The 72,089-nt window shown below is 45.5% G+C and overlaps 1 protein-coding gene and 1 long non-coding RNA gene across 2 annotated transcripts; both read left to right on the top strand.

Moving 5' to 3' along the window:
• Positions 1–22,949: 22,949 nt before the first annotated feature.
• On the top strand, positions 22,950–31,257 carry LOC141100434 (uncharacterized). The gene is made up of 3 exons (XM_073588945.1): positions 22,950–23,264; positions 23,379–24,607; positions 31,133–31,257. The coding sequence occupies exons 1-3, from the start codon at positions 23,173–23,175 to the stop codon at positions 31,255–31,257; spliced, it is 1,446 nt and encodes a 481-aa protein (XP_073445046.1). The 5' UTR covers positions 22,950–23,172.
• A 5,316-nt stretch (positions 31,258–36,573) lies between these two features.
• On the top strand, positions 36,574–62,875 carry LOC141100331 (uncharacterized). Its single transcript, XR_012234675.1, has 3 exons — positions 36,574–38,136; positions 59,657–59,732; positions 61,442–62,875. It is a non-coding gene; the product is annotated as an uncharacterized lncRNA (long non-coding RNA).
• Positions 62,876–72,089: the final 9,214 nt, after the last annotated feature.

Here is a 72,089-nt window from a genome sequence, read left to right as displayed (position 1 = left end):
TGCAGAAAGGACTAACTTTCTGTCCAACACCGATATTTAATACTTTTCTTCTTGATCAGGAACTTCACCGATTCTACAGGACACTTCGTCTCAAAGCACATTTTGCTAATAATATGGTGATGAGTGAAAATGTACTACAACCATCTTCTTGTTTTCATTTACATGAATTGAATTTGAGAATTCCCAGTAATTTTCAACCACCACGTAGTTATCACCCAGTGGAAACCTTTATAGATCTAGTTCAACGTGATGTGAATATTACTATACAGTCCATTAACAGAGGTGATTTTTGGATTAAGCATAATCTATCTATTGAAGAGAACAGGGCATTAAAGTCCCTTAAATCTAGGAAAGATTTGGTGATAAAGCCGACCGACAAAGGGGGAGAAATAGTGATTCTAGATAGATCATATTACATATCGGAAATTAAGACTCAATTGAGTGATTTGAACACTTATACCCCTATCCCCTGTAATCCTAATTTTGAGATAGCCAGAAAAATTAAGAAATTGATTGACCATTATAGTAATCGGGGAGTGATTGATAGTAGAATCATAGAATCATAGAATCGTAGAGTTGGAAGGGACCTCCTGGGCCATCTGGTCCAACCCCCTGCTCAAAGCAGGATTCGCTTAATCATCCCAGTCAGATGTCTGTCCAGCCTCTGTTTGAAGACTTCCATTGAAGGAGAACTCACCACTTCTCATGGCAGTCTGTTCCACTCATTGATCACTCTAACTGTCAAAAAGTTTTTTCTAATATCTATCTGTGTCTCCTCCCATTCAGTTTCATCCCATTGCTTCTAGTCTTTCCTTGTGCAAATGAGAATAAAGATGATCCTTCTACAATGTGACAGCCCTTTAGATATTTGTACACAGCTATTAAGTCTCCTCTCAGTCTTCTCTTTTGCAAACTAAACATTCCCAAATCCTGCAACCTTTCCTTATAAGACAGGGTTTGCAGACCGGTCACCATTCTGGTTGCTCTTTTCTGAACTTGCTCCAGTTTGTTGATGTTTTTTTTTAAATGTGGTGCCCAAAACTGGACACAATATTCCAGATGAGGTCTGACCAAAGAGGAGTAGAGGGAAATAATGACTTCATGTGATCTAGACTGTATGCTTCTGTTAATACATCCTAGAATTGCATTTGCCTTTTTTGCTGCTGCATCACACTGTTGACTCATATTCAGTCTGTGATCTATTAGTATACCCAAGTCATTTTCACATGTACTGTTGCTTAGCCCTATTCCTCCCATTCTGTATATGCTTTTTTCATTTTTATTGCCCAGATGGTTAGTTGCTGCCCACTGCTCCAGTTTAGTAACCTGAGTGAATTTCTTGTTAACCAGTTTCCGATTGTACCTATTTTTTATACACTTCCCAAAATTCACAAGAATCTTAGAGAACCCCCCAGACGCCCTATAGTGGCGTCAACCGATTCCATATTATCTCCGTTGGCCATTACACTGGAAAAAAATTTAACACCTCATGTTCCAAAGATTAAATCTTACCTTAGGGATACTTCTGATTTTCTAGAATCTGTTTAGGGGAATTGAAGGGATTCCATTGGGTTGTAGATTGGTTACCTTGGATGTCAATAGCTTGCATATAAGCATTGATCATGAAAAGGGTATTCTAGCGGTTGACTAAATAGCAAAGCCATTGAAGAAGACTCAGGTCTTCAAAAATTCATTTATAACAACAAGCAAAAAGGCAGCAACACTTACCTGCCCAGGTCTAGAACAAATGCACTGCAGGGTGCAGCCAGCCCATATAGCAAGATGTCAGCAACACAGGTGCAAAATACCAGATTAACAGCCACTCTCCACATACCCATTCCTGGAGGGGGTGACTGCCCAGTATACAATTGCACAATGAGGGTCCGCATAGGGTACCGTTCACACAAAGGAACTGCATGGTGTCTGGTTCACAGCCTATTAGTAACGCCCCTACTATTCGATTAGGCGGGCTGGCCAGCACCCTCTCAATGCATCCCAGTGTGAACACCCCTCATACGAGACCAAACGTGTCTGGGCTCGGCTGCACCCCGAATAATGTAGTGCAAGAAATTTTTTACCAATTAGTGAGGTATTAGCTGATATTTTGGCCAAAATACTTGAGCCCGTAAACTGCGCCAAAGTTCCTCACGCTTACGGGTCCCTACACTAAACTAAATAGCAAAGCCATTGAAGAAGACTCAGGTCTTCAAAAATTCATTTATAACAACAAGCAAAAAGGCAGCAACACTTACCTGCCCAGGTCTAGAACAAATGCACTGCAGGGTGCAGCCAGCCCATATAGCAAGATGTCAGCAACACAGGTGCAAAATACCAGATTAACAGCCACTCTCCACATACCCATTCCTGGAGGGGGTGACTGCCCAGTATACAATTGCACAATGAGGGTCCGCATAGGGTACCGTTCACACAAAGGAACTGCATGGTGTCTGGTTCGCAGTCACCCCCTCCAGGAATGGGTATGTGGAGAGTGGCTGTTAATCTGGTATTTTGCACCTGTGTTGCTGACATCTTGCTATATGGGCTGGCTGCACCCTGCAGTGCATTTGTTCTAGACCTGGGCAGGTAAGTGTTGCTGCCTTTTTGCTTGTTGTTATAAATGAATTTTTGAAGACCTGAGTCTTCTTCAATGGCTTTGCTATTTAGTTTAGTGTAGGGACCCGTAAGCGTGAGGAACTTTGGCGCAGTTTACGGGCTCAAGTATTTTGGCCAAAATATCAGCTAATACCTCACTAATTGGTAAAAAATTTTTTGCACTACATTATTCGGGGTGCAGCCGAGCCCAGACACGTTTGGTCTCGTATGAGGGGTGTTCACACTGGGATGCATTGAGAGGGTGCTGGCCAGCCCGCCTAATCGAATAGTAGGGGCGTTACTAATAGGCTGTGAACCAGACACCATGCAGTTCCTTTGTGTGAACGGTACCCTATGCGGACCCTCATTGTGCAATTGTATACTGGGCAGTCACCCCCTCCAGGAATGGGTATGTGGAGAGTGGCTGTTAATCTGGTATTTTGCACCTGTGTTGCTGACATCTTGCTATATGGGCTGGCTGCACCCTGCAGTGCATTTGTTCTAGACCTGGGCAGGTAAGTGTTGCTGCCTTTTTGCTTGTTGTTATAAATGAATTTTTGAAGACCTGAGTCTTCTTCAATGGCTTTGCTATTTAGTTTAGTGTAGGGACCCGTAAGCGTGAGGAACTTTGGCGCAGTTTACGGGCTCAAGTATTTTGGCCAAAATATCAGCTAATACCTCACTAATTGGTAAAAAATTTTTTGCACTACATTATTCGGGGTGCAGCCGAGCCCAGACACGTTTGGTCTCGTATGAGGGGTGTTCACACTGGGATGCATTGAGAGGGTGCTGGCCAGCCCGCCTAATCGAATAGTAGGGGCGTTACTAATAGGCTGTGAACCAGACACCATGCAGTTCCTTTGTGTGAACGGTACCCTATGCGGACCCTCATTGTGCAATTGTATACTGGGCAGTCACCCCCTCCAGGAATGGGTATGTGGAGAGTGGCTGTTAATCTGGTATTTTGCACCTGTGTTGCTGACATCTTGCTATATGGGCTGGCTGCACCCTGCAGTGCATTTGTTCTAGACCTGGGCAGGTAAGTGTTGCTGCCTTTTTGCTTGTTGTTATTCTAGCGGTTGGCAGATTTTTGAATGAATATACAACTTTCTCTGAAGACCAAATATCACTTAGTATTGATGTACTTAAATTGATTCTTTGTGAAAAAATTTTCTTGTTTGAGGATCAGTTTTTTCTACAAAAGAGGGGTACAGCGATGGGGAGCAATGTGGTGCCCCCATATGCGAATATCTTTATGAATTTTGTGGAGACTTCATTAGTATATAATCATGACCTGTTCAAAAAACATGTTTTACATTGGAAACGATTTATTGATGAGGTTTTCCTGATTTGGACAGGTGGTGAAGAAGAACTTTGTTGTTTCTTTAACTATATTAACTCCATAGTTCCAGGTTTATCTTTTACCATTCACTCTGACCTTACTTCCATCCATTTTCTTGATACTCTGGTCTCATTTTCTACTAATGGGAAACTAGAAACTGATCTTCCTTTTAAACCGACCGACAAGAACAGCTTACTCCATTATTCTAGCTGTCATCCCCATCACATTAAAAGATCATTACCGAGGTCACAACACCAAGGTGTACAACGCATTGTTTCAAACAGTGATACTAGTATAGTGAGACATCAGGAAATGGATGGTAAGTTTCAAAGGAGAGGTTAGCCAGACTGGATACTAAAATCCTCTAGAATTGTTAAACCACAAAGGGATAAGGACCAAAGGTTGTTCTTTGTTAGTGCATTTCATCCTTTTAATTCTCAAATTAATAAGTGCATATTACACTGGCATATCCTTCAGGAGTCCTATCCAAAAATTTCTGAGTTTAATAAATTTCAAATTATGGGTAATAAGAGACTGGATAATATAAAGGATCATTTTATTAGGGCCGATGTAGGCACTGCCAAAACACTATTGATTCAACGGACTCTTGCGACACCACGCAATGGAACATTCCCTTGTCTGGGCTGTTTACAATGCTCTAATATACTCAAAGGAGATACATTCACCCACCCCCGGTCTGGTCGACGCTTTCCTATTAAAGGTTTTTTTTAGCTGTGAGTCCTCGTTTGTAGTGTATTTGATTAAGTGTCCTTGCGGTCTCGGATATGTTGGAGAGACCACCCAGCATATCCGAGACCGTATTTCACAGCACAAGTCCACCATTAGATGTGCACGTACCTTGTTACCTATACCATCACATTTTATTTCTATGAGACATCATAGAAAGATTCTTAAGACTCGTGAAGCAAACTGGATCCATACCCTACAAACTCTTACACCATTATGATTAAATAGGGAATATGAAATTCAATATTAATTTACCCTTCTGTATATGGTCTATATTATTAGCAATATAGTTTTTGATAATTTTTTATATTTATATTTTGTTATAACACATTTTTATTATATTTTGTCTTTTTCTCCAGATATCTCATTAGACTCTACAACAGGTATCTATTAATACTAATGGTTGTTATTATACTAAATATCGGCTGCTTTCCTACCTTACTAATATAGCTATTATGTACTAATCCATAACCCCATTAAACTAGTTCGTTTCTGTAGTCTTATTAATGAATTTAGTATTGTCGTTATATACTGCAGTCTTTTTTAGCTGGGACTTGGAAAAGAGTGCCATGGAATTTACTAGGGGAACTTTACACATGCGCAGATAAACACCATGATCTTCTACGTAGTGCTGTAATATCTAGTTCGGGATTTTCCGGGATTTCCCGGTCTGCACACGCGCAGTAGAGATTAGTGCTTTGTCAGCTCCAGTGATATCAGTGCGCAGGCGTCCTCTTCACAGGAAGCACTCGGTCAGCCTGTTAGAATGAGCGTCCTGAAACAGGAAACACACGGGAGACCGCGGTTATGGCGCTATATAAGAGGCGCTTCTCTCACTATGCACACTGGGTCTGGCACTCACATGTGATAACGGCTTCCTGACAGGTATGAAATAATTTTGGCATCTCTATGGCTATTTTGTGGGGGTCTGGGTTGATTCTAAGGTCTTTCTGTGCTTCTCCAATCCACCTGATGTGTATATCATTAAATTGCAGGCAGTAGATTCTTTTGTTCTAGACATACTGATCCGGCATATTTCAGGTAAAATGATTTTATGCTCATTTATAGGAACAATATGCTCCTATTGAAATAATTGCAAATATTTTCTTTTTTTATTTTCTCATTTTTCTTTGTGATCAATGATGAGATTGACTATTGCTATGCCCATGATATTATGTCTTTTTCTTTTTGAATATCTGACCATCAACTTGTGATGGGACTCCAGCATTATCAGATAATACCTTTTGATATTTTGATGTATTTTCACGGATTTCCCTAAATATTTGGTTAGTGATAATTGAAATGTTTCTTATGTATATAAATCTTATGCTGTGTTTTATATTTTCATGCAGATGTAGGCTTAACAAAGGCTTAGATTAGCCGAAACGTTGCAAGTGTCTGAACTTTCAAGAATGTTTTGTGTTTTTCAAAGGGTTGTGTCTTATATGCCCTGATTTTCTTTTTGTAAAAGCCTCTGCCTGACATTTTGACATTATAATAATATAATAATAAAAATAATTTTGAGTGCCGAAGTTTTTCTGATTATTTTTCTGATTATTCTGGACTAATTTTCTTCTAAGCACTGATTTTACAAGGAATTTCTAGAGTGAGCACCCCTTTATCTTTTTAATTTTACACACATGCAGTGCCTGCAGGCCTTGCACTGATGTGTATAGAGTGACGAACGCTACCCTGCCTGCCTATAGCTGGAACCTATATACTCCGGAATTAGTCCTTAGAAGGACTGTTGGTTTAGCTGGATGTGAGGATATAGGATGCTAGACCCCACACTAACTAATAAAGCACCAATTCTGACCCTATATTGGCTGCAGTTCTCCCTACTCTCTCTGATTCCGGAGGTGACTGTGACGAGCATGGCGCCGCCCGGTCTCTTATACCCCTGATGATGCTGTGCGGCCAGCCAATCACTGCACGACCACAACAAAGATGGCTGCGGTGTTTCATAGCCTGGCAGACAAAACGTTTGCTCATCACTAATTGTAAGTAGGGATGAGCGACTTTGCCTTTTTTAGGGTCGAGTCGGGTTTCATGAAACCCGACTTTCTCAAAAGTCGAGTCGAACGAAATCGGCCGACTATCAGGAAAAGTCGGAGGTCCGACTGAAACACGAAACCCAATGCAAGTCAATGGAGAAGCAAAGTCGGCAGGGAGTGGAGGACAGGAAACACACCTACAGTGCCCAGTTCACCATTTTTCTTTTACTTTTTATTTTTATATTTTTCTTATTTTTAATTTTTATTTTTTATTGATTTCATATGAAAACATTTTTTCTATGGTACCATTTATTTTTTCATGTGTATATGTGTATATATATATATATATATATATATATACAGTGGGGCAAAAAAGTATTTAGTCAGTCAGCAATAGTGCAAGTTCCACCACTTAAAAAGATGAGAGGCGTCTGTAATTTACATCATAGGTAGACCTCAACTATGGGAGACAAACTAAGAAAAAAAAATCCAGAAAATCACATTGTCTGTTTTTTTTTCATTTTATTTGCATATTATGGTGGAAAATAAGTATTTGGTCAGAAACAAGCAATCAAGATTTCTGGCTCTCACAGACCTGTAACTTCTTCTTTAAGAGTCTCCTCTTTCCTCCACTCATTACCTGTAGTAATGGCACCTGTTTAAACTTGTTATCAGTATAAAAAGACACCTGTGCACACCCTCAAACAGTCTGACTCCAAACTCCACTATGGTGAAGACCAAAGAGCTGTCAAAGGACACCAGAAACAAAATTGTAGCCCTGCACCAGGCTGGGAAGACTGAATCTGCAATAGCCAACCAGCTTGGAGTGAAGAAATCAACTGTGGGAGCAATAATAAGAAAATGGAAGACAAACAAGACCACTGATAATCTCCCTCGATCTGGTGCTCCACACAAAATCCCACCCCGTGGGGTCAGAATGATCACAAGAACGGTGAGCAAAAATCCCAGAACCATGCGGGGGGACCTAGTGAATGAACTGCAGAGAGCTGGGACCAATGTAACAAGGCCTACCATAAGTAACACACTACGCCACCATGGACTCAGATCCTGCAGTGCCAGACGTGTCCCACTGCTTAAGCCTGTACATGTCCGGGCCCGTCTGAAGTTTGCTAGAGAGCATTTGGATGATCCAGAGGAGTTTTAGGAGAATGTCCTATGGTCTGATGAAACCAAACTGGAACTGTTTGGTAGAAACACAACTTGTCGTGTTTGGAGGAAAAAGAATACTGAGTTGCATCCATCAAACACCATACCTACTGTAAAGCATGGTGGTGGAAACATCATGCTTTGGGGCTGTTTCTCTGCAAAGGGGCCAGGACGACTGATCCGGGTACATGAAAGAATGAATGGGGTCATGTATCGTGAGATTTTGAGTGCAAACCTCCTTCCATCAGCAAGGGCATTGATGATGAAACGTGGCTGGGTCTTTCAACATGACAATGATCCAAAGCACACCGCCAGGGCAACAAAGGAGTGGCTTCGTAAGAAGCATTTCAAGGTCCTGGAGTGGCCTAGCCAGTCTCCAGATCTCAACCCTATAGAAAACCTTTGGAGGGAGTTGAAAGTCCGTGTTGCCAAGCAAAAAGCCAAAAACATCACTGCTCTAGAGGAGATCTGCATGGAGGAATGGGCCAACATACCAACAACAGTGTGTGGCAACCTTGTGAAGACTTACAGAAAACGTTTGACCTCTGTCATTGCCAACAAAGGATATATCACAAAGTATTGAGATGAAATTTTGTTTCTGACCAAATACTTATTTTCCACCATAATATGCAAATAAAATGAAAAAAAAACAGACAATGTGATTTTCTGGATTTTTTTTTCTCAGTTTGTCTCCCATAGTTGAGGTCTACCTATGATGTAAATTACAGACGCCTCTCATCATTTTAAGTGGTGGAACTTGCACTATTGCTGACTGACTAAATACTTTTTTGCCCCACTGTATATATATATATATATATATATATATATATACACACATATTTTTTTACACTTTTTTTCTCTTTTGCATTTGGGATGATTCATGTGGGCCCGCATGTATCACCCTTATGATTATATGTTCATATCTTTATATATCATATATCTGTGTGTATTTGGGTATTACTAACTCCTTCTGAGAAAGAGAAACAGGCAGTGGAATAAATTAATTATTTTAATATTGATTGCTTACTCTGTAAGCTTTCCTAACCCCAGTGTGGATTGAGGCAATATTACCGCCCGGTGGTATCCTTCAACAATGTTGCACTTTGCCTTACAAGGCTGGATGATCTACATATGCACTGTTTGCTGTGCTGACATCCCATGACACAGCATGGTGCATTTGCAAGGCGTTAGTCTCATAGCAACTGCATAATTTTTTGCGATCATGTGGTACAGATGGGAGGCGCTCCGGGCAGCGAGTCTGCACTTCGAAGGTGAGTTGTGTAATGGGAGTGTCAGAGGAGTGGCAGGCTCTGGGAGCTGCAGCCACTCATTGGCTGTGCAGCTCCGTGCTTTGATTGTCTGCCAGGCTGCAATTCACCTGACCCTGATTGGTTCATCAGGGCAGTGCAGGTGCGCATTCAGGAGCGGTCCGACGCCTCCCATCTTCATATGATGACATCCTCTTCCTTGCTTCCTGTCACGGCTCCTGCACAGGCGTACTGATCTGCTCTGATGAGAGCAGAGCCAAGTACTGCAGTGCACAGGCGCTGGGCCTCTCTGACCTTTCCCGGTGTAACAGGCCAGAGTAACCCTCCGCCCAGAATATTGCCGGGGTTAAAGTGGCCTAGGCCAGATTATACCCCTTCGTATCAGAATATACCCCTCACATTCCAGGTCATGCATATTATTTCAGACCCCATACTTTGTCATCCAAATATGGTATATACTATTACTCAAATAAAATTTAGAATCATCACACGGAAAATACTGTTGGCCGCGACTTCTACATATATAACAAATAAAACCAATGTAAAAGAAAAAAAAAGCAAAAACCAAACAGTATAGGAGCAAAGTCCTGTGCTCCTATCAGAAAGTAGACAAGCGCATACCCTCACTGAATTTAGTGTCCGGTATTGTTGCTAAACTGGACGCATGTGGAAAGAGCTCCAATTATACCATTGTTAGTAGAGTTCTGCTTGACTGTAAGCATATTAGGATTCCTTATCACAAGACCCCCCCATGGGACCGTAGCCACTCAGCAGCTTCTAGTAGATCCTTAAAGAATATGGAAGAGTAGAGATGAGCGACTTTGCCTTTTTTCGGGTTGAGTCTGGTTTCACGAAACCCGACTTTCGCAAAAGTCGGGTCGAACGAAATCAGCCGATTATTGTGAAAAGTCGAAGTCCGACTGAAACACAAAACCCAGTGTAAGTCAATGGGGAAGAAAAGTCGGCAGTGAGTGGAGGACAGGAAACACCCCTACAGTGCCCATTTTAATGCCAAAAACATCAATTCTTATTCCTTAAGCTTGTCAACCTTAATTTACTTTATAATAATAGTTAGGCATTGAAAACTGGGGGTTATTTGGCTAAAGTTGTGGGGGGGGCTAGTGCTGGCTCCAGATTTTCGTGGGCCCAGGGCCAAAGAGTGTCACTGGGCTCCTTTAACACATGACACAATTCATGATTCTTTGATACGGCAGAGAAATAGCGGTACAGTACAATGAAAAATACTTCAATTCTTACATCACATGACTGATATCCATTTTAAATTATCCAATAGCTCCAAAAACAGACAGTATATTCCTCCATACAGTATTATGGCCACCGCATAGTGCGCCATACAGAGTAATGAGGCCCATATATTTCTCCATACAGAATCATTGGTCCCATATAATGTTCCATACAGTATATGATGAGCTCCACATAATGCTACAGCATATGCTGTTCACCATGGATGAAGCTCCAGTGTCTTATGGGCCCAAATAATGCTCCATATATGATGGGCCCCATTTCTAATGCTCCAGTGTATAATGGGCCCTGTAAATGCTGCTCCAGTGACTGATGTCCACCTTTAGAATGCTCCAGTGTATGGTGGGCCCCAGATAACATTCTCCAGAGTATCGTGCTCCCCAAAAATTGCTCCCAACCTTTAAACAATTAAATAAGTCTCCTTGCTAGAGAATCCCTGTACTCTGGACTCCTCGTCATCCCCATCTTTCATCTCTCTGCACTTGGACTGTTAGGCAGAGGGCGTACAGACGTGATGTCATCGCGCTCTTTGACCAGAATGTCACTGTCAGGAAAAGTGTTTGGTTTCCGGGGGCAGTATGGTTGCAAAGCTGAACCTTAAAGGAATGTCCAGAAGGGCACCACCAGGAGTGGAGCCTGCGGCTTAATTGGACTCAACACGGGCAACCTCAACCATGCCATCCACAAAAAAGCTGCACAGATTGCAAGCTTAATTCCGTTAACGAACGAGACTCAGGCATGCCCCCGCAGTCTGGGTCCAGCTTACTAGAGGGACACATGAGGCTCTGGCACACGAGATCAGCCAATAACAGGTCTGTCATGCCCTTAAATGTCCGGGGCTGCACGTGTGCTACAATGAAAGGACCAGCGTGTATCGCTTACAGGTGCGGATAACACGCTGAACCCCGTTAGTGATAGGGATCTGGGATTACAATTCTTCCCCGCGAACAAGCATTTCCCAGTAAGTGCAGGTCACCCTTAATTCCGGAATTAGGCCTAAACGGCATTCCAGAAAGAATGTGAAAAAATTAAGTGTCCAAACCACAGGTGCTGTAGCTTGCTTAACAGCTGGGCTCCTCTGCTGAGTAGCTCACAGTTCTTACATAAACAGGCGGCATAGCTTGGTTCACGGGTGGCCAACTCTGCTGAGTAGCATACACAGTTACTAGGCCCAAAGTATTAAGTGGTGTAAATGCAGTCAAAAACTGGTTCTTTCATAAACAGGCGGCATAGCTCGGTTCACGGGTGGGCTCCTCTTCTGAGTAGCAGACACAGTTACTAGGCCCAAAAGGATTTTCAGGACGATATGCGGTAAAAAATTATTAGAAACACACACGGTGTAGCTCCTTCACAGGTGTACTACACCGCTGGCTACCAGACACCGCTACTATGCCCTAAAACTGTCTATTATCATTGAAAACCATTATTAATGTGAAAAAAAAGATACGCATTTGTTTAACGAAACGTTCTCGAACGGAAACTCGAACAGACGAATTTTAATCAAAGTGTTGTAGCTCGACGAACGGATCTAACACCTCCCAAAACAGCTAGAATTTGAACTTGGCCAACAGTTCCACTCAAACACCACTCATCTGTAATCAGGAAGCAGACTCAGACGGTCTCAGGCACAGTATGGCATCGACAAGATTGCAGAAAGTTGAGAAAGGGTACAGTATCACCGGATAACAGGTATATATAGCATAGTTTAAACATTTAAAATCTCTGTGTTTATTTCCGGAGTACAACAAAGACACTCACAGCCTCAGTATGGATTAGACAACAATCTAAAAAGTAGAAAAAAGGAAATGTTTTTGAAGCGTACACCAGTATACACTGTTGGGGTATTTTTAAATCTTCATATATATTTCTGTCTCAGTAAGACAGTCCAGACTCTCCGCAAGAGGAAATGAGATGGATAAAAGTACAGACATAAAGTCGAGTGATTGCAGAAATTTAGGAATTACTAATCAAGGGAAAAACTCCCGGGAGAATTCTCAGAGGCGATGCTGACCCTGAATTACTTTGTGTGTGGAGACAGCAAAAACAGTTCTTTGTGAAGAAAGGGTTGCTGTATCACAGTACCGTTGATCCCATCACCGTTACTCATCTCCATCAAATTTTGATCACAGGGAGAGATGTAGACATGGTCCTCACTGCCTATCATGATCTGTCAGGTAACTTTGGAGTGCAAAAGACAAAAGCCATAGGCTGTAGGCGATTCTATTGGATAGGCATGAGAGGGCACATTTAAAAATGTGGGCAGGAATGTCACACGTCTGTGAGTAGGAAAACTGTGAAAGCTGATTATAAACCACCACTGCATCTCATTGTGAGTCGACGTCCATAAGAAATGGAAGCCATGGATCATCTGAAGCTAGAGCTCGGCCAGCAGGACAGGGCATAGCTACGTCTTAACCATCATCTATCAGTTCACCAAATTTGTAGTGGCAGTCCCAGGGAAGGATTTGACAGCCTAGACTACACAGCTGAGGAGCAGGGAGAGGTAAATATTGCAAATCCTGGGGCCCTGCCCAAGCAAGGGGGGCCCACTCGTGGGCGTCGGCACTGGCACTGGGCCCCTCATAGTACGCTGGTGTGTCTGACGGCGGGTGTGCACCCATGCCGTCAGAGACACTTTATTGCACTATGAGGGACCCTGTGCCAGTGCCGGCGCCCAAGAGTCGGCCCACCCACCTGTCCAGGGCAATGGCACTCGCATGGTTGCGTGCGCTAGGTGGTGACCCCTGCCATGGGGGCGGGGAGGCAGCCCAGTTAGGGAGGTTTAAAAAATGGCATTTGTTGATGTTGGACATTCAGCAGCTTGCAAATGGAGGAATTGGAGAAGTCCGAGGAAGAGGAGGACAAAAGCGAGCCATTTTTCTGGCAACCTATGTGTCATCAGGGTAAGGTGGTTCAAAATCCTTTGAAACCCATGCATGGTTCATTTTAATGAAGGTTAGATCATCAACATTTTGGGTCAACAGACGGGTCCTTTTTTCTGTCAGGATTGAGCAGCACTGAAGACTCTTTCCGATAGCACACTAGCAGCAGGGCAAGCGAGCTCCTGTAAGGCGTATTGTGCCAATTCAAGCCAGGCGTCCAGTTTAGAGGCCCAATAGTCAAAGGGGAATGACCTGTGAGGGAGAACATCGATATGGGACGAGAAGTAGTTTGTAACCATAGTTGACAACTGCTGTCTCCTGTCACTTTCAATCGATGCAGTATTACCAGTCGTGTGAGCGGGACTTGAAAAATCAGTCCACAACATGGTCATGAAACCCCTGTCTCTAACGCCACTTCTGATGTGTGCACCACGAACACCTCATCCATGTTGCCCCTACGGCTCATTGGAGAACCATCACCGCTGCTGTGTGCTGGGAATGCCTCAAACAAATGGTTTGCCAGAGTTGCTTGTTTGTTAGCCAATATTAGGTCAAGGTTCTCCTGTGGCATGGTGTTTTGGAATTTGCCTTTATAGCGTGGTTCCAGGATGCTGGCCAACCAGTAGTTGTCGTCGTTCATCATTTTGGCAATGCGGGGGTCCCTTTTTAGGATCTGCAAGGCATAATCTGACATGTGGGCCAATGTTCCAGGTGTCAATGATGCACTGCGAGTTCTGGGTGGAGTAGCACTTTCTGACAAATCCACATCCCTCCAGTCACGCACAAACCCTGTACCAGACCTTGCCACGCCAACATTTTCTCTTGCCCCACGAGAAGCATCCTCCTCCCCTAAATAATCATCCCCATCATCATCCTCCTCCTCCACCTCGTCCAGGAGAGGTCCCGGAGCAGACAATGGCTGACTGTCATCAAGGCTTCCCTCCTCCTATTCCTCATCCTCCTCAGCTGCAGACGCCTGCTCCTTAATGTGCGTCAAAGTTTGCATGAGTAGACACATAAGTGGGATGCTCATGCTTATGATGGCGTTGTCTGCGCTTACAAGTCTTGTGCATTCCTCAAAACACTGAAGGACTTTACAGAGGTCTTTCAGCTTCGACCACTGCACACCCGACAACTCCATGTCTGCCCTCAAAGTGCCTGGCCGTGTATCCTCCCACAAATGCATTACAGCCTGCCTCTATTCGCACAGCCTCTCAACCATGTGCAGGGTGGAGTTCCACCTTGTTGCAACGTCGATAATTAGGCGGTGCTTGGGAAGTTGGAGCAATCGCTGCAGCTTCTGCATACGACTGGAGTGTACGGGCGACCGGCGGATGTGCGAGCACAGTCTTCGGACCTTCTGGAGCAGACCTGTTAACTCCGGATAATTATTTAGGAAGCACTGCACCACCAGGTTCAAGGTGTGAGCCAGGCAAGGTATGTATCTGAGTTTTGAAAGGGCTTTGACTGCCACAAAATTCCTGCCGTTATCACTAACTACCTTGCCTGCCTCAAGATGTAGACTGCCCAGCCATGACTCAGTTTGTCGCTGCAAGTAGTCGGCCAGTACCTCCACGGTGTGTCTGTTGTCGCCCAAACACATCATCTTCAACACAGCCTGCTGACGCTTACCACTAGCTGTTCGATAGTGGGACACCTCGTGTGCAACACTGGCAGCTGCGGATGGAGTGCTCATGTGACTGCGCTCTGTGGACGAGCTTTCGCTTCTGGAGGAGGAGCAGGAGGCGGGTTGAACACCTACAGCCAACTGTTTCCTATACCGTGGGCTAGGCAGCACTGTCCCACTGCCGTTGTCCCCTGTGGACCCTGCATCCACCACATTAGCCCAGTGTGCAGTGATGGACACGTAACGGCCCTGGCCATGCCTACTGGACCATGCATCTGTTGTGAGGTGCACCTTTCCACTCACTGATTGCTTGAGTGCATGGACAATGCAGTCTTTCACATGAAGGTGGAGGGCTGGGATGGCTTTGTGAGAAAAGAAGTGCCGACTGGGTAGGTCATAGCGTGGTACTGCGTAGGCCATGAGTTCGCGGAACACTTCACTTTTAACCAACCAGTAGGGCATCATCTCTAACGAGATTAGTTTGGCAATGTGGGCATTCAAACCCAGTGTACGCGGATGAGAGGATGAGTACTTTCTTGTCCTACTCATAGTCTCTGGTACGGTGAGCTGGACTTGAGAGCTGCATATGGTGGAACTAGCGGTGGACTTGGCGGACTGAGAGAGGGTTGATGATGGTGATGGAGTTGGTGTTCTTTCTGATGGCCTAGATTCAGTCTTTCATAGCAATAACATTGTGATTCCCTGACTGCTTTGGCCTTGCAACGACACCTCAACATTTGCTGCTGGTGGTGTGCTAACTGGTGGGCTTACAGTGGGGGAAACAATGTAGCGTTGCTGACTACCTTCATTGGGAGCAGTTGCACATGTGGTACGTGAGGTTTGGTAGTCCGTCCACGCTTGCAAGTGTATGGTGGCTAAATGTCTAAGCATGCAACTGGTATTCAAATTTCTCAGATTTTTCCCTCGACTAAAGGTCTTTGCGCACTTCTTACAGATAACATTTGCCTGATCATTAGGATTTTGTTAAAAAAAGTGCCACACTGCACTCTTCCTACTATAGAAGACATTTTGAGGCCTTGCACGCTGTGCTAATTTGACCGTATGGCCTAGCTGTCCTGCAACTCTTTTGGTTTTTGTAACCCGTTTTTGGACTGCTCCGGGCCTGCCAGATAACAGCTGTTGCGATGTCGATGCCTGCTGCAGATGCTCCTCCTCCTCTTCTGAGCTATTGGCAGCGGCACCCTCTTCCTCCAATGGATGCCAATCTGGGTCATCCATCACCTCCTCTTCAATGTCATGTGCACCTTCCTCTGTGTCACCATGTAAGGTGGTATAGTATGCAGGAAGGGGCACCTGAGTTTCATCAGGGTCAGGTTCTGGCTCAGTACACTGCAAGGACAATGTAGTGCTCTGAGTGAATGTACCAGCAGATAAATCTAGCAGTGGCTGTGCATCAGTGCACTCCATGTCAGATTCTTCTTGGACTGGGTAATTCACGATTTGACATGATAACCCAGGCATGGTATGTGAAAAGAGCTCCATGGAGTAATCTGTAGTGTGGCCTGCCGCATCCTTTACTTTTGGTAGGGGTGAAGGACACAGGGAAAGGTGTGGTTCCTGACCATGAGCCTCCAATGACGACTCAGTGCTTTTATTTTTTGAAAGTTCAGAAGATGAGGCGATAGAGCTGGAGGCTGTGTCAGCAATGTAAGCCAAAACTTGTTCCTGAAGCTCCGGCTTTAAAAGCGGTTTACCTACTCCCAGAAAAGGGAGCCTTCGAGGCCTTGTGGAGCCAGACGATGACGCAGGCTCAACACCTCCTGCATTAGGTGCTATTGTGCTTTTGCCACTACCAGAAGATCCACCACCACCACCAACACCATCATTACCAGCTGGCAACCCCCGCCCACTTCCACAGCCTCTTCCAACACACTTCCTCATTTTTGGGAAAATGTACCCAAAATACCACCAGCAATATGGTACTGTAAAACAAGGTACAAGCTGTACGAGTATTGGGGAGAATTTGAATCTCCCTACAGACTTGAGGACACTGAACTAATATCTCAGGCCCAGTGTAGATTACACCTCAATATAACAGGCTGAAATTGGATGGTGTATAAAATGTCTATATAAGACTGGGGAGAATTTGAATCTCCTTACAGACTTGAGGACACTGAACTATTATCTCAGGCCCAGTGTAGGTTACACCTCAATATAACAGGCTGAAATTGGATGGTGTAAAAAATGTTTAACCCTAGAACGCATACCTGGGGCCTCTCAGGCCCGCCCTGTTAATTGTTTTCTATTTTCTGCAAGATTACTTTAGTTAGAATTTTGAAACTCTAGGTATTCCTCAGGTATATAGTTGTTTGGCATTTCCAGTTGTTCATTTATTTTTATGTTACAGGCATTTCGGTATATCAACTCTTTTTTGTGAATACCCCATATTCACATACCTGGGGCCTTTTAGGCCCGTTCTAGGTTTACATGTGATCCTAAGTCTTTTTGTCTTTACTGTTGCTGGGGAAGACTTTGAGTCAGTCTTTATGACTCTGCTGTTGCTATGAAGAGTGTGAATTCTGCCTGACTACATGGTCATGTGATCTTGGGAAGGAGGCTCCCTCACAACGTCATGCGTCTATGACATCATCATAGGTCCTGAACACTGTTCATTGTGTGCTACTTGCTGAAGAGACTTTGGAGGAAGGAGTCAGCTTTCTTGTTTCTTGAAAAAGAAACTTTCTGAGTTCCAAAAATCCAAAAGCTTCTACTGTACCTAAAAGAAAGTGGTGACCTGCTGAAGGTGAGAGGAGGAGTCTGCACTTTCCACTTAGTACACACACTAACAAAGAGTGTACAACCCTGATTGTAATCTTTTTTTTTTTTTTTTCATTTTAGTTTACTGACTTCTAAGGTTAGAATGGCACAGTCTACATCCAGGGGTTTGACTGACCAAGAAATCTAAGCAATCATTTTTGATAGTGATGAAGACAGTGAACTTTCTTTGTCTGATGAAGAGTACATGCCACCAGCTAATGTCTCTTCTTCATCGTCCAGTGATTCTTCAGATGATGAAGAAGTAATGGATCCAGCAGAATTTACAAATAGAGCATCCAAAACTAATGTTTTTTGGAACAGTACTGCTGAAGTTCTTGGACGAACCCCATCACATAATATTGTAAGAGTTGCTCAAGGAACTGTAGGAATTCCACAATTCTTGTCCAAAAGAGATATGTTCTGTAAATTTTTTTCAGATGATATTGTATATGAGGTAGTTTTGTGTACTAACTTAGAAGGAAAACGTATCTCTTCAGGAAGAAAAAAAACATGGAAAAATATAATAAAAGAGGAACTGTATGCTTATATTGGCCTTACTCTTCTGGCAGGGAGTACAAAATCATACGATGTTCCTATCAGAGAACTCTTTATGAACCCTTTTTCAGATCCACATTACAAAGCTACAATGTCAGTCAATAGATTTGAGGATATTGGGAGAAGCCTTCGTTTTGATGACAAGAGAACTCGTCCTGTCAGTTGTTGCGGTCATTAGTAAAGTAGAAAAGGAGCCTTTGAAAAGAGATATTCCTGCAGCATGTTTACTGCAACTTTTATATAATAAACTTTTAGACAAAAAAACATTATTATAAAGAGTTATATTGAATGCGTATATTGGGCGTTTTAAGCCCGTTCAGTTACTCTTTTGGGTTTTTTTTGCACATAGTAATGTTTTGAATTATTCACATCTTAGGCTGTGTTCCCACTGGCACTGGGGTCTGCCAGGAGGTGATCCGTAATGGATCTGATCTCTTGGTAACTCCAGTTAAGGCTGCTGGAATGCCGGGATTCTGCCAGCCTTAGCTGGGGTCACCAGGAGGTCAGATCCATTGCAGATCTCCTCCTGGCAGACACCAGCGCTAGTGGGAATGCATCCTTACTTTGCAATTTTCAAATAAACTTTGAAAATTATTTTTGTTTGAGTTATTCCATGTTATTTGCACACGGGCCTAAAAGGCCCCAGGTATGTGAAAGTGTAGATTTTTATGGTCATGCGTTCTAGGGTTAAATAGGACTGGGGAGAATTTGAATCTCACTACAGACTTGAGGACACTGAACTATTATCTCAGGCCCAGTGTAGATTACACCTCAATATAACAGGCTGAAATTGGATGGTGTATAAAATGTCTATATAGGACTGGGGAGAATTTGAATCTCCCTACAGACTTGAGGACACTGAACTATTATCTCAGGCCCAGTGTAGATTACACCTCAATATAACAGGCTGAAATTGGATGGTGTATAAAATGTCTATATAGGACTGGGAAGAATTTGAATCTCCCTAGAGATTTTAGCAAGCTGACAATGATGCTCTCAGTCCCAAGTATGGCAGCAGGCAGCCTAGTAAGCAGGACTGCTGCACACAAAAGTGTGGAAAAATGAACGCTTGGTAACTGGGCAAATAAGAGGATGAAAAGTATTTTTGCTTTTAACCCCTTCACCCCCAAGGGTGGTTTGCACGTTCATGACCGGGCCAATTTTTACAATTCTGACCACTGTACCTTTATAAGGTCATAACTCTGGAACGCTTCCATGGATCCTGGTGATTCTGACATTGTTTTCTCATGACATATTGTACTTCATGTTAGTGATAAAATTTCATTCAAATAACTTGCGTTTATTTGTGAGAAAAACAGAAATTTGGCAAAAATTTTGAAAATTTTGCAATTTTCCAACTTTGAATTTTTATGCCCTTAAATCACAGAGATATGGCACACAAAAAACTTGAAAACTAACATTTCCCACATGTTTACTTTACATCAGCACAATTCTGGAACCAAAATTTTTTTTTGTTAGGAAGTTATAAGGGTTAAAAGTTGACCAGCGATTTCTCATTTTTACAACACCATTTTATTTTTAGGACCACATCACATTTGCAAAAGTGACACCATTCTAAAAACTGCACCTCTTAAGGTGCTCAAAACCACATTCAAGAAGTTTATTAACCCTTTAGGTGCGTCACAGGAATTTTTTTGAATATTTAAAAAAAATGAACATCTAACTTTTTTTCACAAAAAAATACTTCAGGTTCAATTTTTTTTATTTTACCAAGGGTAACAGGAGAAATTGGACTGCAAAAGTTATTGTGCAATTTGTCCTGAGTATGCTGATACCTGATATGTGGGGGGGAACGACTGTTTCGGCGCATGGCAGAGCTCAGAATGGAAGGAGCGCCGTTTGACTTTTTCAATGCAAAATTGGCTGGAATTCAGATCGGACGCCATGTCACGTTTGGAGAGTCCCTGATGTACCTAAACAGTGGAAACCCCCTCCAAGTGACCCCATTTTGGAAACTAGACCCCCCAAGGAACTTATCTAGATATGTGGTGAGAACTTTTAACCCACAAGGGCTTTACAGAAGTTTATAACGTACAGCGGTACAATTAAAAAATCATATTTTTTCCACAAAAATGATCTTTTCACCCTCAATTCTTATTTTTCCAAGGGTAACAGGACCCTAAAAGTTATTGTGCAATTTGTCCTGAGTACGCTGATACCCCACATGTGGGGGTAAACCACTATTTAGGCGCATGGCAGAGCTCGGAAGGGAAGCAGCGCCATTTGACATTTTTGGCTGGAATTGAGATCGGACACAATGTCGCGATTGGAAAACCCCTGATGTACCAAAACAGTGGAAACCCCCCACAAATGACACCATTTTGGAAACTAGACCCCCTAAGGAACTTATCTAGATGTGTGGTGAGAACTTTGAACCCCCAAGGGCTTCACAGAAGTTTATAACATAAAGCCGTACAATTAAAAAATCATATTTTTTCCACAAAAATGATCTTTTCACCCTCAATTCTTATTTTTCCAAGGGTAACAGGACCCTAAAAGTTATTGTGCAATTTGTCCTGAGTACGCTGATACCCCACATGTGGGGTAAACCACTATTTGGGCGCATGGCAGAGCTCGGAAGGGAAGCAGCGCCATTTGACGTTTTTGGCTGGAATTGAGATCGGACACCATGTCGCGATTGGAAAACCCCATATGTACCTAAACAGTGGAAACTCCCCACAAATGACCCCATTTTGAAAACTAGACCCCCTAAGGAACTTATCTAGATGTGAGGTGAGCACTTTGAACCCCCAATGGCTTCACAGAAGTTTATAATGCCAGGGCATGAAAATAAAAAAATTGTATTTTTTCCACAAACATGATCAATTAGTCCCCAATTTTTTCATTTTCCCAAGGGTAACAGGAGAAATTGGACCCCAAAAGTTGTTGTCCAATTTGTCATGAGTACGCTGACACCCCATATGTGGGAGAAAACTACTGTATGGACACACGTCGGGGCTCGGAAGGGAAGCAGTGACGTTTTGGAATGCAGACTTTGATGGAATGGTCTGCGGGTGTCATGTGCGTTTGGAGAGCCCCTGATGTACCTAAACTATTGAAACTCCCCACAAGTGACCCCATTTTGGACACTAGACCCCCCACGGAACTTATCTAGATGTATGGTGAGCACTTTGAACCCCCAAGTGCTTCACAGAAGTTTATAACGCTCGGACGTGAAAATAAAAAAATCATTTTTTTCCACAAAAATGATATTTTTGCCTCCAATTTTTTATTTTCCTAAGGCCTCTTTCACACATCAGGTTTTCGGCGTCAGGCGCTTTTGACTAAAACCGGATCCGGCAAAATGCAATGCCGGATCCGGTTTCCCCCCCATTGACTTGCATTAGAGCCGTATCGAGCCGGATGGCCATGCGTTTCATCCGATTTTCGCCGGATCCGGCAATGTGACGCGATCCGGCGTCTGGAAAAAACGGCTACTGTAACGTTTTTTGGCTCCGGCGAAAAAGCCGGACACGCCGGATCCGGCGTGTCCGGCTTTTTCATACAATGAAAGCCTATGAGCGCCGCAATGCGCCTGATCCGGCGACAGCCGGATCCGGCGGCCGGATCCGGTTTCTTTGGTCTGAGCATGCTCAGTAGCTCTGCCCACAGGACATATATAAAAGCAAGACAATGGGACCCTCAGCCACACCCAACATGCCACCCAAGCCAAGAACCAGGAGCAGGAGAAGGCAGCAGACATCTGCAGCAGCAGCACCATCAGCACCACCCCAAATGGAGCAGCATGCTGAACAACGGGAGGGGAGTCCAGCAGCAGATGAGAGACGGTAATTATCAAATCCCCCATTCCTCCAAACTAGGGCTATGGAATATCAAGATATTCATTGGCCCTTTGTTTCTCTTTATTCAACAGCCGCCCAATAGATGCAGCAGCAGCAGCAATGGCAGCAGCAGAAACACCACCCACAGCCATGGAGTCTGGCCATGAGGAAGACAGCACATCTTCTGGGAGCCCTCCCTCGCATCGTCAGCGTTTGACGGTAAGTTTTTATTTCCAAAATCCATCATCTCTGTAATATATGTGTATTCATTGCCTTTTATTTCAAAACAGGAATCACAAGATGAAGAGGAGCTCCCAGAAGAAGAAGGAAGGGGTGGACAGACACTTGGAGTGGGCTCACAATTGGTAAGTTTTTTGCATCAAACGCAGAAACACAACATCACACTACACACAACACATAGAAAACAATGTTCTGCAGACCACACACAGCAAACAAATGCCTACATCCAAAGACATAACATTTTTTGTTTTCTTCTCTAGTCTTCCCAATCTGGTGCTCTGCCAAGAGGTCCTCGCAGTGCCTCCCAGGGTCGTCGGCAACAGCAACGCGGCGGTCACCAGCGTGTAAGTATAAATATTTTTGCTTTGTTTTTTTTGCACTTTTTATTTCATTTCTTTTGTGGAGGCTAATTATGTTATTTTTGTCTTTTTCTTTAACAGCCTTCACAGCGTGCTCCCGACTCTGACGGTGAGGATGGAGGGATTGATGTGGACCGCCTCATCGATCTCGTCAGAGAAAGGGAGCCGCTCTGGAATATGGCTGACCGCCGCCATGCTGACCTGATCGTTACCCGACGACTCTGGGAGGAAATCTGTTCGCTCCTTGTGGACCGCTGGGAGGACCTCGAAGCTCGGGCCCAGATTAAAGAGCGTAAGTATATACAGTACCGGTTGCTTGATTTAAACCAGTGTTTCCCGAACTCCAGTCCTCGTGGTCCCCACGGATCATGTGTTCAGGATTTCTATTTACTTTGGAAATCCTGAAAACATGACCCCTGGGGACCATGAGGACTGGAGTTTGGGAAACACTGATGTTGTATACTAACCACTTTGTCCTTTCTCGTTTCAGGGGAGAGAATTGTGAAGCGGTGGCGGTCTGTGAGGGATCGTTTCAAGAAGGAGTTCAATAAAGAGATGCGGGCCCCGAGTGGATCTGGAGGACGCAGGAGCAAGTACAAGTACGCACGAGCCCTGTCGTTCCTCCGGGAGACAATGCTCACCAGAAGGTAAATATTACACACCACATGTGACAAAAAAATGTTTAGATGTAACTTTTTTTTTTCAGCCAGGGCCATACCATGTCACTATTTTAATTGTTTTTTTTTCTCTTTATTCCACAGCACGGTGAGCAGCACTCGGGAGCCTGCACGATTGGACCCTTCTGAGGCGATCCCTGAGGAGACCGGCACCGAGGGACACTTCGACCGCCCCGGTACATCTGCACCTTCCCAGCCTTCCCACACATTCGACCCATCTGTCCCATCCACCAGCACAGGAGCATCGTGGCCGCCTACATTACATGAAGCTGCTGGTGAGGAGATCGCTTTCCCTTTACCCCACCCTTCTGCCCCTGCCACCTCTAGTACACCTGCGGGTACTGGGCGGCAGCGGCAGAGGGGTCAGGAAAAGACTTATGCGCCAGAGTTCTTGCATCTGAATGCATCTTTCCAGAACTGTCTAAAAGTCTTGTCAGAGCAAATCTCCGCAGGCTATCAGCAGATCAACTCCAGCATTCTGGAGGTGAAGACACTTCTGCAAACCATGCCTTCAGAAGCAAGATCTTCGCCAAACCACACCTTTTTCAGGTCTGTTGTGGAGCGCATGGAAACGCTCTCTCCTGCCCAGCAGATGCATGTAATGCATTCATGCCACACTGCTCTCCAGCAAGTTACCTCCCAACCTCCTCCTCCCACCACAGTAGTTCCTCCACCTGCACCCCCTCCAGCCACTTTCCATCCTCCCCCTCCTATTACATCTACACCCCCTCCAGCCACTTTCCATCCTCCCCCTCCTATTACATCTACACCCCCTCTAGCCACTTTCCATCCTCCCCCTCCTATTACATACCATCCACCTCCCCAGCACCAGCAACCTCCCCAGCACCAGCAACCTCCCCAGCACCAGCAACCTCCCCAGTACCAGCAACCTCCCCAGTACCAGCAACCTCCCCAGTACCAGACATCTCCCCACTTCCAGCAACCTGCCCCGTACCAGACATCTCCCCACTTCCAGCAACCTGGCCCGTACCAGACATCTCCCCACTTCCAGCAACCTGCCCCGTACCAGACATCTCCCCACTTCCAGCAACCTGCCCCGTACCAAACTCCTTCCCCATACAACTTGCCATCAACATCATCTGCTCTTACAGTCCCTGCCCAACCCTCCACTCCACCACCCACCACCTCTTCTGCTTCCCACATGTCCACCCATTCTGTAGTTTTTTCCACACCTTCACCTCTAACTGTTCCTTCCCCACCACGATCCCAGTCCTCTCTCCACACTCCCAGTGTCGAAGTGTCCCGCAGCCCCTCCAGCAGTATTTCCACCACACACTACACAGATTTAAAATGTGTGTATTTAAATAAAAATGACCAGTTTTATGGTTTCAAAGCTTTATTAAACAAGTTTATTAAAATTTTAAAAAAGTTTACTAAAAAAAAATTTTTCAATAAAAGTTAAATTATTTTACACTGGTTGTCTGTCATTTCTTTCTGCGGCGAAAAAGGTTAAATACAGGGTATTTAAAAGGTGAAATGGTATTCAAAACTAGGTATATAACTGTGGGTAAATTTTAGCTTTTTGCCACAGTTGTGTTCCTGGTTGTGTTTGAAGCAAAGTATTTCACCTAAAAAGTTGTGTTTATTGTTGGTGATTTCCTAACAATGTACACAACTTTTGTTAAAAGGTGAAATACTTTGCATAAAACACAACCAGGTACACACCTGTGGCCTAAAGATAAAAATAGAGACCATGACAAGATAGCCAACTTTGGTTGGCAAAGGTATATACTGTTGGTACAGAAGGTACACAAGTTTGGTTAGGGCACAAATCTTTCACACTCTGTCATCCTGCCAGTGTACTCTGCCTTGAGGTGACATAAAGTATAGTGCAAAATTGTCCCTCATTACTGAAACCGTCACAGAACTTCTAGTGGTAATGTCATGGTAATCTTGCAAGGTGGTTTCTTCAGAGGTGTCCTCAATGGAAATGGGTTCCTTGCAGATAACAAAATTGTGGAGTACCACGCACGCTTTGATCACTTCGTCCACAGTTTCTGTCTTGAGGTTGATCGCAGTCAATAGGACCCGCCATTTGGCTGTCAGAATACCAAAGGTACATTCAACCATTCTTCTTGCTCTTGTGAGGCGGTAATTAAAAATGCGTTTTGGTCTTGTCAATCCTCTGCTAGAGTACGGTTTCAAAAGGTGTTCTGACAGCTGGAAGGCTTCATCCCCTACACAGACAAATGGCATAGGTGGACCAGATGTTTGCGGCAGCGGTCTAGGTGGTGGGAACTGGAAGGTGTTTCCATACAGTTTACGCCCCATGGCAGACAGTTTGAAAACTTGAGAGTCATTGGAGCGGCCATAGGCCCCAATATCAACCGCAATAAATTTGTATTCCGCGTCAGCGATGGCCATGAGGACAATTGAAAAATATTTCTTGTAATTGAAATATTCCGATCCCGATCCAGCTGGCTTTACAATGCGGATATGTTTCCCGTCCACAGCGCCCAAGCAGTTGGGAAACTGACATATCTGTTGAAACTTGTCAGCAATTTCAATCCACCTCTCTGTTGTGGGCTCTGGTAAAAACTCTTCAGCTAAGGAGTCCCACAGTGCACGGCATGTGTACTTCACAATTCCAGATATGGTGGAAATCCCGAGTCTGTACTGGAAATGCAGTGACGAAAGGGATTCTCCAGTTGCAAGAAATCTGTGGGGAATTAAAAAACAATAAATTAGTTTTAAATCACAGCATTACATACCAAAACTGAGCTATAACACTTGGAGATACAAACTACCACCAACAAGATTGCAGTGAAAGTGTGCTCTGATGCGATCACATCCAATAAATGTGGCTTACCTTAAAGTCACCATCAGACGCTCTGCGGGTGAAACAGAGAAGCGGCAATAGGTGTCCGCTTTTCTTATGAGGTGTGCAATGCGCTCCACCAAGTAATCAAAATTCTCCATTTTCATCCTAACATATCCAAAAAATTTATCCGGGTTTCGTCGAAGGTCCATGCAGAGTGTAGAATAGACCCCACGCGTCATTCTCTTGGCTGTGATGGGGTGGATCCACAAACGTCGTCTACGATGCCTGATGCGCTGCTGTCTCGCTCTCTCCTCCAGAACAATCACCCTCAAACGATTCGCCTCCGCTATAAAATCTGCCAAATTCTTCAAAATATTTCCAATGACAACATCCATCTTCGCCAGTAACTTGCTCTTCTCTCCAACCTGCACTTTCTCCTCTACAACCTGTCAAAGAAGGGCTGTAGGAACATGCTATATATAGTTTTCCAGTAGCCAATCCCGTTCGGAAGGCCACAAGGGTCAATTTTAAAAACCGGATCCGGCGTAATCCGTCGAAAAACGGATGAACCGGATGAGACAGATCCGGTTTTGTCTGTCAAGAAAAAGACGGATCCGGCAGAAAACTGGATCCGTCACATCCGGTTTTACTAAACATTTGCCGGATCCGGCGTTCCGGCATGACGCCGGATCGCGCCTGACGCCGAAAACCTGATGTGTGAAAGTAGCCTAAGGGTAACAGGAGAAATTGGACCCCAAAAATTGTTTTGCAATTTGTCCTGAGTAGGCTGATACCCTACATGTGGGGGTAAAACACTGTTTGGGCGTATGGCAGAGCTTGGAAGGGAAGGAGCACCATTTGACTTTTTCAACTCAGAATTGGCTGGAATTGAGATCAGATGCCTTGTTGCATTTGGAGAGCCCCTGATGTGCCCAAACAGTGGAAACCCCCAATTCTAACTCCAACCCGAACCCCCAACACACCCCTAACCCTAATCTCAGCCCTAACCCTAGCCCTAGCCCTAACCCTAGCCCTAGCCCTAGCCCTAACCCTAGCCCTAACCCTCCCCTAACCCTAACCCTAGCCCTAACCCTAACCCTAGCCCTAATGGAAAAATGGAAATACATACTTTTTTTATTTTATTATTTTTCCCTAACTAAGGGGGTGATAACGGGGGGTTTGATTTACTATTTATGGCGGTTTTTATGTTTGGCAGCTGTCGCACGCTAAAAGACGCTTTTTATTGTAAAAATAGTTTTTGCATCACCACATATTGAGAGCTATAATTTTTCCATATTTTGACCCACCGAGTCATGTTAGGTCTTATTTTTTGCGGGACAAGTTGTCGTTTTTATTGGTACCATTTTCGGGCACGTGACATTTTTTGATCGCTTTTTATTCCGATTTTTGGGACGCAGAATGAACAAAAACCAGCGTTTCATGAATTTCTTTTGGGGGGGTGCGTTTACACCGTTCCGCGTGCGGTAAAATTGATAAAGCGGTTTTATTCTTCGGGTCAGTACGGTTACAGCGATACCTCATTTAGGTCGTTTTTTTATGTTTTGTCGGTTTTATGCATTGAAAACTATTTTATATAAAAAATAATTATTTTTGCATCGCTTTATTCTGCGAGATATAACTTTTTGAATTTTTTGCTGATGATGCTGTGTGGTGGCTCGTTTTTTGCGGGACAAGATGACGTTTTCAGAGGTACCATGGATATTTATATGCGTCTTTTTGATCGCGCGTTATTACACTTTTTGTTTGGCAGTATGGTAATAAATCATTATTTTTTGCTTCGTTTTTTATTTTTATTTTTTAAGGGGTTTGCTAAAGGGGTTAACTAATGGGACAGTTTTATAGGGCGGGTCGTTACGGACACGGCAATACCTAATATGTGTACTTTTATTGTTTTTTGTTTTTTTTATTTCCAAAAAATGGATTTGCGGGAATATTTTTTTTTTTTTCTAATTTATTTGGCGATTTTTTTAAAAATTATTTTAACACTTTTTTTTATTTTTTTTTATTAAATAGTCCCAGGTGGGACATCACTGTCCTGTGACAGATCGCTGATCTGTCACATCACAGATCACTGTGACAGGCAGTGCAGAAGGCTTCCTCATGCCTGCGCTTTGCAGGCACTGAGGAAGCCAGCTTCCTGCAGGCCCCCGAAGGCCCCCGTCGCCATCTTGGATTCGGGGCCTGCAGGAAAGGAGCCCCCCACAGCAGCGCTGCACATTGAGCTGCTGTGGGGGGCTCAGGGAAGCACGGAGGGAGCCCCCTCCCTGCCGATGCTTCCCTTAAACCCCCGGTACACCGCGATCATGTTTGATCACGGTGTGCAAGGGGTTAACGTGTCGGGGGCGGTCCGTGACCGCCCCTGACACATTGTGCCGGGTGTCAGCTGTGATAATCAGCTGACACCCGGCCGCGATCAGCGGCGCTCGCCACGTGGGCGCCGCTGATCGCGGTAGACGTACTATCCCGTCCATGGGCATAGGGGCCCGGGGCCCATGGACGGGATAGTACGTCGGATGTCAGGAAGGGGTTAAAAAAGCAGTTTGCACAGCAGTGTGAAAACAGCAATGCAGCTATCAGGGAGCCTTATAAGGCAGCTTAATAACCAACAGAGCTGATGCACCAAAATATAGCCTCCCCTTGCACTGCATACTAACTGGTGTGTTGTACAGGCAAAATCGCTAGCAGCAGAAGCAGTTTTCTGTATCTTCTTCCCTGCCTAATGCTCTCCCTACAGAATCAGCAGCAGCAGCAGCTCTCCCTATTCTGAAATCAGCAGAAGTAAGATGGCATTCTGCGTGCACGCCCTTTTATAGCCCCAGTGACGCCACACAAAGCAAGCCAATCACTTGCATGCCCTTCTCAAATATGGTGGTGACCGCTGCCTATGTCATCGCGTTGCCCACAGTGTGCGTCCTCCATCATTGGCTGAAAAAGGGCGCTGAAGCATCATTTAAAACGCGACTTTGGCGCCATGGTTGCCGACCTCACGCTATGGTCGGATTTCGTTTCATGTAACCCGACTTTTGCGAAAGTCGGCAACTTTTCAAATTGACCGACCCGTTTTACTCAACTCTATGGAAGAGCCTTCGTGGACAATTCGGAGTCGAGCTGGATAAATCATTGAGTATATAATATTCTTTTCTCTAAGTCACTTCTTAATTTCCATGAACTGTGCCCGCTGTTTCTGGAGTTCCATAGAGAATTCCGGGAAAATTGAAATCGTAGCATTATTAAACTTAACAGGACTTTTCTACCGTACCAAACATAGAATAGCATCCCTATCCTTGCAATTGAGGAGATGTGCCAGAAAAGGTCTAGGTGAAGCACCCGGAGGAAGGGGTTTTGTAGGGACCCTGTGAGTCCTTTCCACAGAGAATGTAGGAGAGAATTCATCCCCCAGAGAAGTGTGGCACCCCCAGGAGTACGGTTGCCACAGTGGCATTACCTCCCTCCTAGAAAGTGTGATGTCATGCTTGGAAGCAATGAAAGGGTCTCTCTATCAAGTAAATCCAGCACAAAGCACAGTTCCTACTCCAGGCCAGCAGATGGAGCTCTGAACCTAACTGCTGAGGAGCTGCTCTCTGTGGTCGGGAGGAAGGAAGTTGGGAAGTTGGTGCAGAGAGAGGGAAGAGTGTGGACATGTGAAGATAAGCTCACCCCTAGCTGAAGCGCATTGACCGGAACCCAGCGTCTGAGGCTGTGTGGATACTAAAGGTCCCACAGCAGAAACCGGAGGAACAAGAGGCTGTAAATGCTCTGTTCCCAATTCAGACTCAATAACACAGCAGTAAGGTATGTGAGCCAGAGGAGAGAGAGGGCTACAGCTGCCTGTCATGCGAGTGGAGTTCTAAGTGAGAGCAAGAAAGAGGAACTTGAGTGTAATCCATAGCTACAAGTACTTCAGATTAGCGCTAGAAAGGAGACTACACAACCCATCTGCATAGAGAGATTCCTCAGTTGCATCCAGGCCGACCAAATCCTATACCATCTGTGATCTAAATCCTGGACTGTACCTACAAAGTACAGTAAAAGGTAAAAGAAACTGCACTGTCGTGTTCCTTGAATCCTTTCTGCAACCCCTTCAGCACTGCTACTTCTCTGTGTCTAAACACTACATCATCTACCTTAAGATCTACTACTAGTGCCCTGGGACTACAGCTCTGCTTGTGAAGAGCTTTACTAACTCTGCTGCATCATACCATCTGTTCCAGAGGATCTGCACTGCAACGCTGGTCCCCCTTCTGACCAGATACCACAGGTGGCGTCATGAACAATCTACATATAAACTTTATTCAATTCCACCAATTTTACATGGACACCCAGGTCCACGGACCGGGTCACTGCCACCGCGACACTTCCCCAGTACCGAGTAATCCCACAGCCCTGGGGTGATCCTGAAGCTTTAAGCCAGCCTTCTAAAAATTGTTTGGGCTGCTGATATTTTGAGCGCTCCGGCAGGCCAACGATTCGGATGTTATTCCGACGTAGTCTATTTTCTAGGTCATCCGCTTTTTGCCTCCAGGCGTTCATAGAGCCAGCCACTTTTGTCAGCTTGGCCTCCATAGGTGTAATGGTATGTTCTATCTGGGACACTCTCGTTTCAACTTCTGTAATACACCCCCTCATGGCCTGCACCTCAGTGTACAGATCCTCAATTTTCTCAGTCAGGGATGTTTTGGTCAAGGATATGTTTATGTTTATATCTTGAGATAACTCTAAGTAGACAGGGTGTATGAAGTTCTAGGTATTATAACAGGTTCTGGATTATTGCCAGGACCCTACGCAGCAAAAAGGATCCACAGCGCCTGCAGAGACAACAGCAAGGGTCTAAGGACCCTTAAAGTGGTGGCACTGACGAGTCTGGCGTATTATCAGTGGGGGAGCTCTGGGACCATCTTTCAGAGCGCACACTGCGTGTCTCCCCTCGATGTCCCCCGGGTATATTCTCACCATTCAACGGCACTATGAGGATGAGATCTGGCGTCGCTTCTTCCAGCTGGAGCGCGCCTCAGAAAATGGCCACTGCTTCACGCAGGCCTCGCCATCTGCCAAGGATTCTGCAGCGTCCAGCTCACCAAAGCCTCTTGTCAGTCTCCCACAGGGGGCAAAAGCTTCCTGGAGCTCGAGGGGGTCCCGATATTTGTAAGTATATCGTGCTGAGGAGGGTTTAAAGTGCAGGCTGATGCCAGGATTATGGGAGCTCTGCCAGGACGCATCCTCTCTCCTCCGTTACATAGCTACGCCCTCATCTCTAAAGTTTTTTGTGAGTTCTATCGCCTGAGTTTCAAAACCTGCATCACTTATGTTGATTCCTCTAAGGCTAGTTTCACACTAGCGTTTATTCCATGCAGCGCATGGCGCCGCTAAGCCCCGCCCCCTGCCGGCTCCCTGCCCGCCCCATCCGGTCATCGCCGCCTACTATCGTACATGGACTCATGTGATCTGCGCACCCTATCTTTAGCATAGGGTGCGCAGATCGTGCGCTGGCTGTGCGCTAGTAGGATTTTAGCGTGCGCTGCGCACTTTTGAAGGTGCGCCGAGCACACCAAAATGCAACATGCTGCATTCGGCGCACACTGGCGCACCTTCAAAAGTGCGCAGCGCATGCTAAAATCCTACTAGCGCACGGCCAGCGTACGATCTGCACACCCTATGCTAAAGATAGGGTGCGCAGATCGCATGCGTCCATGTGCGATAGTAGACGGCGATGACCGGATGGGGCAGGCAGGGAGCCGGCAGGGGGCGGGGCTTAGTGGCGCCATGCGCTGCATGGAATAAACGCTAGTGTGAAACTAGCCTTAGTCTAAGATACTGACTAAAAGGTCCCCATTTATTAGTATGACTGGAGTGTGCACTATTAATAGCATGCTGCTGCGATGCAGGTAGGTGCAAGCGCCACAAGATGGCAGTAGAGTGGAAGCAGGACTACACCTAAACAGAGCTGGCTGCAGTGCAGCAGCAAGGCTACCACAGGTGGCAGCAGAGTAGTCCAACTAGCCGGGTCAAATGCTAGACTCTAGCACAGTGCCAACGGAATAAGCAAACTCACGGTCAGGGACAAGCCAGAGAATCAGCAATGGTCGGAAGCGGATAAGATAAAGACAGAAGCAGGTCAGGATGCAAGCCAAGTCAAAACCAGGGAGTCAGCACACTAAAGGGAGCACTGAGTCAGGATGGGAATAGGGGAAAACAGAGACATGGGATCAGACAGCAAATGTAGCAGAACCAATCAGGGCAATTAGAGTCAGCTACAGCAGCCCTAGGCAGGAACTTGTTGTGAGTTCATTTTCCCCTTCACCATTGAGGTCTGATGAACTCCCTCTTCTGGTGAAGGAAGGTAGTGAGGCTGATTACCAAGCTCCTGGGCAAGATGATGATGACTGGGTGACAGGAATCACTGACTGGATATAAGGCAGCCGACGCCCTTCTGCCTTGCTGGTGATCTCTCTGAGGGATTCTAGGAGACCAGTCTGATTCCTGCTCCTCAAAAGCTAAGTTTTCTGCTCTACTTTTTGCATTTGTGTTTTGGTTTTGTTTTGCATTGTTTTCCTTGATTTCTGCCATTCCCTGCTGGGGTGAGCTGAATTCCTTTTTGCTCTGTCTTCAGAAAATACCTGAGTACTGATATAAGAGGGGGAGAAGCCAGCGCTGCTTGTGGTCAGAACGTAATACATAAAGTGTGAAAACACACATTGGTTTCTATCTGTATTCAAAAATGAGACATTTAGCAAAAAATTGATCAATTGTTTGAGCTACCCCGCCACGTCAAGGCAGTCTCGTATGGGGAGTCCTACTCTATGTTTTTTATGTTCGCTGTGCCATTGCGGCCTCCTAAATGTATAAAAGCAAGACCTCATTACATGCACACTGTACCTCAAGCATTTCAAAATCGTTCCTAGGGCACCAGAGAACAAGCGCAGATAAAGGTTAGCCAGGTCCATGCAGACATTTCAGGTCCAACCTCCACACTGCCTGACCAGCACCACAGATAAAGGACGATCCAGGCCCAGATACAGGTGCGTAATCAAATAAAGCCTAGGGCAGGGCAGGGCCGCTGTTAATGTGAACAGCAGCCTAGATCAATCACTAAGAAAACAGAAAGAATAGCGTACATGACCCAGCGCGCACGGCTACAGTGGTGGTCAGCCACAAAACCAATATCAAGAAAAAAGAGGGGGAGAAGCCAGCGCTGCTTGTGGTCAGAACGTAATACATAAAGTGTGAAAACACACATTGGTTTCTATCTGTATTCAAAAATGAGACATTTAGCAAAAAATTGATCAATTGTTTGAGCTACCCCGCCACGTCAAGGCAGTCTCGTATGGGGAGTCCTACTCTACGTTTTTTATGTTCGCTGTGCCATTGCGGCCTCCTAAATGTATAAAAGCAAGACCTCATTACATGCACACTGTACCTCAAGCATTTCAAAATCGTTCCTATGGCACCAGAGGACAAGCGCAGATAAAGGTTAGCCAGGTCCATGCAGACATTTCAGGTCCAACCTCCACACTGCCTGACCAGCACCACAGATAAAGGACGATCCAGGCCCAGATACAGGTGCGTAATCAAATAAAGCCTAGGGCAGGGCAGGGCCGCTGTTAATGTGAACAGCAGCCTAGATCAATCACTAAGAAAACAGAAAGAATAGCGTACATGACCCAGCGCGCACGGCTACAGTGGTGGTCAGCCACAAAACCAATATCAAGAAAAAAGAGGGGGAGAAGCCAGCGCTGCTTGTGGTCAGAACGTAATACATAAAGTGTGAAAACACACATTGGTTTCTATCTGTATTCAAAAATGAGACATTTAGCAAAAAATTGATCAATTGTTTGAGCTACCCCGCCACGTCAAGGCAGTCTCGTATGGGGAGTCCTACTCTACGTTTTTTATGTTCGCTGTGCCATTGCGGCCTCCTAAATGTATAAAAGCAAGACCTCATTACATGCACACTGTACCTCAAGCATTTCAAAATCGTTCCTATGGCACCAGAGGACAAGCGCAGATAAAGGTTAGCCAGGTCCATGCAGACATTTCAGGTCCAACCTCCACACTGCCTGACCAGCACCACAGATAAAGGACGATCCAGGCCCAGATACAGGTGCGTAATCAAATAAAGCCTAGGGCAGGGCCGGGCCGCTGTTAATGTGAACAGCAGCCTAGATCAATCACTAAGAAAACAGAAAGAATAGCGTACATGACCCAGCGCGCACGGCTACAGTGGTGGTCAGCCACAAAACCAATATCAAGAAAAAAGAGGGGGAGAAGCCAGCGCTGCTTGTGGTCAGAACGTAATACATAAAGTGTGAAAACACACATTGGTTTCTATCTGTATTCAAAAATGAGACATTTAGCAAAAAATTGATCAATTGTTTGAGCTACCCCGCCACGTCAAGGCAGTCTCGTATGGGGAGTCCTACTCTACGTTTTTTATGTTCGCTGTGCCATTGCGGCCTCCTAAATGTATAAAAGCAAGACCTCATTACATGCACACTGTACCTCAAGCATTTCAAAATCGTTCCTATGGCACCAGAGGACAAGCGCAGATAAAGGTTAGCCAGGTCCATGCAGACATTTCAGGTCCAACCTCCACACTGCCTGACCAGCACCACAGATAAAGGACGATCCAGGCCCAGATACAGGTGCGTAATCAAATAAAGCCTAGGGCAGGGCAGGGCCGCTGTTAATGTGAACAGCAGCCTAGATCAATCACTAAGAAAACAGAAAGAATAGCGTACATGACCCAGCGCGCACGGCTACAGTGGTGGTCAGCCACAAAACCAATATCAAGAAAAAAGAGGGGGAGAAGCCAGCGCTGCTTGTGGTCAGAACGTAATACATAAAGTGTGAAAACACACATTGGTTTCTATCTGTATTCAAAAATGAGACATTTAGCAAAAAATTGATCAATTGTTTGAGCTACCCCGCCACGTCAAGGCAGTCTCGTATGGGGAGTCCTACTCTACGTTTTTTATGTTCGCTGTGCCATTGCGGCCTCCTAAATGTATAAAAGCAAGACCTCATTACATGCACACTGTACCTCAAGCATTTCAAAATCGTTCCTATGGCACCAGAGGACAAGCGCAGATAAAGGTTAGCCAGGTCCATGCAGACATTTCAGGTCCAACCTCCACACTGCCTGACCAGCACCACAGATAAAGGACGATCCAGGCCCAGATACAGGTGCGTAATCAAATAAAGCCTAGGGCAGGGCAGGGCCGCTGTTAATGTGAACAGCAGCCTAGATCAATCACTAAGAAAACAGAAAGAATAGCGTACATGACCCAGCGCGCACGGCTACAGTGGTGGTCAGCCACAAAACCAATATCAAGAAAAAAGAGGGGGAGAAGCCAGCGCTGCTTGTGGTCAGAACGTAATACATAAAGTGTGAAAACACACATTGGTTTCTATCTGTATTCAAAAATGAGACATTTAGCAAAAAATTGATCAATTGTTTGAGCTACCCCGCCACGTCAAGGCAGTCTCGTATGGGGAGTCCTACTCTACGTTTTTTATGTTCGCTGTGCCATTGCGGCCTCCTAAATGTATAAAAGCAAGACCTCATTACATGCACACTGTACCTCAAGCATTTCAAAATCGTTCCTATGGCACCAGAGGACAAGCGCAGATAAAGGTTAGCCAGGTCCATGCAGACATTTCAGGTCCAACCTCCACACTGCCTGACCAGCACCACAGATAAAGGACGATCCAGGCCCAGATACAGGTGCGTAATCAAATAAAGCCTAGGGCAGGGCAGGGCCGCTGTTAATGTGAACAGCAGCCTAGATCAATCACTAAGAAAACAGAAAGAATAGCGTACATGACCCAGCGCGCACGGCTACAGTGGTGGTCAGCCACAAAACCAATATCAAGAAAAAAGAGGGGGAGAAGCCAGCGCTGCTTGTGGTCAGAACGTAATACATAAAGTGTGAAAACACACATTGGTTTCTATCTGTATTCAAAAATGAGACATTTAGCAAAAAATTGATCAATTGTTTGAGCTACCCCGCCACGTCAAGGCAGTCTCGTATGGGGAGTCCTAATCTACGTTTTTTATGTTCGCTGTGCCATTGCGGCCTCCTAAATGTATAAAAGCAAGACCTCATTACATGCACACTGTACCTCAAGCATTTCAAAATCGTTCCTATGGCACCAGAGGACAAGCGCAGATAAAGGTTAGCCAGGTCCATGCAGACATTTCAGGTCCAACCTCCACACTGCCTGACCAGCACCACAGATAAAGGACGATCCAGGCCCAGATACAGGTGCGTAATCAAATAAAGCCTAGGGCAGGGCAGGGCCGCTGTTAATGTGAACAGCAGCCTAGATCAATCACTAAGAAAACAGAAAGAATAGCGTACATGACCCAGCGCGCACGGCTACAGTGGTGGTCAGCCACAAAACCAATATCAAGAAAAAAGAGGGGGAGAAGCCAGCGCTGCTTGTGGTCAGAACGTAATACATAAAGTGTGAAAAAAAACGTAGAGTAGGACTCCCCATACGAGACTGCCTTGACGTGGCGGGGTAGCTCAAACAATTGATCAATTTTTTGCTAAATGTCTCATTTTTGAATACAGATTGAAACCTATGTGTGTTTTCACACTTCTTGTATTACGTTCTGACCACAAGCAGCGCTGGCTTCTCCCCCTCTTTTTTCTTGATATTGGTTTTGTGGCTGACCACCACTGTAGCCGTGCGCGCTGGGTCATGTACGCCATTCTTTCTGTTTTCTCAGTGATTGATCTAGGCTGCTGTTCACATTAAACGGCAGCCCTGCCCTGCCCTAGGCTTTATTTGATTACGCACCTGTATCTGGGCCTGGATCGTCCTTTATCATGTGGTGCTGGACAGGCAGTGTGGAGGTTGGACCTGAAATGTCTGCATGGACCTGGCTAATCTTTATCTGCGCTTGTCCTCTCTGGTGCCATAGGAGCGATTCTGAAATGCTTGAGGTACAGTGTGCATGTAATGAGGTCTTGCTTTTATACATTTAGGAGGCCGTAATGGCACAGCGAATATAAAAAACGTAGAGTAGGACTCCCCATACGAGACTGCCTTGACGTGGCGGGGTAGCTCAAACAATTGATCAATTTTTTGCTAAATGTCTCATTTTTGAATACAGATTGAAACCTATGTGTGTTTTCACACTTCTTGTATTACGTTCTGACCACAAGCAGCGCTGGCTTCTCCCCCTCTTTTTTCTTGATATTGGTTTTGTGGCTGACCACCACTGTAGCCGTGCGCGCTGGGTCATGTACGCCATTCTTTCTGTTTTCTCAGTGATTGATCTAGGCTGCTGTTCACATTAAACGGCAGCCCTGCCCTGCCCTAGGCTTTATTTGATTACGCACCTGTATCTGGGCCTGGATCGTCCTTTATCATGTGGTGCTGGACAGGCAGTGTGGAGGTTGGACCTGAAATGTCTGCATGGACCTGGCTAATCTTTATCTGCGCTTGTCCTCTCTGGTGCCATAGGAGCGATTCTGAAATGCTTGAGGTACAGTGTGCATGTAATGAGGTCTTGCTTTTATACATTTAGGAGGCCGTAATGGCACAGCGAATATAAAAAACGTAGAGTAGGACTCCCCATACGAGACTGCCTTGACGTGGCGGGGTAGCTCAAACAATTGATCAATTTTTTGCTAAATGTCTCATTTTTGAATACAGATTGAAACCTATGTGTGTTTTCACACTTCTTGTATTACGTTCTGACCACAAGCAGCGCTGGCTTCTCCCCCTCTTTTTTCTTGATATTGGTTTTGTGGCTGACCACCACTGTAGCCGTGCGCGCTGGGTCATGTACGCCATTCTTTCTGTTTTCTCAGTGATTGATCTAGGCTGCTGTTCACATTAAACGGCAGCCCTGCCCTGCCCTAGGCTTTATTTGATTACGCACCTGTATCTGGGCCTGGATCGTCCTTTATCATGTGGTGCTGGACAGGCAGTGTGGAGGTTGGACCTGAAATGTCTGCATGGACCTGGCTAATCTTTATCTGCGCTTGTCCTCTCTGGTGCCATAGGAGCGATTCTGAAATGCTTGAGGTACAGTGTGCATGTAATGAGGTCTTGCTTTTATACATTTAGGAGGCCGTAATGGCACAGCGAATATAAAAAACGTAGAGTAGGACTCCCCATACGAGACTGCCTTGACGTGGCGGGGTAGCTCAAACAATTGATCAATTTTTTGCTAAATGTCTCATTTTTGAATACAGATTGAAACCTATGTGTGTTTTCACACTTCTTGTATTACGTTCTGACCACAAGCAGCGCTGGCTTCTCCCCCTCTTTTTTCCTGAGTACTGATATAGTCTTTTTGAAGCCTAGCGTCTTCAGGGCTTTTTCCCTATCAGCTGTTGGCTCTTGTTTTGATAGGGTTTTGGCGGATTACAGACAGCAGCTTTTCTATCCTGTCCTATCTAGTTAGCTTGGGCCCCATCATTTGCTCAGCCTATCTTTCAATCTGTGTGAGTGTTTTTTTCATCTTGCTTCACCGTCATTATATGTTGGGGGCTGCCTATTGCTTTGGGGTCTGCTCTGGGGCAGTTTAGATTTCCCTTTCTGTCTTTAGGCTATGTAGTTATCCGGCTGTGATCGAGGGGTATAGGGCACCGTAGGAACCCCCCACGGCTACTGCTAGTTGTTGTTGATAGGTTCAGGGGTCTGCAATCCGATAGCTGCCAACTTCTCTGGTTTTCTGGACTTAGCTAGTATTTCCGTTTTTGCCTCCTATGGTGACTCATTCATAACAGGAACTATAACCAATATCGCCTGCAGGAAGCATCGTCAATAATAAGCAAACCTGAACCTAGACTGAGGCGGAGAAAGGATAACCCCTTCATGACCAGACTGGGAAAATGGGAAAACAGGACTCCAACCCCAGTCTTAATCATGACAGTACCCTCCTCTCAAGGGGGGGCCACAGGACCCGCAGGTTTCCCAGGATACCGCGCATAAAACACCTGAACTGATCGATCCTCAGGATCGATCCATAATCCGTTCTACCTCATACTCCAGCTGCCCATCCACAGAAATTGGAGGTGGAGGGGATGAAGACCCATAAGAGTAAGGAACGAATGACTTCACGAGAGACTTATGGAACACATTGGGGATCCGCAGCGATGAAGGTAGACGAAGACAAAAGGCAACTGGATTGACATCCTCAATAACCTCATAAGGACCCAAAAACCTGGGACCCTGCTTAGCGGAAGGAATTTTCAGCCGAATGTTTAGGTAGATAACCCTACCTTATCTGTCACCAGGAGCATGGGTCCTGTAGATCGTTGCTTATCCACGAACTGTTTATATTTGCCCTGAATGGCTGAATCAGCCCCAGGATTCCCCGATTCCATCCTGGAAAACTCACCAAAATGGGGATGAAAGCCATAATTACAAAAGAATGGAGAGGTACCCGTAGACTGATTAAACAACAGAATATAACTCCAAGTAAATCAAACTTCTGTGAAATCAAACTGTCCACTTAGGAAGCAACACTGTTTGACAATCAATTTCACATGCTGTTGTGCAAATGGAATAGACAACAGATGGAAATTATTGGCAATTATCAAGACACCCTCAATAAAGGAGTGGTTCTGCAGGTGGGGACCACAGACCACATCCCAGTGCCAATGCTTTGTGGCTAATGTTTTGTTCACTTTTGAATGTTGGTTTGGCTTTCGCACTGGTAACATGAGACGGACTCTACCCACACAAGTGGCTCAGGTAGCGCAGCTCATCCAGGATGGCACATCAATGTGAACTGTGGCAAGGTATGCTGTGTCTGTCAGCGTAGTGTCCAGAGACTGGAGGTGCTACCCGAAGACAGGCCAGTACACCAGGAGATGTGGAGAGGGCCGGGCAAGGTACATGTGTGAGCTGACCTTACCTCAGAGCCCCATCAGGTTCCAGCCATTGTTACACACGACCATGCCTGGCTGTAGGTTCAGCGGTGTCAGCCTAATATCTGACTGCGCCTTCAGCACTGTCCACAACTCTTCTGCATTGTGTGGTTTGTCACCTATGCAGATAGCTTCAGCACAGCCTGTTGCCACTTGGCTGAGGCAGTGCTGCAGTGCTTCCAGCTTCTGACTGATGTGTTCATTTCATAGATGGAGGCTGAAGAAGAGGAGGAGGAGGAGGTGAAGGAGCTGTAGACTGTGGGAGCAACCCTGACTGGCGTATGGCCAGCAATCCTCGGCGTGGGAAGGATGTGTTCCATCCCAAGGTCCGACAGGGTGCCGGCTTCCACTATATTAACCCAGTGTGCCATCAGAGAGATGTAACGTCCCTTCCCACCGGCACTTGTCCACGTGTCCGTGATTAGGTGGACTTTACCAGTAACAGCATTGTTGAGGGCATGGGTAATGTTGTGGGACACATGCCGGTGTAAAGCCGGTACGGCACAATGGGAGAAATAGTGGCGACTGGGGACCGAGTACCTTGGGATGGCCGCCACCATCAAGTTGCGGAAAGCTTCCATCTAAAAGGCAACATTTCGAGCGCAAGCAGACAAGAGATGTGCGAATTAAGTATTGTGGCCTGTGGTGCATTGACTGGGTATTTCCGCTTGCGTTCAATGACTGGGTTATAGACAACTGAAGACTGGGCTGGGACAAGGACGTGGACAGGCTTGATGATGGTGCTGGTTGACTGTGGGCAAGAACAGGTGCAGGGCTCGAATCATCTCCACAGGCACGTGGAACTGGAGATTGACACGTACGCAAAACAGTGAAAGAAGTAGTGTTGTCACCTGCAGACAGTGTTCCTGGAGACTGTGGTTCTACCCACAAAGTCGGGTGCTGTGCTGCCATGTGCTTATTCATGCTAGTGGTTGTCAGGCTAGGAGTTTTACTACCCCCGCTGATGTGGGCATGGCAATTGCTGCAAATGGCCTGTTTGGGGTTATCGGCAGAGCCCTTAAAAAATAACCGGACTCTGGAAGATCTAACACTTTGAAAGACAACTTCCGGCCTGTTGGTGTGACGGGGAACAGATGCACGCCTTCTGTCTACGGCCACCACACTGCATCTTCCTGCCTGTTGGGGTGATATGCCTCCTTCCCCATGTGTGCTGCTTTGCTCGCTCTGCATGTCCTCCTGCCAGGTTGGGTCAGTCACTATGTCATCCACCACCTCGTCTTCCACATCCACACCCTGCTCCTCCTCCTGAGTTTCCGGCAATTGTGTCTCATCATCATCCACCTCAGGTGACCGTGGCTGCTCAAAGATTTGCGAATTGCTACATGGAATATCATCTTGCCCCGCTTCAAGTGGAGCGGGTGAGAGGCACGAATCTACAAATGGATGACTGAACAGCTCTTCTGAGGGTCCGAGTGTGGGATCAGTTGTCTCAGGGCACTCGGCATGGTGGGAGGAAGGGGGAGCAGGGTGAGTAATATCCAGTCCACACTCATGGCTACTCAGACTTGACCGTGTGGAAGACATGGTGGTGTTGTTGGCTAAGTGACTTGAAGCATTATCCGCTATCCAACCAACAACCATTTCACACTACTCTGGCTTCAGTGTTGTGGTGTGGTCCCCTAGAAACTGAGACAGGAATTTCGTTTGCGAAGATGTGGGTCTTTGCTGTGGCCCACTGTAAGCTTTGCCACGGCCTCGTCCTCTGCATACACCATCAGCATCATATCCACTTCCCCGTCCCTTGCCCATTTTTAACTGAGTAATGAAAGAGGTAAAAAGCTGTCTACAAATGGATGTCTTTGGAGAACAATTGGATGTGGTAAGTACTGTAGACCTGGAAAGTGAAGATTTTTCCACCACAGATACACCAGGTCTCTGCCTGAGATAATAGACTGTATTCCTTATTAATCTTTTTTTGGGATACAAAAGACTGCTGGATATAACAACAGTGACAGGCAGGCGAAAAATCAAACAGTCATAAACTGCCCAAAGTTTGAGCACGCACAGATAGTAGCTGGCATGGAGAGACCACTACAATGAATGTACGGCCTTTTTTATTTTGTGGGCTAAATTCTCGTGTATTTAAAGCAAAGTGACAGGCAGCCCCTAAAAATAAAACAGCCGTAAACTGGCAAGAGTTTGAGCACACACAGATATGAGCTGGCACGCAGGTATCACTACAATGTTTGCGTGGCTTTTTTATTTTGTGGGCTAAATTCTCTCAACACATTCACTACAACGAATGTGTTGTTGGTTTTTTTTAATTCTTTAGGGCTAAATGTTGCTATATTTAACATCTCATCAGTGACTTATCAGTCAATACACAAACTGACCCACGACTGTAACACCCTTCTATGAGGGACTAGCAAACCCAATAGGGTTCCATTTCTCAGCCACACAGCGCTACATGGTCTGTGAACATTTCTGTGATCTTTAAATCTGAAGAAAGCTGTTATAATTTTTTAAGGTTCCAATTCTCACAGTGTTACGTCGTCTGTGAACATTTCTGTGATCTCTAAAACTGAAAAAAGATTTACAAATTGTTTTAGGGTTCCATTTCTTAGCCACATTCACTTGGTCTGTGAATATTTCTGTGATCTCTAAAACTGATAAAAATCTGTTAAAAAATGTTAGTGTTCCATTTCTCAGGCATACACTGCTACAGGGTCTGTGAACATTTCTGTGATCAGTAAAACTGATCAGAATATCGTAAAAATGTTTTGAGGTTCCATTTTTCAGCCACACAATGTTAAGTGCAACAAACCCAAAAAAGATTCAAAATATCGACTATTTTTTGTAGACACCAACAAAAAATATTCTATGAAATAAAATATTTAATGATGACAGAGATGATATGTGAAAAATAATTTTTTATTTTCACAAATGCAAATTTAATCAGACATTAAAAAGGCATAAGAAAATGTAATTGTGTGCAGGGGGTACAAAAAGAAACCAAACGGTCAGGAGGAAGACCAAGAAATATAACAAAAATTAATATGTGAAAAAATTCATATAAAGTACATAAATACCACATCAGAAATTCATCAATATATAATATAGTGCATTATAATAAACATAAATGGTGCTATATAAAATGAATTTACGATTTCCACATATATTAGTGCAAATAAGCAATGTATGTAAAGTGCTCAGTGCAATATATTAAGTAGAGTTGAGCGAAATGGGTCGAAAAAATTCAAAAGTCGCCGACTTTTGGCAAAGTCGGGTTTCATGAAACGAAACCCGACCCTAGGATGAGGTCGGCCACGAGGTCGGCGACTTACGCGCCAAAGTCGCGTTTCAAAAGTTTGTTTTGCGCTCTTTTTCAGCCAATCAGGATCCACGGACACTGTGGGCAACGTGATGACATAGGCACGGGTCACCACCATCTTTCAGAAGGGCATGCAAGTGATTGGCTTGCTTTGGTGGGCGTCACAGGGGGTATAAAAGGGCGTGCACGCCGACCGCCATCTTACTTCTGCCGATCTTAGTATAGGGAGAGGTTGCTGCTGATTCTGTAGGGAGAGCGTTAGGCAGGGAAGAAGACAAAAAAACTGCTTCTGCTGCTAGCGATTTGGCCTGCACAACACACAAGTCACTGTGTGTGCAGTGCAAGGGGAGGCTATATTGTGGTGTATCAGTGGTGTTGGTTGTTGGGCTGCCTTTTAAGGCTTCCTGACACGCTGGCATTGCTGTTTACCCACTGCTCCGCAAACTGCTTTTTTAAAAGCAATCCAATCTCCCTTATCCTCTCGTCACTTTGGTCACAGGCAGCTGTGCCATCGAGCGTGTCACATAGCGCTCAGATATCAGTGGGCCGCACACAATCCACAAGTGTCCACTGTCCACAAGTGTACGCAGAGATTCAAAATCTCCATTATCGTCTCGTCACTTTGGTCACAGGCAGCTGTGCCATCGAGCGTGTCACATAGCGCTCAGATATCAGTGGGCCGCACACAATCCACAAGTGTCCAGTGTCCAAAAGTGTACGCAGAGATTCAAAATCTCCATTATCCTCTCGTCACTTTGGTCACAGGCAGCTGTGCCATCGAGCGTGTCACATAGCGCTCAGATATCAGTGGGCCGCACACAATCCACAAGTGTCCAGTGTCCAAAAGTGTACGCAGAGATTCAAAATCTCCATTATCCTCTCGTCACTTTGGTCACAGGCAGCTGTGCCATCGAGCGTGTCACATAGCGCTCAGATATCAGTGGGCCGCACACAATCCACAAGTGTCCACTGTCCACAAGTGTACGCAGAGATTCAAAATCTCCATTATCCTCTCGTCACTTTGGTCACAGGCAGCTGTGCCATCGAGCGTGTCACATAGCGCTCAGATATCAGTGGGCCGCACACAATCCACAAGTGTCCAGTGTCCAAAAGTGTACGCAGAGATTCAAAATCTCCATTATCCTCTCGTCACTTTGGTCACAGGCAGCTGTGCCATCGAGCGTGTCACATAGCGCTCAGATATCAGTGGGCCGCACACAATCCACAAGTGTCCAGTGTCCAAAAGTGTACGCAGAGATTCAAAATCTCCATTATCCTCTCGTCACTTTGGTCACAGGCAGCTGTGCCATCGAGCGTGTCACATAGCGCTCAGATATCAGTGGGCCGCACACTATCCACAAGTGTCCAGTGTCCAAAAGTGTACGCAGAGATTCAAAATCTCCATTATCCTCTCGTCACTTTGGTCACAGGCAGCTGTGCCATCGAGCGTGTCACATAGCGCTCAGAAATCAGTGGGCCGCACACAATCCACAAGTGTCCACTGTCCACAAGTGTACGCAGAGATTCAAAATCTCCATTATCCTCTCGTCACTTTGGTCACAGGCAGCTGTGCCATCGAGCGTGTCACATAGTGCTCAGATATCAGTGGGCCGCACACAATCCACAAGTGTCCACTGTCCACAAGTGTACGCAGAGATTCAAAATCTCCATTATCCTCTCGTCACTTTGGTCACAGGCAGCTGTGCCATCGAGCGTGTCACATAGCGCTCAGATATCAGTGGGCCGCACACAATCCACAAGTGTCCAGTGTCCACAAGTGTACGCAGAGATTCAAAATCTCCATTATCCTCTCGTCACTTTGGTCACAGGCAGCTGTGCCATCGAGCGTGTCACATAGCGCTCAGATATCAGTGGGCCGCACACAATCCACAAGTGTCCAGTGTCCAAAAGTGTACGCAGAGATTCAAAATCTCCATTATCCTCTCGTCACTTTGGTCACAGGCAGCTGTGCCATCGAGCGTGTCACATAGCGCTCAGATATCAGTGGGCCGCACACAATCCACAAGTGTCCACTGTCCACAAGTGTACGCAGAGATTCAAAATCTCCATTATCCTCTCGTCACTTTGGTCACAGGCAGCTGTGCCATCAAGCGTGTCACATAGCGCTCAGATATCAGTGGGCCGCACACAATCCACAAGTGTCCAGTGTCCAAAAGTGTACGCAGAGATTCAAAATCTCCATTATCCTCTCGTCACTTTGGTCACAGGCAGCTGTGCCATCGAGCGTGTCACATAGCGCTCAGATATCAGTGGGCCGCACACAATCCACAAGTGTCCACTGTCCACAAGTGTACGCAGAGATTCAAAATCTCCATTATCCTCTCGTCACTTTGGTCACAGGCAGCTGTGCCATCGAGCGTGTCACATAGCGCTCAGATATCAGTGGGCCGCACACAATCCACAAGTGTCCAGTGTCCAAAAGTGTACGCAGAGATTCAAAATCTCCATTATCCTCTCGTCACTTTGGTCACAGGCAGCTGTGCCATCGAGCGTGTCACATAGCGCTCAGATATCAGTGGGCCGCACACAATCCACAAGTGTCCAGTGTCCAAAAGTGTACGCAGAGATTCAAAATCTCCATTATCCTCTCGTCACTTTGGTCACAGGCAGCTGTGCCATCGAGCGTGTCACATAGCGCTCAGAAATCAGTGGGCCGCACACAATCCACAAGTGTCCACTGTCCACAAGTGTACGCAGAGATTCAAAATCTCCATTATCCTCTCGTCACTTTGGTCACAGGCAGCTGTGCCATCGAGCGTGTCACATAGTGCTCAGATATCAGTGGGCCGCACACAATCCACAAGTGTCCACTGTCCACAAGTGTACGCAGAGATTCAAAATCTCCATTATCCTCTCGTCACTTTGGTCACAGGCAGCTGTGCCATCGAGCGTGTCACATAGCGCTCAGATATCAGTGGGCTGCACACAATCCACAAGTGTCCACTGTCCACAAGTGTACGCAGAGATTCAAAATCTCCATTATCCTCTCGTCACTTTGGTCACAGGCAGCTGTGCCATCGAGCGTGTCACATAGCGCTCAGATATCAGTGGGCCGCACACAATCCACAAGTGTCCAAAAGTGTACGCAGAGATTCAAAATCTCCATTATCCTCTCGTCACTTTGGTCACAAGCAGCTGTGCCATCGAGCGTGTCACATAGCGCTCAGATATCAGTGGGCCGCACACAATCCACAAGTGTCCACTGTCCACAAGTGTACGCAGAGATTCAAAATCTCCATTATCCTCTCGTCACTTTGGTCACAGGCAGCTGTGCCATCGAGCGTGTCACATAGCGCTCAGATATCAGTGGGCCGCACACAATCCACAAGTGTCCAGTGTCCAAAAGTGTACGCAGAGATTCAAAATCTCCATTATCCTCTCATCACTTTGGTCACAGGCAGCTGTGCCATCGAGCGTGTCACATAGCGCTCAGATATCAGTGGGCCGCACACAATCCACAAGTGTCCAGTGTCCAAAAGTGTACGCAGAGATTCAAAATCTCCATTATCCTCTCGTCACTTTGGTCACAGGCAGCTGTGCCATCGAGCGTGTCACATAGCGCTCAGATATCAGTGGGCCGCACACAATCCACAAGTGTCCACTGTCCACAAGTGTACGCAGAGATTCAAAATCTCCATTATCCTCTCGTCACTTTGGTCACAGGCAGCTGTGCCATCAAGCGTGTCACATAGCGCTCAGATATCAGTGGGCCGCACACAATCCACAAGTGTCCAGTGTCCAAAAGTGTACGCAGAGATTCAAAATCTCCATTATCCTCTCGTCACTTTGGTCACAGGCAGCTGTGCCATCGAGCGTGTCACATAGCGCTCAGATATCAGTGGGCCGCACACAATCCACAAGTGTCCAGTGTCCAAAAGTGTACGCAGAGATTCAAAATCTCCATTATCCTCTCGTCACTTTGGTCACAGGCAGCTGTGCCATCAAGCGTGTCACATAGCGCTCAGATATCAGTGGGCCGCACACAATCCACAAGTGTCCAGTGTCCAAAAGTGTACGCAGAGATTCAAAATCTCCATTATCCTCTCGTCACTTTGGTCACAGGCAGCTGTGCCATCGAGCGTGTCACATAGCGCTCAGATATCAGTGGGCCGCACACAATCCACAAGTGTCCACTGTCCACAAGTGTACGCAGAGATTCAAAATCTCCATTATCCTCTCGTCACTTTGGTCACAGGCAGCTGTGCCATCGAGCGTGTCACATAGCGCTCAGATATCAGTGGGCCGCACACAATCCACAAGTGTCCACTGTCCACAAGTGTACGCAGAGATTCAAAATCTCCATTATCCTCTCGTCACTTTGGTCACAGGCAGCTGTGCCATCGAGCGTGTCACATAGCGCTCAGATATCAGTGGGCCGCACACAATCCACAAGTGTCCAGTGTCCAAAAGTGTACGCAGAGATTCAAAATCTCCATTATCCTCTCGTCACTTTGGTCACAGGCAGCTGTGCCATCGAGCGTGTCACATAGCGCTCAGATATCAGTGGGCCGCACACAATCCACAAGTGTCCACTGTCCAAAAGTGTACGCAGAGATTCAAAATCTCCATTATCCTCTCGTCACTTTGGTCACAGGCAGCTGTGCCATCGAGCGTGTCACATAGCGCTCAGATATCAGTGGGCCGCACACAATCCACAAGTGTCCAGTGTCCAAAAGTGTACGCAGAGATTCAAAATCTCCATTATCCTCTCGTCACTTTGGTCACAGGCAGCTGTGCCATCGAGCGTGTCACATAGCGCTCAGATATCAGTGGGCCGCACACAATCCACAAGTGTCCAGTGTCCAAAAGTGTACGCAGAGATTCAAAATCTCCATTATCCTCTCGTCACTTTGGTCACAGGCAGCTGTGCCATCGAGCGTGTCACATAGCGCTCAGATATCAGTGGGCCGCACACAATCCACAAGTGTCCACTGTCCAAAAGTGTACGCAGAGATTCAAAATCTCCATTATCCTCTCGTCACTTTGGTCACAGGCAGCTGTGCCATCGAGCGTGTCACATAGCGCTCAGATATCAGTGGGCCGCACACAATCCACAAGTTTCCACTGTCCACAAGTGTACGCAGAGATTCAAAATCTCCATTATCCTCTCGTCACTTTGGTCACAGGCAGCTGTGCCATCGAGCGTGTCACATAGTGCTCAGATATCAGTGGGCCGCACACAATCCACAAGTGTCCACTGTCCACAAGTGTACGCAGAGATTCAAAATCTCCATTCCATTATCCTCTCGTCACTTTGGTCACAGGCAGCTGTGCCATCGAGCGTGTCACATAGCGCTCAGATATCAGTGGGCCGCACACAATCCACAAGTGTCCAGTGTCCAAAAGTGTACGCAGAGATTCAAAATCTCCATTATCCTCTCGTCACTTTGGTCACAGGCAGCTGTGCCATCGAGCGTGTCACATAGCGCTCAGATATCAGTGGGCCGCACACAATCCACAAGTGTCCAGTGTCCAAAAGTGTACGCAGAGATTCAAAATCTCCATTATCCTCTCGTCACTTTGGTCACAGGCAGCTGTGCCATCGAGCGTGTCACATAGCGCTCAGATATCAGTGGGCCGCACACAATCCACAAGTGTCCACTGTCCACAAGTGTACGCAGAGATTCAAAATCTCCATTATCCTCTCGTCACTTTGGTCACAGGCAGCTGTGCCATCGAGCGTGTCACATAGCGCTCAGATATCAGTGGGCCACACACAATCCACAAGTGTCCACTGTCCACAAGTGTACGCAGAGATTCAAAATCTCCATTATCCTCTCGTCACTTTGGTCACAGGCAGCTGTGCCATCGAGCGTGTCACATAGCGCTCAGATATCAGTGGGCCGCACACAATCCACAAGTGTCCACTGTCCAAAAGTGTACGCAGAGATTCAAAATCTCCATTATCCTCTCGTCACTTTGGTCACAGGCAGCTGTGCCATCGAGCGTGTCACATAGCGCTCAGATATCAGTGGGCCGCACACAATCCACAAGTGTCCACTGTCCACAAGTGTACGCAGAGATTCAAAATCTCCATTATCCTCTCGTCACTTTGGTCACAGGCAGCTGTGCCATCGAGCGTGTCACATAGCGATCAGATATCAGTGGGCCGCACACAATCCACAAGTGTCCACTGTCCAAAAGTGTACGCAGAGATTCAAAATCTCCATTATCCTCTCGTCACTTTGGTCACAGGCAGCTGTGCCATCGAGCGTGTCACATAGCGCTCAGATATCAGTGGGCCGCACACAATCCACAAGTGTCCACTGTCCACAAGTGTACGCAGAGATTCAAAATCTCCATTATCCTCTCGTCACTTTGGTCACAGGCAGCTGTGCCATCGAGCGTGTCACATAGCGCTCAGATATCAGTGGGCCGCACACAATCCACAAGTGTCCACTGTCCACAAGTGTGTGCAGAAATTCTAAAACTCCCCTGTCCTATAGACACCTTGTACCTTGTTTTACATTACTATATAGTTTGTTGGATTTTGTCTACATTTCTACCAAAAATGAGGAAGGCTGGTGGAAGAGGCCGTGGAATTGGGCAGGGGTTGGCAGCTGGTAATGATGGTGTTGGTGGTGGATCTGATGGTAGTGGCAAGAGCAAAATAGGACCGAATGCAGGAGGTGCTGACCCTGCGTCATCGTCTGGCTACATAAGGACTCGAACGCTTAGTTTTCTAGGAGTTGGCAAACCGCTTTTAAAGGCAGAGCATCAGGAAAAAGGGTGCTGCTTCCAATAGCTCAGATGAGGAGCATCCACAGCAGACATCGACATCGCAACAGCTGTTATCTGGCAGGCCCGGAGCACTCCAAAGACAGGTTCCAAACATCAAAAGAGTTGCTGGACAGCTTGTCCAGAGGGTCAAAAGATCACAGCGTGCTAGGCCGCAAAATGTCTGCCAAAGTAGGAAGAGTGCAGTGTGACACTTTTTTGAACAAAATCCTCATGATCAGGCCAAGCTTATCTGTAAGAAGTGCGCAAAGACCTTTAGCCGAGGGAAAAATCTGAAAAATTTGAATACCAGTTGCATGCTTAGACATTTAACCAGCATGCACTTGCAAGCGTTGACACAACACCAAACCTCAAGTGCCACATGTGCAACTGATCACAACGAAGGTAGTCAGCAACGCTACATTGTTTCCCCCACTGTAAGCCCACCGGTTAGCACAGCAGCAAATGTTGAGGTGTCGTTGCAAGGCCACAGCAGTCAGGGAATCCCACTGTTATATCAACGAAAGACTGATTCTAGGCCATCAGAAAGAACACCAACTCCATCACCATCATCAACCCTCTCTCAGTCCGCCCTGTCCACCGCTACTTCCACCATATGCAGCTCTCAAGTCCAGCTCACCCTCCCAGACACTATGAGTAGGTCAAGAAAGTACTCAGTCTCTCATCCGCGTACACTGGGTTTGAACGCCCACATTGCCAAACTAATCTCGTTTGAGATGATGCCCTTTCGGTTGGTGGAAAGCACAGCTTTCCGCGAACTCATGGCCTATGCAGTACCACGCTATGACCTACCCAGTCGCCACTTCTTCTCTCGCAAAGCCATCCCAGCCCTCCACCATCATGTGAAAGACCGCATTGTCCATGCACTCAAGCAGTCAGTGAGCGGAAAGGTGCACCTCACAACTGATGCATGGTCCAGTCGGCATGGCCAGGGCCGTTACGTGTCCATCACTGCGCACTGGGTTAATGTGGTGGATGCAGGGTCCACAGGGGACAGCGGTGGTGGGACAGTGCTGCCTAGCCCACGGTATAGGAAACAGTTGGCTGTAGGCGTTCGACCCTCCTCCTCCTCCTCCTCCTCCAGAAGCGACAGCTCGTCCACAGAGCGCAGTCGTACGAGCACTCCATCTGCAGCTGCCACTGTTGCACACGATGTGTCCCCCTATCGAGCAGCTAGTGGAAAGCGTCAGCAGGCTGTGTTGCAGATGATGTGTTTGGGCGACAGACACACCGCCGAGGTGCTGGCCGAGTACTTGAAGCGACAAACTGAGACATGGCTGGGCAGTGTACATCTTGAGGCAGGCAAGGTACTTAGTGATAACGGCCGTAATTTTGTGGCAGCCATAGCCCTTTCAAAACTCAGCCACATACCTTGCTTGGCTCACACCTTGAACCTGGTGGTGCAGTGCTTCCTCAAAAATTATCCGGAGTTAACAGCCCTGCTCCAGAAGGTGCGAAGACTGTGCGTGCACATCCGCCGGTCGCCTGTACACTCCGTTCGTATGCAGAAGCTGCAGCGATTGCTCCACCTTCCCAACCACCGCCTCATTATCGACATTGCAACAAGGTGGAACTCCACCCTGCACATGGTGGAGCGGCTGTGCGAGCAGAGGCAGGCCATAATGCATTTGTGGGAGGATACACGGCCAGGCACTTTGAGAGCAGACATGGAGTTGACAGGCGTGCAGTGGTCGAAGCTGAAAGACCTTTGTAAAGTCCTTCAGTGTTTTGAGGAATGCACACGGCTGGTAAGCGCAGACGATGCCATCCTAAGCATGAGCATCCCACTTATGCGTCTGCTCATGCAAACTTTGACGCACCTTAAGGAGCAGGCGTCTGCAGCCAATGTTGATGAGGAGGAAGAGGAGGAGGGAATCCTTGATGACATTCAGCCATTGTCTGCTCAGGGACCTCTCCTGGACGAGGTGGAGGAAGAAGAGGAGGAGGAGGAGGAGGATGATGGGGATGATTACTTAGGGGAGGAGGATGCATCTCGTGGGGCAAGTGAAAATGTTGGCGTGGCAAGGTCTGGTACAGGGTTTGTGCGTGACTGGAGGGATGTGGATTTGCCAGAAAGTGCTCCTCCACCCAGCACTCGCAGTGCATCATTGACACCGGGAACATTGGCCCACATGTCAGATTATGCCTTGCGGATCCTAAAAAGGGACCCCCGCATTGCCAAAATGATGAACGATGACGACTACTGGTTGGCCAGCATCCTGGATCCACGCTATAAAGGCAAATTACAAAACATCATGCCACAGGAGAACCTTGACCTAATATTGGCTAATAAACAAGCAACTCTGGTAAATCGGTTGCTTGAGGCATTCCCAGCACACAGCAGCGGTGATGGTTCTCACACGAGCCGTACGGGCCGGGGGCAGCTTGGCAGAGGTGTTCGTGGTGCACACAGCAGAAGTGGCGTTGGAGACAGGGGTTTCATGACAATGTTGTGGACTGATTTTTCAAATACCGCTCACACAACTGGTAATACTGCATCGATGGAAAGTGACAGGAGACAGCAGTTGTCAACTATGGTTACAAACTACTTTTCCTCCCATATCGATGTTCTCCCACACAGGTCATTCCCCTTTGACTATTGGGCCGCTAAACTGGACACCTGGCCTGAATTGGCCCAATATGCCTTACAGGAGCTCGCTTGCCCAGCTGCAAGTGTGCTATCGGAAAGAGTCTTCAGTGCAGCTGGATCAATCCTGACAGAAAAAAGGACCCGTCTGTCAACCCAAAATGTGGATGATCTAACCTTCATTAAAATGAACCATGCATGGGTTTCCAAGGATTTTGTCCCACCTTCCCCTGATGACACATAGGGTGACAGAAAAATGGCTTGCTTTGGTCCACCTCTTCCTGGTACTTCACCTATTTCGCCTTTTGCATCAGTTGAATGTCCAACATCAACATATGCCACTTTCTAAAACTCCCTAACTGTGCTGCCTCCCCCCCCATGGCCGGGGTCACCTAGCGCACGACACCGTGCGAGTGCCGTTGCCCTGGACAGGTGGGTAGGCCGACTCTTGGGCGCGGGCACTGGCACAGGGTCCCTCATAGTGCAATCAAGTGTCTCTGACGGTGGTGGTGCACACCCGCCATCAGACACACCGCTGTACTATGAGGGGCATTTGCAATCTTTACCTCTCCCTGCTCCTCCGCTGTGTAATCTGGGCCGTCAAATCCATACTGTGCCTGACACCGTCTGAGCCTGCCTCCTGAGACATATATTTTGAATGTGTACGCTATCCATACATGTTATCCGGGGATACGGTACCCTTTCTAACCTTTGTGCAATGACGTGCAATCCATACTGGGCCTAACACCGTCTGAGCCTGCCTCATGCTGTATAGACATATATTTTGAATGTGTACGCTATCCATACATGTTATCAGGGGATACGGTACCCCTTCTAACCTTTGTGCAATGACGTGCAATCCATACTGGGCCTAACACCGTCTGAGCCTGCCTCATGCTGTATAGACATATATTTTGAATGTGTACGCTATCCATACATGTTATCCGGGGATACGGTACCCTTTCTAACCTTTGTGCAATGACGTGCAATCCATACTGGGCCTAACACCGTCTGAGCCTGCCTCATGCTGTATAGACATATATTTTGAATGTGTACGCTATCCATACATGTTATCCGGGGATACGGTACCCCTTCTAACCTTTGTGCAATGACGTGCAATCCATACTGGGCCTAACACCGTCTGAGCCTGCCTCATGCTGTATAGACATATATTTTGAATGTGTACGCTATCCATACATGTTATCCGTGGATACGGTACCCTTTCTAACCTTTGTGCAATGACGTGCAATCCATACTGGGCCTAACACCGTCTGAGCCTGCCTCATGCTGTATAGACATATATTTTGAATGTGTACGCTATCCATACATGTTATCCGGGGATACGGTACCCCTTCTAACCTTTGTGCAATGACGTGCAATCCATACTGGGCCTAACACCGTCTGAGCCTGCCTCATGCTGTATAGACATATATTTTGAATGTGTACGCTATCCATACATGTTATCCGGGGATACGGTACCCCTTCTAACCTTTGTGCAATGACGTGCAATCCATACTGGGCCTAACACCGTCTGAGCCTGCCTCATGCTGTATAGACATATATTTTGAATGTGTACGCTATCCATACATGTTATCCGGGGATACGGTACCCCTTCTAACCTTTGTGCAATGACGTGCAATCCATACTGGGCCTAACACCGTCTGAGCCTGCCTCATGCTGTATAGACATATATTTTGAATGTGTACGCTATCCATACATGTTATCCGGGGATACGGTACCCCTTCTAACCTTTGTGCAATGACGTGCAATCCATACTGGGCCTAACACCGTCTGAGCCTGCCTCATGCTGTATAGACATATATTTTGAATGTGTACGCTATCCATACATGTTATCCGGGGATACGGTACCCCTTCTAACCTTTGTGCAATGACGTGCAATCCATACTGGGCCTAACACCGTCTGAGCCTGCCTCATGCTGTATAGACATATATTTTGAATGTGTACGCTATCCATACATGTTATCCAGGGATACGGTACCCTTTCTAACCTTTGTGCAATCACGTGCAATCCATACTGGGCGTGAGAACGGCTGGCGAGCTGTTAAGCAAGCTACAGCACCTGTCCAGACAAGTACAGGGATTCCCTAGCGAGGAGACTTATTTGATTGTTTTCTATGTTGGGACAGCAATTTTTGGGGAGCACTATACTCTGGAGAATGATAGATGGGGCCCACCATACACTGGAACATTCCAAAGGTGGACATCAGACACTGGAGCAGCATTTACAGGGCCCATTATACACTAGAGCAGTAGAAATGGGGCCCATTATGTTTGGAGCATTATTTGGGCCCATAAGACAGTGGAGCTTCATCCATGGGGACCAACATATACTGTAGCATTATGTGGAGCTCATCATATACTGTTTCAAACATTATATGGGACCAATGATTTTGTATGGAGAAATAGATGGGCCTCGTCATGAGATGTAAAAAGTGAGGTATTTTTCATTGTACTATACCGCTATTTCTCTGCCGTATCGGAGCATGATGAGTTGTGGTATGTGTTAAAGGGGCGCTCTTTCGCCCAGGGCACATGAAAACCTGCAGCCAGCCCTCCCCCCCACAAATTTAGCCAAATAACCCCCATTTTTCAGTGCGTAACTTGTATTATGAAGTTAATTAAGGTTGACAAGCTTAAGTAAGAAGAATTGATGCTTTTGGCATTCAAATGGGCACTGTAGGTGTGTTTCCTGTCCTCCTCTCACTGCCGACTTTTATTCCCCATTGACTTACATTGGGTTTCGTGTTTCGGGACGACCCCGACTTTTCCCTATAATCGGACGATCTTGCTCGACCCGACTTTTGGAAAAGTCGGGTTTCACGAAACGAAACGCGACCCTAAAAAAGCAAAAGTCGCTCAACTCTAATATTAAGTCCTCTAATTCTATAATTAATATAAGGGCAGCTGTAAAAAATCAATTGCTCACTATGAGCCTGTCCGTATAAGTAAATAAAGTGCTTAGTGCCTTCAAAATTTCCTGCACCTCACTAATAGCATATCACAAGTGACCCTTATCAGTCTGTGAAAGCAGCAATCAAATTGAAATCATACTGACCCTGGTTCCTTATAGTCCCCCTGCACACATCACTCCAATGCACGTTTCGCTACTGCTTCATTAGGGAGTGACTCACCACAATTTTTGTTATTGGGGGCACCTACCTTTTAAGAGTGGTGAATCTTTAAGATTTATGGATAGCTTTTCTATTATGGTCTACCTGTGATATTGTTCAACTAACCATCGATGCACCTTACTGCAGAATATTATCTGCTATAAATTAACAAACGGATGGCATAAAGAGGAAGTTTATCGTGAAAGATTCTGCTATACCTTCTCTGAAAAGAATATACTGTTACAGATTTATCTACTGCACTGCAGCACATTAATATTGGTGTTGGTGATGGTATTTCTTTGTTAGTTCCACCCTTCAGGGTCATAAGGGAAAGCCAACGTTGAGTGGGAGCGCCATGTCGAACTTAGGGTACCAACCTCTGTGGTAAGGTAGGGTGAGAAAGGGAGAGTCCACCCCCTCACCTAGTTTATCTCTATCCTTTTTAGTATTGGTAAGATTGTGTTGTTCTCTTGACTCTGCTATACGGGTAATTTTACCTAAAGAATATTAAAAGTTATGTTTTAGGGGTATGATTTTTGCGTTGGTTTAAATATTTGATATATACTCCAGTTTTCATGATAATTGGTTCAATGGAGTCTTAATAACTTGGTAAAACCTTTCAAGCTTACATTTAGGAGTGGGATCAACTTATAATTGCTGCATAATAAAGGATGTGGACATTCTTTGGGAATAATGGAGATTTGTGAAATGAAAGGAAGTTCCAGAAATGGCCTCATTTTATAATTTTAGCGAATATGGCAAAAGCTCTGCTCTGAATGTGTCATAATAGAAGGAGGAAAGGCCTTCTAGGCCTGGACTCTTATTTTTTGGAGAAGATTGTGTTGCCTTCAAGATTTAATTATCTGAAATAAGTTTACATGAAGAGGAAGATTTTTTTCCTCTGTGAGGGCAGAGAGCGAAAATAGTTAAGGATTGATTTAATCATTTCTCTTTTGTGCAGTGGGGAGATTGCGTCATGGGAATATAAGTTATATAATTGTTGGTAAAAGTTTTTACATTTTTTGAGTTTTGTAAATTACCGTATGTCCCTGGATTTATCTTTTGGACAAGTTATGAACTGTGAATTTTCCTCTATTTATCTTGGGCTATTATAAATTTAGGTTTCCCTGACTGTAAGTTCAGTTTGTTCTCTACTTAGGGACGTGAGTTGGGATACATGTTTAACCGCAAGTGATTATTTATGACATTTTTCTACTTTAGTAATATTTTGTTGTAATTCCTTTATTCCTTTATCTTTTTCTTTTGCATCAAACAGAAAGGGCAATTATTTCCCCTCTCACAAAAGATTTATGGGCCTCCCATAATGCTGTTAGAGAAACCTCATTACACTGGGTGCAGAATTATTAGGCAAATGAGTATTTTGATCACATCATCCTTTTTATACATGTTGTCCTACTCCAAGCTGTATAGGCTTGAAGCCAAATGCCAATTATGTAAATCAGGTGATTTGCATCTCTGTAATGAGGAGGGGTGTGGTCTAACGACATCAAAACCCTATATAAGGTGTGCTTAATTAATAGGCAACTTCCTTTCCTTTGGCAAAATGGGTCAGAAGAGAGATTTGACAGACTCTGCAAAGTCAAAAATTGTGAGATGTCTTGCAGAGGGATGCAGCAAACTTGAAATTGCCAAACTTTTGAGCCGTGATCACCGAACAATCAAGCGTTTCATGGCAAATTTCCAACAGGGTCGCAAGAAGCGTGTTGATAAAAAAAAGCGCAAAATAACTGCCCATGAATTGAGGAAAATCAAGCGTGAAGCTGCCAAGATGCCATTTGCCACCAGTTTTGCCATATTTCAGAGCTGCAATTTTACTGAAGTATCAAAAAGCTCAAGGTGTGCCATACTCAGGGACATGGCCAAGGTAAGGAAGGCTGGAAAACGACCACCTATCAACAAGAAACATAAGATAAAACGTCAAGACTGGGCCAAGAAATATGTTAAGACTGATTTTTCTAAGGTTTTATGGACTGATGAAATGAGAGCGACTCTTGATTGGCCAGATGGATGGGCCTGAGGCTGGATCAGTAAAGGGCCAGAGAACTCCACTCCAACTCAGACGCCAGCAATTTGGAGGTGGGGTACTGGTATGGGCTGGTATCATCAAAGATGAACTTGTGGGACCTTTTCGGGTTGAGGATGGACTGAAGCTCAACTCCCAGACCTACTGCCAGTTTCTGGAAGACACCTTCTTCAAGCAGTGGTACAGGAAGAAGTCGGTATCGTTCAAGAAAAGCATGATTTTCATGCAGGACAATGCTCCATCACATGCATCCAAATACTCCACAGCGTGGCTGGCCAGTAAAGGTCTAAAAGAAGAAAAAATAATGACATGGCCCCATTGTTCACCTGATCTGAACCCCATAGAGAACCTGTGGTCCCTCATCAAATGTGAGATCTACCGGGAGGGAAAACAGTACACCTCTCAGAACAGTGTCAGGGAGGCTGTGGTGGCTGCTGTACGCAATGTTGATCATAAACAGATCAAGCAACTGACAGAATCTATGGATGCATTAAAACACTATGTCCAATAATAACCAATGGCACTTCATCAAATCAGAAAACACACTATGATGGCCACGAACGTGAACTCACCATAAAGAAGCGAACCACAAAATAATATAAAAAATAATTTTTATTAACAAAATCATATACATTAAAAGGGCCACATACCCATATTTTTTGAAAAAATAACCCAGAAAAGGGACTGCAGCATTATTTTGCTAGTATAATATATAGGTAAAAAAGGCCTTGTTGACACTGTGAGGGTACGGTCCCTATCATTTAATCAAACATCAATATATAAATAAATCCACTAATACCAAAATTGGCTAAGATTGTGGACAATATTATCCTTATTATAACAGTGGGCCACCCTCAGAAAGTCAACACATTTGCCTCCATATATAGACTCATATACCACACAACTAGATCTCTAATGGCTGAAAAACAGGCATAATTCATCCAATGCTAGATAAATCCACAGCATTAACCCCCATACTCCGCTATATAAATATATTAGTGGAGCAGCAAACACATTAATAATAACCGCCAATGAGAAATTATAAATAAATAGAGACATATGGATACCTATAATGTGCTAAGTATGATCCAGCCGCTGTCCCCTGCGCCCCGACGCGCGTTTCGCCCTATTGCTTCTTCCGGGGGCGTGGCTTTACAGGCGTCAGTGAAGGGTTTAAATGTATGTTGAAAACCAATAAAAAAGCCCCAACCCCATCATGTGACCTGGAGGGGAGAAACTCACGTCACGTTACTGACATGCCATTGCCATGGTTACAAGTTACACGGAAGAAAACATGCCGTGTCTTCATTAAAGGCAGGACATTATCGGCGCATGCGCCCATCACATACCTCCTGAATTCAAGCGTGCTTCCCTCACTTCGCCTCGGTAAACAGCGTCATAAATAATGCGCTATCACCATCTATGGCGACGAATGGAAGCACCAGGGGCACAGACGGGAGCACACATGCGCACTGCCTACCATTAAGGATTCAAAACCCTCTATAATACGTCAAACAAAAAATAATAAAGTGAACTAAATAAATCAATATATTACCCACAACTATATGTAGATATACCAATCTAGATAATAAAGTGACTTAGTGCAATTAAGTGCGCTGTGCATATAACTGAATGCTGAATAGACAAGAAAATACCTACACTGTGCTAGACACAAATACAATGAAATATATATGAGAATATTTCTTCAAGTAAAAAATCATTTCAATAAACACATAGTGTAATGAAGTGAGTTCAGATGCTAATAAATAAATCATATATAATATGATATTTTTCTTTTTTTCTTTTCTTTTTTTCTCTTTTTTTCTTTTTTTCTTATTCCATTTTTCCTTATAGAGGCTTGATTGAAGATATATAAATCCACCAGGCAATGGGAAAACTCCACAGCCACCGAGTCCAGGATGAGACAAACGTAAGGGACCAAACACCCGAAAACTGACTATATGGGAAAACTAAATAAAAATAATATGAATAAAACAAAAAACACCAAAAATATCAATAATAAATATAAACCCAACCCATAAAAAATACCTCTCTCAATATGCACTTCTACAAAAAAGCAGAAAAACCTAATGTTTCATTTAGACCATTAGGACTTAAGGTCCCCAACCGAAAGATCCACCTACTCTCCACCTGGGCCAGAATCCTAGCCAGATCCCCCCCTCTGAATCCCAGAGAAACCTGATCAATGGCTTTAATCACTAAACCCCTGGCACTGGAATTATGAAACATTTTAAAATGCCTAGGTAAAGATTTCAAAGACAAAAGATCCTCATTATTTTTGGCTTTTTCTATATCTCGGACATGCTCTCGAGTTCTTACCTTTAATTCCCTAGTGGTCAAACCGATGTATACTTTTCCACATGGGCATTTAGCATGGTAAATCACCCCTTGAGAATTGCAGCTAAGATGTTTTCGTATCTCGTATTGTCGTGATCCATCAAAATTAGAAAAAGTAGTAGATTTGATATGATTCAGGCACCCTTTACAAAGACCACACGGGAAAAAAACGGGCGTTCCAAGGCCAGACCCCTTTTTTTCGGTTCAAAATGGCTATGAACCAGCATATCCTTTAAATTAGATGTTCTTCTGGCTACAAAAGAAGGTTGACTCGGTAAAACTTGATTTAAAGTTGGGTCGACTAGCAGAACATTCCAATGCTTACATATAATGTCCTTCAATTCATTCCATTTGTTGCTATATGTAGAGATAAAACGGACCTGATCCTGATCATTTGATTTCTTAGGGCGAGACGGACCATATAACAATTTATCCTGAGAGGCCTTTTGAGCTCTATAATAACCTCTCTTTATCATTTTTTTGCTGTAACCCCTTTCCATAAATCTCCTTGAAAGGTCTACAGCTTGCTCTTCAAAGTTTTCTTTAGTTGAACAGATCCTTTTCGCCCGTAAGAACTGCCCAACGGGAATACCTCGAATAGTGGAGACTGGATGGAAGGAGTCAGCTGATAATAAAGCATTCGTCGCTGTTGCTTTACGGAACATATCGGTATTCAAAAAGCCATCTCCTTTAATTGCCATTTTAATATCTAGGAAATCCATTTCCCTACCATATTTAAATGTGAGTTTTATATTTAAATTATTCTCATTAAGATGTCTCATTAAATTATGAAGATCTTGTACAGATCCATCCCAAAAAAAGAGAATATCATCGATGTACCTCATCCAGTTATGGACATGGTCCATTTTCTGGATGAGGTCATCATGGAAGACATCTCTTTCCCAGGCACCCAGAAACAGGTTGGCATACGATGGGGCACAAGAGGCCCCCATCGCAGTACCTTGTAACTGGAGAAAAATTTTATTATTGAAGGTGAAAATGTTATGCGTCAACACAAATTCCAAAAGAATCAGGATCAATTCAACAAGAGAACCATCCAAAGTGCTAGAACTCAAAAAGAGTCGAACCGCCTTCAAGCCATCATGATGTTGAATCGAAGTATATAGAGACTCCACGTCAGCAGTCACAATAAGTGTATGCTCATCAAAATGCAGTTGATCTAATCTCTGAAGTGCTGACGTGGTGTCCCTAATATACGGAGGTAAGTCTTTGACCAGAGGTTTTAAAAAATAATCCACTATGTCTCCTATTAATTCACAGGGACCATCATTACCTGAAACGATTGGACGACCAGGTGGATCCAATGGATTTTTGTGAATCTTTGGAATCAGATAAAACGTGGGGAGCCTCGGATGATGATTTTTAATGCGATCCAGTAATTTTTTGGAAATCAATCCTTGCAAAAAAGCCTTGTCCAGAATGTCCACTAGAAGGGTTTGAAAAGATGATAAAGGATTAAACTGTAATTTGCGATAACATTTGTCATCATTCAGCAATTTATTTGCTTGTCTCTCATATTGATGAATAGGCCAAATTACAAGGTTTCCACCTTTATCCGCCGATTTAAAAACGACGTCATTCCATGATTTTAACTCTTCAAGAGCCATCCTTTCATCTTTTGAGATATTAGAAGAACCACCTCGCTGACGAGATAGATTCTCTATATCATGTGAAACTAATTTGGTAAATATGTCAATGGCCGGACAAAGACCGAGAGATGGAAAAGTTTTACATTTAGTAAACATATTTTTAGGGACCATACTTACCCCTGATGTCGTATTGTTTTCTTCCTCCAACGAAATTAGAGCCTCCAATGCTTCTTCCTCAGCTTGTGTTGTAGTTAAAGTCCCTTTATCTCTTACTGCATGAAGTTTTTTAAGGATCAGCTTCCTTGAGAATAGATGAACATCTTTTATCGATGTGAACGTGTCTAAATTATTAGAAGGTGAAAAGGTCAGACCACGTTGTAAAATTGTTTGTTGAGCCAACGTCAATTCATGACTAGAAAGATTAATTACCTGATATTGGCCTCTCGAATGAGAGCCTCTCTGTGCTTTATGAAATATCTCAGGAAATTTCTTCCTTTTCTTATCATTATCCCTAAAAAAGGAATCATGAGAATTGTCTACATCGCTGGTAGAGGCACTACTTTCCAATTCCAATGCATGAGAAGCATCCGATTGTGTTCTATTTAGTTTTTTATTCTTCTGTCCATTCAATTGCCAGCGATAAATTTTACCAGAATCATAATCTTCCACATCTCTGATATTTTTTAAGTTTTTCCTGGCTTACTTTATCTTCTAATTTTGCAATATCCACTTCCAGGTCTTTTAACCATTTAGAAAATTGCTCACTCGACACATCTCTATTCAGAGACTTCGATAGATTCTCCAATTCTTTATCCACAGATAACAATGACAAAGTATTATTATCTATTAAAATTTGTATAAATTCAAATGAACATCTGGACGCAGCCGACATCCACTTTTTAACCAAATCCTGCTCACCCAATTCATATGTCGGATAAAGTTGTATTCTCAATCCCCTTGGAATTATCTTTTTGTCCAAATAATTTTCAAGTGAGGACCTATTCCACCACAATCTTGTCTTTTTCTGCAAAACATTCCTATATTTGTGCATTAAATCTTTAATCTCAAGAGAGGTATCCTGCGAAACAATCGGGGTATTTCTTGAAAAAATATCAGTGGCCTTAGAACGCCAGGCACTTTCCCTGGCTTTTAAATCCATAATACGGACAATCTGTTATAAAACAGCAAAAGATACAGCATTAAAACACTATGTCCAATAATAACCAATGGCACTTCATCAAATCAGAAAACACGCTATGATGGCCACGAACGTGAACTCACCATAAAGAAGCGAACCACAAAATAATATAAAAAATAATTTTTATTAACAAAATCATATACATTAAAAGGGCCACATACCCATATTTTTTGAAAAAATAACCCAGAAAAGGGACTGCAGCATTATTTTGCTAGTATAATATATAGGTAAAAAAGGCCTTGTTGACACTGTGAGGGTACGGTGTTTGATGTTTGATTAAATGATAGGGACCGTACCCTCACAGTGTCAACAAGGCCTTTTTTACCTATATATTATACTAGCAAAATAATGCTGCAGTCCCTTTTCTGGGTTATTTTTTCAAAAAATATGGGTATGTGGCCCTTTTAATGTATATGATTTTGTTAATAAAAATGATTTTTTATATTATTTTGTGGTTCGCTTCTTTATGGTGAGTTCACGTTCGTGGCCATCATAGTGTGTTTTCAGAATCTATGGATGGTAGGCTTTTGAGTGTCATCGTAAAGAAAGGTGGCTATGTTGGTCACTGATTTTTTTTGTTTTGTTTTTGAAAGTCAGAAATGTTTATTTCTAAATTTTGTGTTGCTCTATTGGTTTACCTGGTGAAAATAAACAAGTGAGATGGGTATATATTTTATTTTTATTAAGTTGCCTAATAAATCTGCACAGTAATCGTTACCTGCACAAACAGATATCCTCCTAAGATAGCCAAATCTAAAAAAAAAAGTAACTCCAACTTCCAAAAATATTAAGCTTTGATATCTATGAGTCTTTTGGGTTGATTGAGAACATAGTTGTTCAATAATAAAAAGAATCCTCTCAAATACAACTTGCCTAATAATTCTGCACACAGTGTATTGTTATTTTTACAAAAGTATTTGTGGACTTGAATTTTGAGCTAGGTAACATTTTCTGGTAAATTTCAGTAGAAGAACGTTAAGCCTCATTCCAGAAATCCATTACGGGATAATGGGAACTACAAACTGAACTTTGTCAGGCGAGTGGTCCAAAAAGATTTAGGAACCAATACTTTGTTTGTTACAATGCTTAGTCAATGAGGACGGGGACTCGAATATGGTCTATTGGTTGATGGGTTCTGAGTTGGGCTCAGAAGTATGTATAGTCTTTTATTGTCGGATTCATTATCTTCAAAGTTGCATTTTTTTGTAGATGTGTTTTTAAGCCTATTTTGAGCCGGATATCAGACTGTGGTTCTCCCTGTGTTAGTGTCGAGCACCGGCTCTAGTGCTATATTACAATCATCCCCTAATATTAGTATGCTCTCTGTGAAATCTTTAAAAAGTTCCAGGGTCTTTAATAACCATGGGATTTGTAGTTTATTGTGGGAATATACAGTGGGGAAAAAAGTATTTAGTCAGCCACCAAATGTGCAAGTTCTCCCACTTAAAATGATGAGAGAGGCCTGTAATTGATATCATAGCTAGACCACAACTATGAGAGTCAAAATGAGAAAACAAATCCAGAAAATCACCTTGACTGATTTGACATGATTTATTTTTCAAATTATGGTGGAAAATAAGTATTTGGTCATTAGCAAAAGTTCATCTCAATGTTTTGTTATATATCCTTTGTTGGCAATGACAGAGGTCAAATGTTTTCTGTAAGTCTTCACAAGGTTGGCGCACACTGTTGGTGGCATGTTGGCCCATTAATCCATGCAGATCTCCTCTAGAGCAGTGATGTTTTGGGCCTGTCACTGGGCAACACAGACTTTCAAATCCCTCCAAAGGTTTTCTATGGGGGTGAGATTTGGAGACTTGCTAGACCACTCCAGGACCTTCATATGCTTCTTACGAAGTCACTCCTTCGTTGCCCTGGCAGTGTGCTTGGATCATTATCATGCTGAAAGACCCATCCACATTTTATCTTCTATCCCATTGCTGATGGAAGGAGGTTTGCACTCAAAATCTCACGATACATGACCCCATTCATTTTTTCATGTATACGGATCAGTCATCCTGGTTCCTTTGCAGAGAAACAGCCCCAAAGCATGATGTTGCCATTCCCATGGTTCACAGTAGGTATGGTGTTCTTTGGATGCAACTCAGCATTTTGTCTCCTCCAAACATGACGTGTTTTGTTTCTACCAAACAGTTCTACTTTGGTTTCATCAGACCATATGACATTCTCCCAGTACCCTTCTGGATAATACAAATGCTCTCTAGCAAACTTCAGACGGGCCCAGACATGTACTGGCTTAAGCAGGGGGACACATCTAGCACTGCAGGAACTGAGTCCCTGGCGGCATAGTGTGTTACTGATCGTAGTCTTTGTTACGGTGGTCCCAGCTCTATGCAGGTCATTCACTAGGTCCCCCCGTGTGGTTCTGGAATTTTGGCTCACCGTTCTTATGATCATTTTGACCCCACGGGGTGAGATCCTGTGTGGAGCCCCAGATTGAGGAAGATTATCAGTGGTCTTGCATGTCTTCAATTTTCTTATTATTGCTCCCACAGTTGATTTCATCACACCAATCTGCTTCCTTATTGCAGATTCAGTCTTCCCAGCCTGGTGCAGGGCTACAATTTTGTTTCCGGTGTCCTTCGTCATCTCTTTGGTCTTCTTCACCATAGTGGAGATTGGAGTGTGACTGTTTGAGGTTGTGGACAGGTGTCTTCTATACTGATAACAAGTTCAAACAGGAGCCATTACTACAGGTAATGGGTAATGAGTGGAGGACAGCGTAGCCTCTTAAAAAAGAAGTTACAGGTCTGTGAGAGCCAGAAATCTTGCATGTTTTTGGGTGACCAAATACTTATTTTCCATCATAATTTGCAAAATAAATCTTGCCAAATCAGACAAGGTGATTTTCTGGATTTGTTTTCTCATTTTGACTCTCATAGTTGTGGTCTATCTATGATGTCAATTACAGGCCTCTCTCATCTTTTTAAGCGGGAGAACTTGCACAATTTGTGGCTGACTAAATACTTTTTTCCCCACTGTATGCTTCCGATTCTCATAATTGTGTGCCTGATGACCCTCAATTGGTCTCCAAGGCACACAATTGGATATCACTAGTGTTGAGCGATACCGTTCGATACCCAAAAATATCGTATCGGATGGTATCGCCCGATACGAAAAAAATATCGGGTATCGCCGATTCCGATACCGGAAGTCCCATTCAAGTCAATGGGACTTCCGGTATCGGAATTTAAAAAAGGCCTTTATATCCTTGTTGGCTAATTCTACATAATTGAAAACAAATAAGAATCATGTAGAATGTATTGTGGGAGGTGGAGGAGACATTAAAAGCATAGTGGTTTATTCAAATCACATGGCATAGCATTAATTCCAATTTTTTTTTTCAAGACGTTCGGAGTTAAAAAGATATTGACTATGTTAACTTTTTTATATTTAGTCAGATATGTATGTTTCGCAACTTCCATGGTTTTCACCTTCTTTTGTACTTCTCCCACACTTTCTCCTTCATGATCCGCAGCAGTAGCATTTTTTTCATCAACTTTTTCTTCACCTTATTCATCTTCTTCTTCTTCACCTTCTTCCCATTAATTTTTTTTTTCCATTCTTCATATTCTTCTTATTCAGCTATTATTAATTTTCATATGCTATTTCTTCATCTTCTTCCTATTCTTCTTTTTCTTCATTTTCTTATGGTGACAGGCATTCCTGTAGTACTTATCTATAAAAGTTATAAGATTACACCTTACGTTCTGCCTGTCACAAAAGATTTACAACAGGATTTGTCCGCGTTCAGTTTGGCCTGCAGCAGCAGGCATTTTCCAGGGGCACCACGAGGAGGAACGGACTCACCCCCATTTACTGCTTAGTCTTCTTCTGCTTATAATTTTGATTTCTTCTATGCTGATTTTTTGTCTTATGCTTAATGTTCTTCTGCTTTCTGTTCTTCTGCTTTTGCTTCTTCTGCTTCTTGTTCTTCTGTCTTTTGTTCTGTATCTTGGTGGTTGTCTTCATGTTCTTTGTCCTCTTGGTCTTATTATTTAGGGTCATATTTCTGGTCTTCTTTGGTGTGGTCTTCAGGGTCGTCATCATCAGGGTCATCGTCATGGAGATCAATAAGGATTACCAAAGACAATTTCAAAAAGCTTGATCTTGGAAATGTAGCAGAAGGTACAAGAAGGCTGAGAAACTGGCGAGAACCAGCAGACAGTGCTGGCACCCGGATGGGTAGCAGAAGGAACAAGAGCCAATGGCACTACCGAGGACCAACTGACGGTGCTGGACCACGGTTACTAAGCAGAAGGTACCTGTGCTAAAAAGCACTACCAAGGACCAGCTGACGGTGCTGGACCTGGGATACCGAGATGGAGGCACCTAGGCCAAAGGCTGTGGCGAGAACCAGCAGACAGTGCTGGCACCCAGATGGGTAGCAGAAGGAACAAGAGCCAATGGCACTACCGAGGACCAACTGACGGTGCTGGACCACGGTTACTAAGCAGAAGGTACCTGTGCTAAAAAGCACTACCAAGGACCAGCTGACAGTGCTGGACCTCGGATACCAAGATGGAGGCACCTAGGCCAAAGGCTGAGGCGAGAACCAGCAGACAGTGCTGGCACCCGGATGGGTAGCAGAAGGAACAAGAGCCAATGGCACTACCGAGGACCAACTGACGGTGCTGGACCACGGTTACTAAGCAGAAGGTACCTGTGCTAAAAAGCACTACCAAGGACCAGCTGACGGTGCTGGACCTCGGATACCGAGATGGAGGCACCTAGGCCAAAGGCTGTGGCGAGAACCAGCAGACAGTGCTGGCACCCGGATGGGTAGCAGAAGGAACAAGAGCCAATGGCACTACCGAGGACCAACTGACGGTGCTGGACCACGGTTACTAAGCAGAAGGTACCTGTGCTAAAAAGCACTACCAAGGACCAGCTGACGGTGCTGGACCTCGGATACCGAGATGGAGGCACCTAGGCCAAAGGCTGTGGCGAGAACCAGCAGACAGTGCTGGAACCCGGGTGGGTAGCAGAAGGTACCCATTGAAAGCAAAGTAGCCAGGCCGCAAGCCGGCCACAGTTACCGAAACCCACAGTCCTACAGGGGGTCCATGTCCCATTGGCACTACGGATCCAGCCTTCAGTGCCAGTTCCCGCAGACCACATAGGAGTCACCTAAACTGCAGGCACCGTAGAGTCGGCTAACCCGCCCGCAAGACGACAGGACAACGGATTGGTGGCATAGTGACCTTGACACTACCCGGAAACAGCAGGCGTGCTGCAACCAGGCTGGGCAACAGGGAGTCCCTGTGCCAAAGACACTGCCGAGAACAAGCTGACGGTGCTGGAACCCAGATGGGTAGCAAAAGCTACAAGAGCCAATGGCACTACCGAGGAACAGCTGACGGTGCTGGACCACGGTTACTAGGCAGGAGGTACCTGTGCTAGAAAGCACTACCAAGGACCAGCTGACAGTGCTGGACCTCGGATACCGAGATGGAGGCACCTAGGCCAAAGGCTCTGGCGAGAACCAGCAGACAGTGCTGGAACCCGGGTGGGTAGCAGAAGGTACCCATTGAAAGCAAAGTAGCCAGGCCGCAAGCCGGCCGCAGTTACCGAAACCCAGAGTCCTACAGGGGGTCCATGTCCCATTGGCACTACGGATCCAGCCTTCAGTGCCAGTTCCCGCAGCCCACATAGGAGTCACCTAAACTGCAGGCACCGTAGAGTCGGCTAACCCGGCCGCAAGACGACAGGACAACGGATTGGTGGCATAGTGACCTTGACACTACCCGGAAACAGCAGGCGTGCTGGAACCAGGCTGGGCAACAGGGAGTCCCCGTGCCAAAGACACTGCCGAGAACCAGCTGACGGTGCTGGAACCCAGATGGGTAGCAAAAGCTACAAGAGCCAATGGCACTACCGAGGAACAGCTGACGGTGCTGGACCATGGTTACTAGGCAGGAGGTACCTGTGCTAGAAAGCACTACCAAGGACCAGCTGACGGTGCTGGACCTCGGATACCGAGATGGAGGCACCTAGGCCAAAGGCTCTGGCGAGAACCAGCAGACAGTGCTGGAACCCGGGTGGGTAGCAGAAGGTACCCATTGAAAGCAAAGTAGCCAGGCCGCAAGCCGGCCGCAGTTACCGAAACCCACAGTCCTACAGGGGGTCCATGTCCCATTGGCACTACGGATCCAGCCTTCAGTGCCAGTTCCCGCAGCCCACATAGGAGTCACCTAAACTGCAGGCACCGTAGAGTCGGCTAACCCGGCCGCAAGACGACAGGGCAACGGATTGGTGGCATAGTGACCTTGACACTACCCGGAAACAGCAGGCGTGCTGGAACCAGGCTGGGCAACAGGGAGTCCCCGTGCCAAAGACACTGCCGAGCACCAACTGGCGTTGTTGGAGCCCAGGGACAATCATGGTGCAGGCCGAGGCCTACTAGGAGCCAGGTGTAAAGCTGAGGTATTTTGACTTTGGAGGGAGCAGGACACTTTGCCCTCCACACAGCAGGGGATCAGCTGACGTTACCGAACCCCACTTTCACATGAACGAGTGTGTTTTTCTGTGTGGACAGCACTTCTGAGCACCAACTAGCGTTGTTGGAGCCCAGGGAGAACCAGGGTGCAGGCCGAGGCCTACTTGGTGGCAGTTTTAGATTGTTTGTAGGCTACAACAGACTGTCACCGTGATCCAATTAGGCATCTGTCTCCACTCTGTTTCCAGGATTTCACGTGACCACCAACACCGCCAGTTTATGCGTACAGCAGCCGTCTGCCCAATCCACACGTGTTGCTGTGTTACTGGGATTCTGTAATGTCAGCAGATCCCCTGATGTGTGTCTGCCACTGTCTCCTGCTCTGTCCACATTCCCACCGCTTGCAGTGGGAAGGTGGACAGCGCAGGAGACAGTGGCGGACACATATTGGGGGATCTGCTGACGTTACAGAACCCCAGTAACACAGGAACACGTGTGGAATGCATGGACGGCAACTGTGAGCAGGAACTGGCGGTGTTGGAGGTCAGGGGAAATACTAGAGACAGAGTGGAGACAGAGGCCAAATCAGAGAATGTTTAAATCTGAAGTAGTTACAATTTGGAGGCAGCAGCAGTTTGCCCTCCACACAGCAGGGGATCAGCTGACGTTACTGAACCCCACTTTCACATGAACGAGTGTGTTTTTCTGTGTGGACAGCACTTCCGAGCACCAACTGGCGGTGTTGGAGCCCAGGGACAATCATGGTGCAGGCCGAGGCCTACTAGGAGCCAGGTGTAAAGCTGAGGTATTTTGACTTTGGAGGGAGCATGACACTTTGCCCTCCACACAGCAGGGGATCAGCTGACATTACCGAACCCCACTTTCACATGAACAAGTGTGTTTTTCTGTGTGGACAGCACATTCGAGCACCAACTAGCGTTGTTGGAACCCAGGGACAATCATGGTGCAGGCCGAGGCCTACTAGGAGCCAGGTGTAAAGCTGAGGTATTTTGACTTTGGAGGGAGCAGGACACTTTGCCCTCCACACAGCAGGGGATCAGCTGACGTTACTGACCCCCACTTTCACATGAACGAGTGTGTTTTTCTGTGTGGACAGCACTTCTGAGCACCAACTAGCGTTGTTGGAGCCCAGGGAGAACCAGGGTGCAGGCCGAGGCCTACTTGGTGGCAGTTTTAGATTGTTTGTAGGCTACAACAGACTGTCAACGTGCTCCAATTAGGCATCTGTCTCCACTCTGTTTCCAGGATTTCACATGACTACCAACACCGCCAGTTTATGCGTACAGTAGCCGTCTGCCCAATCCACACGTGTTCCTGTGTTACTGGTGTTCTGTAATGTCAGCAGATCCCCTGATGTTTGTCTGCCAATGTCTCCTGCTCTGTCCACATTCCCACCACTTGCAGTGGGAATGTGGACAGCGCAGGAGACAGTGCCGGACACACATTGGGGGATCAGCTCACGTAACAGAACACCAGGAACACAGGAACAAGTGTGGAATGCGTGGACGGCAACTGTGAGCAGGAACTGGCGGTGTTGGAGGTCAGGGGAAATACTAGAGACAGAGTGGAGACAGAGGCCAAATCAGAAAATGTTTAAATCTGAAGTAGTTACAATTTGGAGGCAGCAGCAGTTTGCCCTCCACACAGCAGGGGATCAGCTGACGTTACCGAACCCCACTTTCACATGAACGAGTGTGTTTTTCTGTGTGGACAGCACTTCCGAGCACCAACTGGCGGTGTTGGAGCCCAGGGACAATCATGGTTCAGGCCGAGGCCTACTAGGAGCCAGGTGTAAAGCTGAGGTATTTTGACTTTGGAGGGAGCAGGACACTTTGCCCTCCACACAGCAGGGGATCAGCTGACGTTACCGAACCCCACTTTCACATGAACGAGTGTGTTTTTCTGTGTGGACGGCACTTCCGAGCACCAACTGGCGGTGTTGGAGCCCAGGGACAATCATGGTGCAGGCCGAGGCCTACTAGGAGCCAGGTGTAAAGCTGAGGTATTTTGACTTTGGAGGGAGCAGGACACTTTGCCCTCCACACAGCAGGGGATCAGCTGACGTTACCGAACCCCACTTTCACATGAACGAGTGTGTTTTTCTGTGTGGACAGCACTTCCGAGCACCAACTGGCGTTGTCGGAGCCCAGGGAAAATGAGGTAGTAGGCCGAGGCCTACTTGGAGCCAGGTGTAAATCTGAGGTTGTTTGACTGTGGAGGGAGCAGGACACTTTGCCATACACACAGCAGGGGATCAGCTGACGTTACCGAACCCCACTTTCACATGAACGAGTGTGTTTTTCTGTGCAGACAGCACTTCTGAGCACCAACTGGCGGTGTCGGAGCCCAGGGAAAATCAGGTAGTAGGCCGAGGCCTACTTGGTGGCAGTTTGCGATTGTTTCTAGACTACTACTAACTGTCATCGTACTCCAATTAGGCCTCTGTCTTCACTCTGTTTCGAGTATTTCCGCTGGCTTCCAACCACGCCAGTTGCTGCTCTGAAATGCCGTCTGCACAACCCACACTTGTTCCTGTGTTACTGGGGTTCTGTATCAGCAGCTTCTCCCTAGAGGTGAGTCAGGCAATGTCTCCTGCTCTGTCCACATTTCCACTACAAGTAGTGGGAATGTAGACAAAGC

This window comes from Dendrobates tinctorius, unplaced genomic scaffold (assembly GCF_039654945.1).
Source record: "Dendrobates tinctorius isolate UK_male_01 unplaced genomic scaffold, ASM3965494v1 ptg000104l, whole genome shotgun sequence".
Taxonomy (NCBI): Eukaryota; Metazoa; Chordata; class Amphibia; order Anura; family Dendrobatidae; genus Dendrobates; species Dendrobates tinctorius.
Note: the sequence above shows the minus strand (reverse complement) of the source record. Positions and strands in the feature narration are given on the sequence as shown.

What these genes read in the sequence shown, in the direction of transcription:
- LOC141100434 (XM_073588945.1), top strand. Translation starts at nt 23,173, where the DNA reads ATGCGGGCCCCGAGTGGATCTGGAGGACGCAGGAGCAAGTACAAGTAC. An exon ending in GAGACAATGCTCACCAGAAG is followed by an intron (nt 23,265 to 23,378) that starts GTAAATATTACA and finishes TTTATTCCACAG; the next exon opens with CACGGTGAGCAGCACTCGGG. An exon ending in ACACTACACAGATTTAAAAT is followed by an intron (nt 24,608 to 31,132) that starts GTGTGTATTTAA and finishes TGCTTCACGCAG; the next exon opens with GCCTCGCCATCTGCCAAGGA.